Source organism: Vitis riparia, chromosome 9 (genome assembly GCF_004353265.1).
Source record: "Vitis riparia cultivar Riparia Gloire de Montpellier isolate 1030 chromosome 9, EGFV_Vit.rip_1.0, whole genome shotgun sequence".
Taxonomy (NCBI): Eukaryota; Viridiplantae; Streptophyta; class Magnoliopsida; order Vitales; family Vitaceae; genus Vitis; species Vitis riparia.
Window position 1 is genome coordinate 4,760,141 of NC_048439.1, and position 60,948 is coordinate 4,821,088.

Genomic DNA, 60,948 nt, shown 5'->3' on the forward strand with positions numbered 1-60,948 from the left:
ATGGATGTTGAGTGCTTTCAAAGTTTGGGGTATGTATATATAGTTGAATTTGTATTTATATGTGCGTAAATCTGACTTCATGTATAGAAGATCTACAGCTACTCTAAAAATTTAGCATCCACTGCTTTTTGGCAATTAAGCAAATATTTATAAGCAGTATGTACATTTAGCTGCATGGTATTTTTGTTATTCTAAACATTCCTTGGAGAGTAAATTGTTTATTAAAATGGGTCCTCTCTGGTACCTAATGCATACCATATGTGAGTTTATTTTATTTATATATCACTATATGTATGTTTAAAAATGTATAGTTATCTTGGTTTACAGGTAGGTTCTAGAAATTGTATGCTTATGGAAAGTTCCAAAGACTGATGCCTTAAATAATCTTTTTTTTTTCTTTTAATTAATTGCACTTGTGTTTATTCATTTCAAGTTATTCCATATTCGTTTCTGTGCTTACCCCCCTCTCTGTATATTCTTTTTGGTGTTGCAGTTATATGTGACCAACGCCTGCTCATGCTGCAGTAAATTTAACAACATTGTGGCTTGACAGGTGGTAGTAGCTTGTTCAAACGTGCGGTATGTATGAACGGTGAAGAAATACTCCTTTCCGCATTTTAGTATCACTAATAAAAATTGGACAAACTCATGATATCCCCTCATATGCAAAATTTTCAGGTTTTCCTGTGGTTTGGTGTTTTAGTGCAGCTTGTGAGAAATATCGGCAGGCTTCTTCAAAGAACTATTGAAAAAAAAAAATTGGAAAAGAACAAGAACTATTGTGCAGCTGCTGTTTGCTTAGTGGAGTTTGCATATTTCTAGCTTATAGATGGCATCTTGGTTTTTAACATCAGTGCTGAGTTTTCCTTTGGTGATTTGATCATTTATCCTGGGTTTTGAGGGCACCTTTTATGTATGGGGATTTCTCATCTAGTCGAGTGAGCACTTGCTAGAGAGACTGGAGGCAAGTTTTATTTGTCAAAAAAGGACTCTTAAATGTCAGTAATTAGTATTGGTTTATTGAGTGGGTTTATTATGGATACCCGACCAAACTCTCTCTGGTGATTTACTTCTGTAGGTAAAATATAATACAATGCTTGGCTTTATGGTATTTGAAATGGGACTGCCCTTAATAACCCTTTGTATCAGCTTCAATAAATCACCTTACTTAGAAAATATAAACTTTATTTTGGTATTTATGATCCTGAGTAGGTCACATACTCGATTTGTAAAGCATATTTGGTGAACTTGTATCCTATCATTTTGAATAGATGCTTTTTTTTTAATTATACCACTCCACCGACATGTACAGGTGACATTGAATTGACTGGTTGCTTATAAAAAGGATGGAATAAAATTCTATATATCATATGTGTGTCTTGGCCTTCTCAACCTTATCGTTTTCAACTACAAGCCACCCAATTAATCAGAGGCTGGGTGGGTGATTGTGCACTGCAGGGAAGCATCCTATAGAAACCCATTTGTTTATGATTTGTGAATCTTTCATTACAGCTGCTTAATTGTGTCATTAATGGAACCAAAAAAAATCCTATTTCCAATGCTTTCGTCAGTCTCGGAGACCACCGTTTCTTCCAAATTGATTCCATCCGAGTCTTGGCTCACGCATGCTGTCACAATAAAAATTTTAGACCAAAATGAAAATTTGAGTCTGAAAATTGGAATAAGTGAATCAGTGGCAGCTGGATCTAATCAAGTTGTTGTTTAACCTGAATTGATTCCCACCAAGCTGTAGCTGGCGGGGATGATTACGAGTTGCTGCATCTACACCGTCTCTTCATGCTGAAGACATCGAGTACGTACATCCAACGGTGGAAATTTGGTCAATATGGAAAAAGACAACAAAAAGTCAGCAATTTTGGGACAATGTGGTTGGGTCTGGTGATGTGTCCGTTCAACCAACCCACTAATCCAAAGTGGGCAGGGTAACTTTGAACGGCCAGGATCAAGTTGTGAGACCCACCGACATGGGCTAAGAGTCAACCTGACGCTCCAAAAACAAGGGAGCATATGTACTCATACGCCGCCGCTGTATCCTGTCACTCCCTTTTTCTTCACACGAGTCGGATCGCACGTGCCACCATTTTCAGACATTTCTCTGGCTCTCCCCTCTCCCCTCTCCTCTCTCTCTATCGTTCTAAAACCTCTGGATCACGTCAGTCAGTAACTTTTCTCGTTCATTCTTCAACCTCTTAGTCTCTCTCTAAAACATTCTCTCTCTAGATCTCTTTTCCTCTATGTAGAAGCTTCTTTTTCTACTAAGATGTCTCTGGATCAGCTACTGTAGCTGAATCTGAACAGTCATTTTCACTGACACCTGATTTCAAGAAATTCTGGTAATTTTTAGGGTTTTGCATTCTGATTCTGCTCTTCATTGAATAAAAATGTGGAACGTTGCTTCATTTCTTGTAGATGCATGTTGTTTTTCGAAGATTTGAGTTGCTGAAAACTGACAAGTAGTGTTGGTAGCATTAGGCTCTGTTTGGCTGCTGAGAAAGTGCATGACAGGAAAAGAAATAGAAAATTTAAATTGAGGGAACAGAGATTTCATTCCTCTAAGCTTCCTACAACTCTTTCGGGTAGCTGAGTTGAGTTGAAGTTCTTGTTAATGAAACCTGTGCTTGAAACTTTTTATTGCTTTGTTCCATTGCCAACTGATAAGCAGTTTTTTTTATTTCAAGTTTGATTCAGTCTTAGAAAAGAAACCAAATTTTTTTGAGTCTTCACATTCAGTTAATTTTCCTTTTTCTTTTTTGAAAACAAAAACAACGTAACATTATATTCATTTTCGTTTCTTTTTCTCCTCTCTTAGAAACGCGTAGAAGACATTTGTTGTGCCTTTTTATTCGTAGACTATTGTTTGTTTAGCTTTGGATTCTGATGAAGCTATCTCATCTTTATCTGCGATTCGGTTTTGGATCATTCTACTGTGAGATTGATTACTGAGAGATTGTAAAAAAAGAAAAATTCAGCTGTCTAAGTTTTGAATGCAAAACATTTCATTATTTAGGAACTGTGGAAATAGTAGCTCCAATCAATATGTTCAGCTAAGTTAATTTAAACAAAAAGAAGGTAATTTTCTTTGGAAGCAAAAATAGTTGGAATCAATTTTATTTTATTTTATAATCTTCTTCTCCTCTTATTATTATTATTATTATTATTATTATTATTATTACTACTACTATTATTATTATTTTCAGCCATCAAAATGAAAGGTTGTGGTTCTTATTGACTCGGTCTTTTTTCTGTACAAAGGTGTTGAAAAATTGTGCTGTTTTGTTTTGTACAGAATCAAAACTTGAGGAGCTGTAGAAGAAAGTTATTTTGAAGTATTTCCATGATATAGGCTGAATCCACAATCTTTAAGCATTTCAATGCTGGTTTTGGTCTAGATATCATTCCAACAATCTGGATTTAGGTTCTTTTGGCAATGTAATATAGTTGAAGAACTAATGGAGGAAGGTAATGGTAGAGGGGATTTTCATGGAAATGTAGTTAGACAGTCATCGTTAAGGCCAGGTGGAAGCTTGAAGTCGACATTATCAGGTAGATCAACTCCTAGGAACTCTCCTTCATTTCGAAGATCGCATTCAAGTCGGACCCCAAGAAGAGAAGCTAGAAGTAGTGGGGTTGGTTCTCAGTGGTTTCGGAATAACAGGGTAGTGTTCTGGTTGATATTGATTACCCTCTGGGCTTATCTTGGATTTTATGTTCAGTCCAAGTGGGCTCATGGTGATAACAATGAAGACATTATTGGGTTTGGAGGTAAACCAAATAATGGAATTTCTGACTCTGAACTGAATCGGAAAGCACCTTTGATTGCCAATGACAAATTGTTGGCAGTTAAAAATGGTTCTGATAAAAATCCAGTTGGCAGTGGTAAAAAGGTTGAAGTGGTTTTGGCCAAAAAGGGGAATAGTGTTCCATCTCGTCGCAGTGCATCATCGAAGAAGAGGAGTAAGAAATCAGAACGCAGTTTGCGTGGTAAAACACGTAAACAGAAGACTAAAACTGAGGTTGAAGTCACTGAAATGGACGAGCAGGAACAGGAAATTCCTAAGCTAAACACGTCCTATGGGTTGCTGGTTGGTCCTTTTGGCTCGACAGAGGATAGAATTCTGGAGTGGAGTCCGGAAAAGCGTTCTGGAACCTGTGACCGGAGGGGGGAACTGGCACGCCTTGTTTGGTCTAGAAAATTTGTGTTGATATTCCATGAACTTTCAATGACCGGGGCTCCGCTTTCAATGATGGAATTGGCAACAGAACTTTTGAGCTGTGGGGCCACAGTTTCTGCTGTTGTTCTTAGCAAGAAGGGTGGTTTGATGCCAGAGCTTTCTAGGAGAAGGATCAAAGTGCTTGAAGACAGAGCAGATCTGAGTTTCAAAACTGCCATGAAGGCAGATCTTGTGATTGCAGGATCGGCAGTCTGTGCATCGTGGATAGGTGAGAAACTTTTGCTACAGGTTATTAACAATGTTCATCAAAGTTGAAGGTGATCAGTTTTGTTAATATCAAAATTATATAGGCGTTTTTAACTGTGATATCTCCCTGTTGCATTAATGAACTGCTTAATTTGAATTAACAATTGCACTGTGCTTCATGTTTTGTTCAATGGCAACAAAGGCTCTAATATATGATTGCGAGAAGATATTTGGCTTAATTAAATCACAAGGTTGGTAGCTATTAGGCCACTCTCAGATTTTGAATGGTGTTACCTTTTTGAGGAATGGCTTGCAATGTGCTTGTCAGAATGCAATTTTCAGTGACCTAATTAAAACAAAGATTACATGTAACAATATTTCATGGTTTTGGATTTTAGAGTGATGATTTATATTGCACTTATGCATATAAAGTCACATGTTCAAGAAATTTATACAGAATTCAATCTCTGTTATTGTTTTTACCTTTGTTTCGGATGGTGTTTTTACTAGGCAAGCATGCATTCCAATCTTTGCTAGGTACAGTATTATTTCTCTGAACCTACATCGTGATTCTACACAAAAATTGAAACTTGGTTATTGTAAAGAGTATCTACAGCTGTAAATGATTCTAGTTTTGCAGTATGGACCATTAGTCCAAGTCCTGAAATGCACAAACTACCTATGAATCTCCTTACATCCAGGTTATTTTTCTCTTCTTATTTGTTAATTAATCTAACATATAGAGAATATCTTATGCTTGCTTATTTAAAGTCCCACAAGTCTATCAAACCCCTTAAAAATCCATAAAACATATTGCTATATTTCATTCCCCCATTAGATATTCCCTTAGTTATTGTTGAATTGTTTATGTTTAAAGTGTTCTTGTAACAAACAAATTTTCTAATTAAAAGATGGTCAATAGTAATTTCAGTGATTTCTTAATCATTTAAACAATATAGGTGTTGATATCCAATAGTGATGACAATATGGTAGCTTAGCTTGAAATAGGGTATCCTCCTTCTACCCACCTTGTCCTTGGTACAGGGCTGATGTGGCTTGCATCAATTCAGAGTAATGTTCCAACAATTGTGTGCATGAATTGGGGCTCTTATGACTTGTAGCTTTTATAGAATTGGCCTGCCTTGTTGTGATTGATGCTGATCAATATTGGTAATCATGCAAATGCATGCAATGAAGAAAATACAAGTAGTTTCATACAAAAAGTAGGATTTATTTTATGTAGTCATCAGTGTAAAGGGAACATATATACCTGTTACATGAGTTATACACTTTAGGCCCTGTTTCAACATCCTACTTATGCTTGTTATTTATTCATATTCCCTAGCATTATTGTCATTTTTGGCCAGTCTACATCTGAAACTGTGGTAGGCATCTAGTATTATTTTCCAAATAGTCATTGACATGGTCATGTTCATAGTAATTAAAAATAATAACATGGTAATATGCTCATTCTTTTCATTTCTGGTGATTTCCTTATCAATGATGCCTTGAGAAGCATATGATGAAATTACATTGATACTTCCACATATTATGGATGAAGTAGGAGACATCTCTATTTTTCCGCCGGGGAATCTTTAGAATTACCACTGCTTAGCTTTCAATTCGCCTCTGACCATCAAATGAAATGTGAATAACCCGGTCATTGTTTAAATCATCAAAGATAATTATCTTAATTCCTATGGAGTTGAGTATAAGAACCTGTTTAAAGGCCACATCTCTGTCAATGTTTGAAAAAGCATTTGCGTCTTTTTTATATATTGCTGTAATATAAACTAATATTTGATAATTAATATTTTGGTTTCAGAACAATATATTGCACATTTTACGGCTGGGTCAAGTCAAATTGTGTGGTGGATCATGGAAAACAGGCGGGAGTATTTTGATCGGTCAAAGCTTGTCATTAATAGAGTGAAAATGCTGATTTTTCTTTCAGAATCACAATCTAAACAATGGCTTACTTGGTGCAAAGAAGAAAACATTAGGCTGATTTCTCAGCCTGCTGTGGTTCCGCTCTCTGTTAATGATGAACTAGCTTTTGTAGCTGGCATCACTTGTTCTCTAAATACTCCATCTTTCACCACTGAGAAAATGCAGGAGAAAAGGCACTTATTACGAGATTCTATCAGAAAAGAGATGGGATTAACTGATACTGATATGCTTCTGTTGTCACTAAGCAGCATAAACCCTGGAAAGGGCCAATTTTTTCTTCTTGAATCAGTGCGTTCAATGATTGAACAAGAGCCTTCCCAGGATGATCCTGAACTGAAAGATTTGGTGAAAATAGGCCAAGACCAATCTAACTTTTCTGGCAAGCATTACTCAAGGGCTTTGCTTCAAAATGTCAACCATTTTAGTGTATCTTCAAGTGGTTTACGCCTTTCTAATGAGTCTTTTATCGAGTTGAATGGACCTAAAAGTAAGAATTTAATGTTACCCAGTCTTTTTCCGTCCATTAGTCACTCAGATGCAGTGAGCATTGGCAGTGGTTACAAAAGAAGAAAAGTGTTATCTGAAAATGAAGGAACACAAGAACAGGCTCTTAAAGTTCTTATAGGGTCTGTTGGATCTAAAAGCAATAAGGTCCCTTATGTCAAGGGACTTCTCAGATTTTTAACCCGTCATTCAAACTTGTCGAAGTCAGTGCTGTGGACTCCAGCAACCACACGAGTTGCTTCACTTTACTCTGCAGCGGATGTTTATGTTATAAACTCCCAGGTATGGCTTTTCATAGTCAATAGCTAATCAATGTAACGTGTTGCTAACTCTGGAGTTCTGAAATAATTTGTTAACATTACAAAATTCAGTTTTAGAACCTTCAAATATTTTGGTTGAAAATGGTTACGTAAAGTTATTTATATAATGATGAGCTGGATATTTTTTTAACTTGATTCCTCTTCTATATAATGGATACTTGGGCAATGTTTAGTTCCTAGACAAGATTAAGGAAAACAAGTATTAGGGAAAATGATTTTCTTATGTTCGATTTACTTTAAAATATACAAAAGAAAATCAAATATAATTAAAATTAGTTAAAAGCTTATACATTATCAAATTGTTTAACCATTATATAGAAGAGGAAAAATAGGTGAAATGAGTTTAAATGAGCTTGTAAACATATTTATTAGCTTTAAATCTATTTTTTTATTTTCTTTCCATTTTTCCTCTCTATTTTCTTTCCCTTGTAATTTCTCTCAAATTTTCCAACAAAACATAGAGGTGTTAATTTCCATCTTATGATACAAGTGAACTACATATGTATTATTGCTACTATTTCTCACTAGTTACACTTCATCTTTTCTCTTCAGTGGCTTCAAGCCTCATCCTTGAATGCTATTGGCATTGATTTTTCTCCCTCTCAAAGAACTTGAATGTATTGCTGATGGGTGCAAAGTACCCCTTTAGATTGTCAAACTTTTGTGGCATATCTGTTTAAGATGTTGATGCCATGGTTGACAACCGAACAAAATGTTTTCCTCTCCGAATATGAAAATTTTGGAACCAAAAACTCGTGGCAGTTCAAATTGAAACAGAATAACCATGTTAGAAATAGGCTCTTCTCGGTTATACCAGTAGTAACCATCTAACCATATCTAGTTAAAACACTAATCCATGTTTTTGAATCCACTAAATCACTATGAAAATGAAATCATTCTATTTTGTTTTCCGTTGAATTCAAAGGCACAACCATGCAAAGCTATCGTGAGAATAGACTGATTAAAAGGAAATGAAACCATAATCACAGATGCTGGTGAAAACTTAAAATCACACATCTTGTAATTGTACTGTTGTTGGCTTATGTGCAACATCATTCACTAAATTTAATTTCTGTGGAAGTAAATAAATAAAGAAATAAATAAAATTGTACTCTTTTGAACTGTAGTTTAAACACCAAGGAATTTATTTCATCCAACACCTGAAAAAGCCCAGGTGAAAATTTCCAATGGAATCTGTCTTTGCCCTAACTGTGAGAGGACCACTATGTAGTATCAATGAATAAAAAATAATAAATTTGGAATATTTTGACCTATTTTTTCTGATCAAAAGTTCATTTTCACTTTAAATTTATTTATTTCATGATTCATGTTTATAGTTCAGTCTTGATTTTTTTACCAGATATAGGTCAGTCTTGATCATCCTCACTTTATCAGAAAACATTCAGTGATAGTAAATTGCTGTGCAGGGAATGGGAGAGACTTTTGGGAGAGTGACAATTGAAGCAATGGCATTTGGTCTTCCGGTACAACAAGCAACTTGGTTTTGTTCTGTTTTGGTTTTGTTTGTTCATTTCATTCTGAATCTTTTATTAAAAGAAAGCTCAGCCAAAAAAGGGGCATAATCTCCACACACCAGGAGTATACATAGAGCACAAATGCACAAAAAAGGAAAAAAAAAAAAAACGGCAAAAGCAAAGTCAACAAACAAAAACAAAACATGCAAAAGAGAAATATCCTATGCTGCCTATATAATATCCAAACCCTCTATGAAATCCAAAAGGGAAAGGTTTGCCTCCCCAAGGTTCTTAGCGCAATCAAAGAAAGTCTTTAGGAAAAAATCATTTAATGCTTGATCTGAGTGTTCCTCTTCCCTGAATATTCTGCAATTGAGATCCTTCCCAATAGATCAGAACAAAGGGGAACCAACTTCCAAAATATTCTACTCCTTTTTTGCTATCTAGTCCCCTTTCAGCTTAGAAGTAGCATTCTGATTGACTCTGGGAGAACCTACTGTATGTCAAATAAAGCTAGAAGAAGGTCCCACAGCCTTTGCGCTTTGATTCAATGAACTAGAATATGACTAGCTGACTCCTTTACATTGCACAAACAGCACTTATTCATCATTTTCCATCCCCTTTATTCATTAAATGCTCAGAATCTTCTCCCAAGCAGCTTCCCACCTGAAGAAACAGACCCTTAAAGGGGCTTCAGAATTCCAAACCTGATTAACTGGAAGTTTCCCTGAAGTCTCAGAACTTAAGGAAAGAAAATACAACTTGACAGAGAATATTCCGCTCACCTCCTCTCAAACTGATCTGTCCTCCCTGGATCCCAGAGCAGCTGCAGTATAAATATGTTCCAGAAAACTTTCCATCTCGCTCTTTAGAAATCATGACAATTACTCCTAAAACAAAGTTCCAAAATCCTTCCCCATCCTCCATCCCAAGCTCTCTCACAGCAGCATTTATATTGGAGACGAAACTAAGCACGAAGAAAAGTAATCTTTCAACATATGGTCACCACGCCACCTGTCAAACCAGAACTTGGTTTTTGGCCGGTTTTCAACTGAAATATTATTCCTTGACCAAAGCTCATCCCATCCACATCTAATCGCCTTCCAGAGACCCACACTCTAAGCCTCTGCTTTCTCTTTGGAACTGCAACCCTGTTTATTGTTAGAATTAGCTCCATAATGAATAGATATAGCATTGTTTTTCATTTCAGTTATCTTTCTACTCTGTTCAATGTTTCTTTTACATAAAAGGTACACCCATGTGTGCATGGTTGTCATATTTTAAACACTGTTGGAGGATGATTGGAAACATCAATTCTAGTTGTGCTAATGACATGATTACTTATAATAATATAACCATGTAACACAAACTGCCTCCTTCCATTAAACTGTCATTTCCAATCATAACCTTTAACACACTTCACATGTTCCCCAACTTCTACTTGTACAAGGAATACAGAGTATTTTGGGCGCACCATATGCCAGTAATAGTTAATAGCATGAATTTTTGCCTCCTGATCTGCTTTACTTCTCAGAAAAATGACATTTGCTTGAAATTAAGTCCAATGTTGCCAGTAGGAAATAAATATTCCTTGTCTACAAGATAGGAAATATTACAAAACATGTTCAGAAACAGCTCTACAAGATAGTCAATACAGTTTCAATTTGCATATCATCGCATTATACTCTCCACTCCTTTATCCTTTTGGAGTCCAGTGGTTGTTCTTTGATTAGGCACATCAGTTGAGAAGGAAAACTGATTTTTGTTCGCTGCCAGCAGATTCTTTGCAAAACTAAATGTGAAGCTTGAAACCTTCAGTCTTCTAACTAAAAGGGGAATAAGCACCAAGTAAACAATATAGGAAAGACTGAGAGTAGATACACAAAATATAAAAATAACCAGTGTAAGTCTCTTAGATTCTTTTCTTCAATCTTAAAGTATAACAAATTGAGTTTCCTGTACTTCTCTCATAGAATATTGGAGCAAGCATGTACTTACTTCATGATACAGTTGGATGTATGAGTGTGTAATAATGACCTTGGCTTGTTAAAAAATTTACTGCAATCATATTTCCAGTCAACTTATTGTATTTGGTCCAGTTACAGTTTGGGGAAATCCAACCTTTCTAATCTAAGTTAATCAATTAAAGAAATTAGAAATGCTAAAGTAGGGGAGTAGTAGTTCCCACTATACTGTAAGAAGTCCATTTCTCATTCTAAGCCTTATTTTATAATTTTCTCTCTTTTACTTGATGGTATACTTCCATTCTCTACAAAGTCTTAGATTCCTAGTTAATCTTCATATTCTGTTTCCCATACAAGATCATGAGGTTCCAAAGCCTGTCTAAAGTTGAGATTGTCTAAGGAAGTCAACAGATGGCAAGGTGCTTGAGAATCCTCGCTTTGTATGAGTCAGTCTAAAATGGTCCAAGTATTTTGCCATTCTGCATAGATTCTGAAGCACAACAAACAAATGCCAACATTTTTTTTCCTTCTTCCATGGCAGGTGCTTGGAACAGATGCTGGAGGCACAAGAGAGATTGTTGAACAAAATGTGACAGGTCTGCTTCATCCTGTGGGGCATCTAGGAACCCAAATCCTTTCCGAAAATATCAGGTTCTTGCTTAAAAACCCATCAGCAAGGGAGCAAATGGGAAAGAGAGGAAGGAAAAAGGTGGAGAGAATGTACTTGAAGCGCCACATGTATAAGAGATTAGCTCAAGTTCTATACAAGTGCATGAGAATCAAGTAATATCTCCTACTAGACATTTTTCATTCTTTTATTTGTCAGGAATTTGTGAGGTTGCTGCGAGTATTTGTGTTACTCCGCCCAACTCATTCAATCAATTACCGAGTTCATCTCTTTTTCAGGAAATGACATGTTCTTTTTGTTGATGCAAAGCTTTTTGGGTCTATATTTTGTTGCTCAAGAATTAGCTCCTCAGACAGGTTCATTAGGTTGGGTGATTGTCACTACAGCAAAATCAACTGTTATCTAAAGAACTTGGGAGACTTATGTTCTGGGTCGAGAAAATTTTATTACACTAAACAAGATTAGTATCCTGGAAAAAAACTAGCTGGAATATCTGGACAGCAAGGGAATTACAAGTGTCTTCTTGTTAAGCTACTCAAAGGTAAAAATCAGATTAGTGTTTATCATACCCTTGGTTAGCATGAAAAAGAAATTGTAGGATTTTGCTATGGCACTGAAAAGTCATTTTGTGTGCCATACTGGAAAGTGAGACCAAATCAAATGTGATCACATGATCGTGTATAAGTTTCATTTCTTTATACCTTCACAATAGGCTCGATTTTTTGTACTTAGCTGTCATTTATTTATATTTTAAGTCCTATTTTGCTTTGGTACCTTAGTCCAATTTGTTTATGCCTAAGAACCATTATATTGAATTTTTTCTTCAATAGATGAGTCTAATGGTCCATGAGATGATGGTTTCTCTTCAAATTCCAAAAAAAGAAGCTCAATAGGATAAATTATGCTTACCCAATTAAAGACAAGTGACAAGAGGCCCCCTGCATCTGGTCCTTGTAGCTCCTTTCCCCTTCACACAAATCCTTTCTGCCTCTCTATCCCCACACCACACATTCTTCATTACTCTCACCTAAATTTTCACCTCACCACTGAAAATTAATTGTCACTTTCTGATATCTTGGCACAGCACTCTGCCCAAGAACCTCACACATTGATACATGGACTTAGCCTTTCTCTTCTTCATGCCTTTATATTATTAAAAATTGGAAATTAAAAGTTCCCAAAATCAATTAAAAATTGAATATAAGTAAATACATGTAATTGTGTATTATATTTTACTTATTTATATATATTAGTCTTTATTTAAGTATGTGTTACTCGATGTTCATACTCTAATTGAATTTAACAATTTTAAAAATAATTTATAACTCATATTTCATAGGCAGCATAAACAACAATTATGAATTTATTACATATGCAGATCATATATTACAATCCCATAAACACTCTTCCATGTGATCATGCAAATACATAATTCTTGGTGCACAGCCCTGAGCAGGAATCCACGCAGCTAACAAACAAATCCAAACAACCATATTATAAGAAATCCACAACCCATAAAAAAAATAAAAAAATCCACAACCCATAAAAAAAACGAGAGAAAAAGATAGAGATATGATAAGGTAAGATCAAAGAAGCAATATAGAAGGTGTAATATCCTACATTGGAAAGAGAAAAAAGGTTTTTATGTTTATATGCACGAGTTTTTCTTAACTATATAAATGAGTTTTAAAGTCGTGAGGATCCATTAATCTAGAATGGATAATTAACTTATTGGGTTCAGAGCGAATAATTAGCTCATTGGATCCATGGTAGAGAATGAGCTTATTGGTCCAAGGCGAACAATGAGTTTATTGAGTCTCCACGGATAAAAAGATAATGGGTTAAGAACGGACAATATTTATATGATTAAGAATGAAATTTTAAAGAAAAACACTTACCGATATCTTTTTTGGTGTTGATATGGGCGCATTGGTTCATAGCACAACCAAGCTTGCAATAAGCATGGGGATCAAGCAAAGCATTTGACATAGAAGATTGCAAAAGCTGCTGCAGACTGCCCTGCGAGCATCCCCAACACCAGGCCCACAATTAAAACTTAAAAGTGCCCTAACTCTTCTTGCCTCCATACTGACTTCTTATACAATATCTTCCAAGGGTAGGTTTATTTATATTGAGTTGGGATATATGGTCGAATCATGAGATGAATGAGCAGAGAATTAATGGTAATTATGAGAGTGAACCTTGTATGGAAAATGAACGAGGTTGATTCTTGTATTTCGCAATATGCTTCGTATGTTCTATACGAGACATGAATGTTTGCCTTCTCCTATTCTTCCAAAAGTACCCAAAAATACTCATTTAATTAATTGTTCCCCGGTGGTCACCAGTTCGAGTCCCCTCAAGGCTACTGGAGGCTTACCCGGTTGTTACTTCAGGGCCCTGTGGGATTAGTCGAGGTGTGCATAAGCTGGCCCGGACATCCACGGTTATAAAAAAAAAAAAAAAAAAAAACTAATTTAATTAAATACTACTTATGATAAATATAATACAAATATAAAGTTCTTAATGCATTAAAAGTGCGTTTGGGAGTAATTTTAGAAAATATTTTTAATGTTTTTAACATTTGAATGATAAAAATTTTTAAATATTAAAAATATTAAAAATGTTTCCTAAAATCACTACCAAACGAATTTTAAGAGTTCATTTGACAATAATTCTAGGAAATGTTTTTAGGCTAAAAATCATTTTTGAAAAAACATTCGATGTTTGATAAAATTTAGGAAGCACTATTAAAATTTTGAAAAATTACTTATAGTGTTGAAAAATCACTCATAGTATTTAAAAAAAAAATACTCCCAAACACACTCTAATTTTGCTTCAAAAGTCTTGTTCTGTCGAAAGATTTTATTTCCAATAATGAAGATTAAACTAAATGCATGTTATATTTAGAAATATATAAATAAAATCCTGATTATTAAATATTATGTAAAATATTTGTAAGAAGTGAAAATGAAATCTTTTGTCATAATGTGAAAATGTTAACAAAAACAAAGTAAATGTTGCAATTTTTTAGTAGTTGGATTTATCACTTATTTTAATTGGGTTATCAGCCAACAAAAAATAAAATATGTCTATAATTAAAGGAATTAAAAATCATCAAAAGCCTAGAAAATATATCTTTAAATTAAATCAAAAAGCCAAAATTTAGAGAAGGATGATGTTATATGCACCATTACTTTTATTATCTTCCCAATTATCATATGTAAAAGTTTATTGACACTAAATTATCACATGTTATATTCATTATTTTCCTTTACAGATAATTATCTAAATTATTTAAAGATTTATCCCAAAAGTTTAAGGGATGATTATGAAAAATGTTAGAAGAATATTAAATATTTATGTTTGGACTATGTAGGGAAAAAGGTAAGCATTAGAAGCATAGTTCAACATTCAAAGACAGCTCTCATAGAGCTTTAAAGGTCTTCAAGTTTCTTCAAAGTATAGATTTAGGCTTCTTTCAAGGAGTAAGATTCAAGATTCTTTGGAAAAATCATGAAGGATTCATTATTGTAAATTCAAGCTTTTCCTAAGATCATTAAGGCTTCTCCCATAATATCCTTAATTAGAATCTTCTAAGATTTCAAAACGTTTTCCATTTTCAAGATCTTATAGCTTCAAGTTAAGAATCAAGGTCCAAGTTGAGTAAAACTTAATTCAACGAATTAAGCTAAGTCATGAATGTCCAAATATAGTCTTAACCATTACTAGCCCAAACAATCACCCCTATTATGTCGAGGTGTAAATTATCCATCATTTCTTCTATATATATACATGCAATAAAAATGTGAATTATTGATCATTTGTCGCTTTATACAATAAAAAAAAAAACAACCGGTACTATGATTAATGTGGCGAAATAGAGCAAAATCGCATAAGGATACAATGATGGCAATAAGAGACATATGTCAAAGTTACAATTCACCGGGTCCACTAGTTTTGAAGAGAAGTATGATGAGAAGTTGAGCTACACCTTGACTATGAAGTTTAAAAGTGACAAGGTCATGGTTATAGTTTCTTGGCTTTGTATAGGTAGAGGACCATAAACACAATTGAGTGCCAAGGATATATACCACAATTTTTTTTTTATTTGATATATTTTGAGAATATTGTTAATTTGTTTCCATGATTCCTGGTGATATTCATGATCTTGGTCATCTATTGTGTATTCATATTGAGGAATATAACTCTTTTAACTCAATATGGATATGCCAAGATCAAGTTATTCTTAATGCCATTGTTGGCCTACTCTCATACATTATTCCATTATATCCTTCGCAAAGATGTCCAAAGAGGTTTGGAAAATTTTGGTGTTAACCAAAATGTGGACCCACCATTTTGTCTTTTTACCACATGTAATACTAAATGTTCCTTCTGTACTCATTTCTTGCCTTATAATCATCCCTTGGTAGGCTATTGACACTTGTTCGACTTACTATTTCTTAGCTACCTTCAAGGACCCTTGGTCGATCAAGGACTCATCTGAACCCACATTGTAACCCTTGGCAACCCTAAGTTAGATATATTATTTTATTTTATTTTATTTTTCTTTTCAAGATAGCTCAGTTAGACACATTTTTGATCGCTCTAGCCCACTTAGGCATACCTGGCCCATCTAAGCACATCTGACCCATTTAGACATACTTCGACCCATCTAGGTACATCTAACTCATTTAGACACACTCTAGTCCATTTAGGCATACCTTGGCCCACCTAGGCACACCCAACCCATTTAGACGTCAAGTACTTAACCCATCTAGGCATACCTTAATCCACTTAGACACACCTAACCCATTTAAGCATACCCTGACCTATCTAAGCATGCTCGACCCATATAGGCACACCTTGCCCATCTAGGCACATTTGGCTTATTTAGACATACTCTTACCCATTTAGACATACATTGGCCCACTTAGGCACACTCGACCTATCGAGACACACCTGGCCCATTTAGGCACACCCTAACCCATCTAGGCACACCCTGACCCATTTAGACACACTTTAACTCATTTTAGGCATATCTAGCCCATCTTAGACAAATCAAACCAACAATGACCCATCTAATGCGAAAAAGAAAGTACAAGAACAAACAAGATTTATAGTGGTTCACTCACAATGTGAGAACTATATCACCTTGCAACCATTATAGATTTTCACTATGATGAAATTGAGATTACAAACAAGGATGAAAATATTGGGATATATCCATGATATCACATGTATTGGAGAAGATGCATATGATATATAAGTAAGATATATCGATTGACGAAAATATCAGATTTTATCGGGAAATATTAATGATATATCGATTATTTTCGATAAATCGACAACATAACCAAAAAATCGGCCATAGATGGAAAAAATTGTTGAAATTTTGATGATATACTAGTAAAAAAATCAACGATATATCAATGATGTCTAATGCCCAAACTTTTAATTTTTGTCCAATGGGCCAATGTTGGATAAGCCTAACCAACCTATACATGATGACTTTTAAATGTTCTTTAATGGGCCAAAAGATGGATGAAGCCCAACAACTTAGAGTGCGTTTGACTGTGATTTTATGAAGTATTTTTAGTGTTTTTAATACTCGAAAGATAAAAATTTTCAAATGATAGAAAGACTAAAAACACTTTCTAAAATCACTACTAAACGTACTCTTAATAGATATAAATTCTTAACTTTAGTACAATGGACAAAAGACAGACTTAGACCTAACTCGTCTATCTATTATGGTGAAGTGTTGTATAAGGTGGCACTTTAAATATAAGCTATAAAGCTTTGCAATTTCTCAAAGTTTCAATGGGGGATTGTGCCATTAAGCCAAACTTATTTTATGATATATATGTGCTTAAAATTGTTTATATATATATATATATATATATATATATATATATATATATGTAATTATTATATGCATATTTTTATATATTTTATAAATTAATTAAAATAAAATTATTATAAATAAGTTAATTTTAATTGTCTTATAATCTATTTTGTATATTAACTAAATATAAGACAAATATAAAATCATAAATAAAATTATCAATATTTTTAAAATAAAAATATTTTGTGTCAAAATATCCACCAAGATTTCTTCAATATATCCGTGATTATCGATATTTTCATAATTGATTACAAGAGAATCACAGAATGCCTCACACCCTGTAGGTTTTTCTTTCTATATTTTTTTTCTCTCTCTCAATGCACTAATCGGCTACCCTAAACATAACATAATTAGAATAATAAAATTACATATACAAAATCCTCCAAATACCCTAATTTAAAATACGTTTACATACAAAATTTTGTCCAAAAGGTTCCACTCTCTTCAACCCTTGGGGGAGGGGGTGGGGGTTTATTATCCCCTTCCAACCCCCTCATCGACTTTATTGGGAAGGCGTCCATGTGCTATCTCTACATAGGGTCAATCTGCGTCAGGGCAATCATCATCCAGATAATAGTTAGGCTCTACACATCTTAATAGATGTTGCCATGAAAGGCTTCCAAAATTGAGCCATAATTATTCAAGGATAAAATTATGTTAAGGAGAATAAGGGAAGATTATTATTATTTTATATATATATTTTTTAAAAAACTTGCTTGTACAAGTTCTCATAAACATTCTCTCCAAAATAATTAAAAAAAAAAAAGACAAAAGTTCTCTCCTTTCTTTTAATGTCAAATTTATCCTACATAAAATATCTTCCATTTTTTTAGTAATGGAATTTCGTATTTTGAAAACTCCTCATAAGTTCTTTAGCAACAAAGAAGAGGAAGTAAATTCCAACATCCATAATAGAAAAAGAAACAATTTTGGCAATCTCTATTGAAGAGGATATTATAAATTATAAATACTCCTTGTAATGATTTTTGAATATATTGTTGAGATATTATTTGATTGATTATCTAGATTGAAAAATGAATATGAAAAAATTGTAAAAGTTTGATTTTTGTTTGTATAAAAATAAAGAATATTGTTCAAAAAATGAGATTGTGAGTGAAAATATAGGTATATTTGTCGTGAAAACTTCAGGATGTTTTTGATTTGAAGGTTGTTAGGGATGAAAGTTTCATAGGTTTATCATAGTTGAAGGTTTAGAGAAGAACGAAGATGGGGAAAGGTCGAACTTTTGACTTGCCTTTCACAAACCATCTTCCTATATATATATATGAATATATGAATTTTATAATATATTTAATGATTTTTTAAATTATTTTTACAAATAATTTTTTCTTTAATGCGGGGATAAGTTTACTCGGGCCTTGACCTTTCTATTTCTTTAAATTTATCATTTTTACTTTATAAAATTTTAATTTCAATATAAAAGTATTTAAAGCATGAAATTTCATACACAAAAGAATATATACATTTTATTAAGGATAATTTTGGTATTTTAAAAAAATGAGAGTTTTTTTCTTTTTCTTTTTAAAATATAACTTTCAAACTCTCCTAAACATAATTTTTCATTATATAATTTGGGAGACTCAAATTAAATATTACCTAAAGTAATAATTTATTGGAGGTAATTAACGGAGGTGAGCATGCTTCCAAGCTTTGAAAATGCTGAAGGATTCAAGTAGGAATGACAATAGTGCGGGTATGAAACAGAGCACCCTCATCTAAACCTCACCCTTTAATTTATAATATTTTTGATCCACATCCCATTTAAAAAAATTAAAAAGGGCGAGGTGATTGAAAGCAAAATTATTCATTAACTAGGAGTTGATCTAAACTTTTAATTGTGATTGAAAAGAAATTTGATCAAGGAGTCAAAACTATAAGCAGAGTCGATCTTATTCAACATTGCATTATAATTTAGTACCCCTCACAGATCGCTCCAAATATCATTGAAAAGTACTTTCATTTTCCTTCAGTGGAGGCTTCTTTTTCTTTGCTGGTTAATATTCATAGCTTCAGTGGTTGATGAAATTTCGTTACTTGACATTGTTCACTCTTGTCCCTCCTGCTCTAATCACAAACAAATGCCCCAATAAATAAGAATGATTTGTTCAAGGAATTTGAAGATACTTGAACAATAAAAGAAAAGAATAGGAGAGAAAGGAAAAGAAATTCGCAAAGCAAACACTTGGTAGTTTCCATTTCAATTAACCGATCTTTGAAACTGAAAGATAATTCTTGGTAGAATAAAAGAAGACATGCAACATCTTAAGAAGATTCATCTTATGGAACATACCATGCTACAATAGGAAACTGAGACTAAACAGAAATTTTTGGTAGTATAGATATCGCATGCCAAAAAGAATGTCTTGTAGTTTTGACTGCTTCAAAATTCTTGTATGTATAACCCACAAACCTTTCGAGATCATACTTGTTTCTTTAGGCCTGTTTGAACATACGGCTCTCGTAGAAGATCTTACAACTTTAGGAGTTCAAAGTGTCCATGAAATGATAAGAAAAGAAAGGTATAGTCAAGTTCATGAAAAATAAAGAGGTGACTTATTAAATTTCATGAGTCTTGGACATCTAAAACACTTTAATTGTGTTTGGTTAAGTTTCCATTTATGGGGCAATTCCCATCAAGTCTAATGATTGACCACCGATGACTCGAAACATCGAATGTGCCACATGTAATTGATGTTGCATTATTAAGGGTGATTATATTATAAATAGACATAATAATAGGATGAGTTCGAGACAGATTATTACCCAATTATGATGTCTCATTTATATTAATCTATTATCATCCTTATCCTAACAAAATTTTTTAAATGAGGTAGGATGGACATGAGAATTTCTCGTACCGACCTTGTACCATTTATTTATTTATTTAGTTTTTTAACAATTAAAGATAAATATATTTTATAAATAAATAAATATTATAAATTTTATAACTTATTTTATTTAAAATAGATTTTTTAAATTATTTTATTTGTTAAAAAGAAGAAAATGAAAAACCATAAGTTAAATTATTTTTAAATTTAATTATATGGGTTAGAAAGTGGTGGGTTAGGAACTTAGGACAAGGCATATTTGAGCTTGCCCTCACCAACCCTAGTTTTTTTTATTTAAATATTGAACTTGTATCTAACCTATTTATCTTCATTTAAATCTATCTTATTAAAGGTGAGTATTGAAAAAACTCATCTCATTGTCATGTTAATCATAAGTTATTTTAATTTAAATTTAGACACCAACAAATATTTAAATTAAATTAAAAATGCTTATGCAAACAAGGGCTTTTTAGTTGTAGGAAAATCGTGTAGCTCCCTTGACATTCTAGATCCACTTCTTGCCACTCGAGGAACAATTTAAATTTATTCACAAATACAATTATTCAAAAAGGCATCATGTTGAGCACAAGCAAAATAACTAAAAATATTAATAGGAATGGATGGAAGCAGAGTGCCTTTGGTGAGGTGGATCACTAGCAAGCTCCATGATAAGCTCCATTAACTACCAAGGATTGCTTCACAACCTCTTTGTATATTATTAAGTCGAAAGCAAAATTATTAAAGTTGTATAAATAGGTGGCAATTTTGATAAGCCAGAATAACACCATTCGAAAATTATATGAATTTTAGCAGGTTCAAATAAGGTGTAATCATATCTGTATAATAATTATGTCAACTCATTTACTAAATGGACTGTGTTGGAACTTGATCACTCTACTTATCTAACTCACTTAACTTGTTTAAATTCATGTATGAGATGTATTTGCATTGCCTAATTATAGTTCCTATTAGAGAATGAACTACTATCAATTTCATGGGATGAAATTATAATTAGTTGATATTACTTGAAAGTGAAATCTCTTATTAAAAAATATCCAATTAAATTTGAAAAGCTAAATTATTAAGTAGAAAGTTAAAAGAACCATTGAGTATGGTTTAAAATTCGAATATAATGTATTTATTGTTGTAATTCGAGCCCAATATTGATTATTTATTATTAAAAATATAATTTTATATCTAATTTTTATATTTAAGATAATTTAGCACATTTGAACAATGTTTTGAGAATAAGATTGGAGCATCTAATTTGACTAATTGGATAGCAAATCGAACTAATCCAATCTTATTTTTCATATTTATCTACCTTCAATTCTAAGATAAACATGAACAAAAGCCTTCATACTATTATAACAATATAACAAAATAATGAGTATAATGTTAAATCTAAAATAAAAACTTTACACAAATTGGTATAAAACCAAGTATGATAATCATAAACCAACCCCCCCCTAAGAAAAAGACTTAAATATATAAAAGACTACTAAATAAATGGGAAATGATGTAACAAGATATATATTAAAAAAATATATATATTTTAATATTTTAATTATTTTTATAATTTTAACTTGTTATATTATTTTAAATTTGAACAATATATGAACTAGATATCCATGTTGTCATGCCGATATCATGTTTCAATCACTTGAATCATCGACTCAATCAAGAAATTGTAGTGCAATAATTTACCAACTCAATGACTAATAAGATTTTGAGAACATTGTATTTGAAAGCTCATATGCATAAAATGAATATAAAAGATTATGAACTCTTGCAAAAAATGATGTCATGAAAATATGGAAACCCAAACCTTAATTTCTTCAATAATGCCTATCAAAAATTTAAGGTTGTGTAATTGAGAATGCTAATGACCCAAGGTTAGAACCGGTTGCTCCTAATCAGACTTGTTCTTATTTTTTAAACATATTCCCATCTTCATCTCAAATCTATGGGAATTTACTTTCCTATTTTAAGAAAATTAATTTTTATTTTTATTTTACATATATTGAAAAAAAGCAAAAGAAAAATTAAGGTGAAGTAACATGAATCACTATAAAACTAGAATGACTATATATATATATATAAAAGAAGACAATTTAAAATGTGTGTTTGACGGATTTTTTTAAGTGTTTTTAGTAGAAGTATTTTTTCTAAAAGTACTTTTGGAAGAATTAACTATCAAATGTTTTTTTAAGAGACATTACAAGTGATTTTTCATCTATTTAAAAGTGTTTTTAAAATTTTATCAAATACTTGATTTTTTTTCAAAAACACTTTTTAAACTAAAAATACTTTTTTAAAAATATTATCAAAAATGGAATCAAAGTCTTAAAACAAAATCTCAAATCTACCCTTGATTTAATTATATTTTTCCAACCCATCCTATTGGGCCAGACATTAGAAGTGATTTGTCGTGTTTTTAAAATTTTATCAAATGCTTAATTTTTTTATAAAAAAAACATTTTTTAAACTAAAAATACTTTTTAAAAAATATTATCAAATGGAATCAAAGTCTTAAAACAAAATCTCAAATCTAGATTTAATTATATATAATACCCACCCCGATTATAATACAAAAGCAAACCACCACCAAAGATATTTAAACGACATTTTAAAGACAATTGAAACCTATCAATGAGACTTTGTCTCATAATACAAATTTCGTTATGTTCACATCACATGTAGAAAGGGACATGTAAAACATATACAACAGAAAGCGTGGAATCAAGAGGGAAGAGAGTAGAAAGTTACGAAGTGGTGGAGCCTCGGCTAAAATTAACAATGGCATTATAATGTGCGTCTCATCGCTGGATGGACCAAATTTTGCTTCTCCCAAAGATATTTGAATGTTATAATTAGAGCCCACTTGATGCTTAGAAAAATATATTTGCATGTGGTCTCCATCTGTCAATCTATTAATCTATACAATATTAAAAATCCACTTGATGTTAATTTAGGAAAATTATTTTATTTTGTTGGTGATGACCTGTCTCCCATGTTACTCAAGTTTCAACTCTGGACTTTTCAAATTCACACAGTGCAGTGCAGTGATTCATCTTTCTTCTCTGTTCCATCTTTGGCTGAATTCTAATCCTATTTTCTGTAACTTCCGGAAAGCTATGGAGTTCGTGAGCTCAATCGTGGGTCTGGTCCCCTGCTTCTATGATCACACCTCCAAGCACACGGTCTACATTCGTGATCTGAGAAAAAATCTCCAAGCCTTGAGCAAAGAAATGGTGGATCTGAACAACTTGTATGAAGATGTGAAGGAAAGGGTTGAACGTGCAGAGCAACAACAGATGAAGCGCAGAAAGGAAGTGGGTGGGTGGATCCGTGAAGTAGAAGCCATAGAGAAAGAAGTCCACGAAATTCTGCAAAGAGGAGATCAAGAAATCCAGAAGAGTTGTATCGGATGCTGTCCCAGGAATTGTTGGTCTAGCTACAGGATTGGAAAGGCAGTAAGTGAAAAGCTGGTTGCTGTATCTGGTCAAATCGGCAAAGGACATTTCGAAGTTGTAGCCGAGATGTTGCCTCGTCCTCCAGTTGATGAACTGCCCATGGAGGCGACAGTGGGCCCACAATTGGCGTATGAAAAGAGCTGTAGGTTTCTCAAAGATCCACAAGTGGGAATTATGGGATTGTATGGAATGGGGGGTGTTGGCAAAACCACCCTTTTGAAGAAAATCAACAATGAATTCCTTGCAACATCCAATGACTTTGAGGTTGTGATTTGGGCAGTGGCGTCAAAATCGCCCGACATTGAAAAAATTCAGCAAGTTATTTGGAATAAATTGGAAATCCCACGTGATAAATGGGAAACTAGAAGCAGTAGGGAGGAGAAGGCTGCAGAAATATTGAGAGTTCTGAAAAGAAAAAGGTTCATCTTGTTGTTGGATGACATTTGGGAGGGACTTGATCTCCTAGAAATGGGGGTCCCGCGTCCAGATACTGAAAATAAGTCCAAGATAGTTTTGACGACCCGTTCACTGGATGTCTGCCGCCAAATGAAAGCTCAGAAGAGTATAGAAGTGGAATGTTTGGAGTCAGAAGATGCCTGGACTTTGTTCCGGAAGGAGGTAGGAGAAGAAATATTAAATTCTCATCCGGATATACCGATGCTTGCAAAGATTGTTGCTGAAGAGTGCAGAGGTTTACCTCTCGCTCTTGTCACTCTTGGGCGGGCCATGGCAGCTGAGAAAGATCCCTCAAACTGGGACAAGGTAATACAAGATCTACGCAAATCTCCAGCTGAAATCACAGGTATGGAAGATAAATTGTTTCATCGATTGAAACTCAGTTATGATAGGTTGCCTGACAATGCCAGCAAATCTTGTTTTATATATCATTCCATGTTCCAAGAGGACTGGGAGATTTATAATTTTCAACTTATAGAACTTTGGATAGGGGAGGGGTTCATGGGTGAAGTTCATGACATACATGAAGCACGTGATCAAGGGAAGAAAATTATTAAAACTTTAAAGCATGCATGTTTATTGGAGAGCGGTGGTTCAAGAGAAACAAGGGTTAAGATACATGATGTGATCCGCGACATGGCTTTATGGTTATATGGTGAACATGGGGTGAAAAAGAACAAAATTCTAGTATACAATAAGGTTGCTAGGCTTGATGAAGATCAAGAAACTTCCAAATTGAAAGAAACAGAGAAGATATCATTATGGGATATGGATGTTGGGAAGTTCCCAGAAACATTGGTGTGCCCCAATCTTAAGACTTTATCTGTGAAAAAATGTCATAATTTGAAGAAATTTCCAAATCGATTCTTTCAATTCATGCTTCTACTTAGAGTACTGGATTTGTCAGGCAATGATAATTTAAGCGAGTTGCCAACCGGGATTGGTAAATTGGGTGCCTTGAGGTATCTTAATTTGTCATTCACAAGAATAAGGGAGTTGCCCATTGAACTAAAGAATTTGAAAAATCTGATGATTTTGATTATGGATGGTATGAAATCCCTTGAAATTATTCCACAAGATGTGATATCAAGCCTTATATCCTTGAAGTTGTTCTCCATTTACGAATCCAATATTACAAGTGGAGTTGAAGAAACTTTATTGGAGGAGTTGGAGTCCTTGAATGACATCAGTGAGATATCAATCACCATATGCAATGCTCTTTCATTCAACAAACTAAAGAGTAGTCATAAATTACAAAGGTGCATACGTCATCTACATTTACATAAATGGGGGGATGTGATCTCACTTGAACTATCATCTTCATTTTTTAAAAGAACGGAGCATTTGAAGGAGCTTTATATAAGCCATTGCAATAAATTGAAAGAAGTGAAAATTAATGTGGAAAGACAAGGGATACTCAATGATATGACTCTTCCAAACAAAATTGCAACAAGGGAGGAATACTTCCACACCCTTTGCAGTGTGCTTATAGAACATTGTTCGAAATTGTTAGACTTAACATGGCTTGTTTATGCTCCATATCTTGAAGGACTTTACGTTGAAGATTGTGAATCAATAGAAGAAGTGATACGTGATGATAGTGGAGTCTGTGAAATTAAGGAAAAATTGGACATATTCTCAAGGCTCAAATACCTCAAGCTCAATAGGCTGCCAAGATTGAAGAGCATCTACCAGCATCCACTACTCTTTCCCTCTCTTGAAACCATCAAGGTGTGTGAATGCAAAAGCTTAAGGAGCCTCCCGTTTGATTCCAACACTTCAAATAATAGTCTGAAGAAAATTAAAGGAGAGACAAGTTGGTGGAATCGGTTGAAGTGGAAAGATGAAACTATCAAGCACTCTTTTACTCCGTATTTCCAAATCCATGAAGCTGAAGCATATTCAACTGACACTGAGGAGTCTGAAACTGGCAGCATAGATGATATGCAAGAACAACCGGTATCAAATTAACTTCTATCAATCTTTCAGGTATTAATTAACTTTTATACTATATTTGGAAAATCATTTTCTTTCCTTAATCCCATTCTTTTGTGGAACTTTTTACTCTACATATCTATGCCAAAGTGCATCAAAGTCTCAACATCATAATAACTTTCAATGTTTGATCTATCAAGTTTGCCCCCTTTTGACGTAACTGTTATAAAGTTTGCCCAGAAGGGACTTTGAAGGAGGTCTTTTATTTAAACATCTAATGACATTTCCTTTTGGTTACTTGAGAACTTGAAAATATGCAGAGTTCTCAACTATATTATTTATCGTGTCTTAATTTTTTCGATTCATTTCAATCTATAAACAGAAAGAGAGAATACCTAATTTCAACTTAATTCCTTATATTTCAAGTTGAAACAACAGGTGTTTCACAACAACTGTAGGTAAAGATATTCCATTAAGAATTCTCGCTTTGTTTAATGTATTTACCAGGACCAACTATATGTAATTTCTCTTGTTTTGTTGAGTTGCCTCTATCTGGTTGATTCTCAGTTGTTTTTTTTTTCTTTTCTTTTTTCTATTGCATTCAGAGTTGGGGCTTGTTCTAGAAGTTCTGACAACAGCTGGGATTCAATTAGCTCTATCTAGTGGAGCCTTGAGTTTTTTGGTTGGATGTAGAGTAGGGTCTTGTTCTACCCCTTCTTACTCAGTTGGGATATGAGCTTCTTCGGCTGCTTCCGTTTCGTCCTGCTCTTTTTCCTTCTAATTGGTATAGATGTGAGCTGGATTATGTTTGCTTGCTGGTCTGAGTTTCTGATATGTTTTGTGGCGGTGTGCTGATTCTCAGAGTATCGTTATTCATGGTGCTCAGTCTGCTGGGAAAGTTGCTTAATGTCCAGATGCTGGGGCTCTTCTCGGCAGGCTTTGGTTGGGATCCATGTGTTTGCTGGAATTGGATTCTGTGGGTTGCCTTTGGCTTTTGATTTAGGCTGGGTTTGTTTTCTTTGTTGAGACTGGTGGAGTATGGTGGCTCAGAAGTTGCTAGTAATCTGTCTGTTGTATGCTGACGCTGGAATCTTCATGGTGGTTGCTCTGCTGGGTCTATATAATATGTGAATGCTTTTGCCTTTTTGAGTCCTTGGGCGTCAGCTGGTTGCTTGTGTTTCCTCTGCGCTTTAGTTCATATACCAGAGTGCATACTTCCTTGAGTTCCATATCCCACTGCCAAGTGTGTTGTCCATGATGTGTAAAGCAGTTAATTTGTATACCTGGCCTTCAGTTCCTCTCTAGAAAACTTTGAACGCCCTTTATGAATGAAATGTTGTGAGAAAAACTGGAGTTGATTTTCACATTTGAGGTCGTTAATGGTGATTTTTCTTAATGTAATTGTGATTGAAAAGAAATTTGATCAAGGAGAGTCGATCTTATTCAACATTGCATTATAATTTGGTACCCCTCACAGATCGCTCCAAATAGCATTGAAAAGTACTTTCATTTTCCTTCAGTGGAGGCTTCTTTTTCTTTGCTGGTTAATATTCATAGCTTCAGTGGTTGATGAAATTTCGTTACTTTACATTGTTCACTCTTGTCCCTCCTGCTCTAATCACAAACAAATGCCCCAATAAATAAGAATGATTTGTTCAAGAAATTTGAAGATACTTGAACGATAAAAGAAAAGAATAGGAGAGAAAGGAAAAGAAATTCAGAAAGCAAACACTTGGTAGTTTCCATTTCAATTAACCGATCTTTGAAACTAAAATGTAATTCTTGGTAGAATAAAAGAAGACATGCAACATCTTAAGAAGATTCATCTAATGGAACATACAATGCTACAATTGGAAACTGAGACTAAACAGTAGTTTTTGGTAGAATAGATATCGCATGCCAAAAAGAATGTCTTGTAGCTTTGACTGCTTCAAAATTCTTGTACATATAGCCCACAAACCTTTCGAGATCATACTTGTTTCTTTAGGCCTGTGAACATACGGCTCTCACAGAAGATCTTATAACTTGAGAAGTTCATAGTGTCCATGAAATCAGAGGAAAAGAAAAGGATGTATAGTCAAGTTCATGAAAAATAAAGAGATGGTTTATTAAAGTTCACAAGTCTAGGACATCTAAAACACTTTAATTGTGTTTGGTTGAGTCTCCATTTATGGGGCAATTCCTATCAAGTCTAATGATTGACCATCGATGACTTGAAAATCGAAGCATCGGATGTGCCGCATGTAGTTGATGTTGCATTATCGAGGGTTGTTATATTATAAATAGGCATGACAAGATCATGAGTTATTGACAAATTACCTGATCCTAACTTGTCTCATTTATATTAATTTATTCTCATCCCTATCCTGACAAAAAATTTTAAATGAGGAAGGATGGATATGAGAATTTGTCATACCTGCCTTATACCATTTATTTATTTATTTAGTTTTTTAACAATTAAAAATAAACATATTTTATAAATAAATAAATATTATAAATTTTATAACTTATTTTATTTAAAAACATATATATATTTTAATTATTTTATGTGTTCAAAAGAAGAAAATGAAAAACAGTTAATTAAATTATTTTTAAATTTAGTTATACAGGTTTGGAAAGTGGTGGGTTAGTACAAGGCATATCTTGAACCCTGCCCCTAACCAACCCTAGTTTTAAAACAAAAAAATGTTGAATACGTATCTAATCAGTTTATCTTCATTTAAATATGTCTTATTAAAGGTAAGTATTTGAAAAAACTTGTCTCATTATTATCCTTAATCATAATTTTTTTTTTAATTTAAATTTATATACCAACAAACAGTTACATTAAATTAAAAATTCTTATGCAAACAAGGGCGAAAAATTGTGTACCTTCCTTGACATTCTAGATCCAGTTCTTGCTGTTTTTGGAGGATCCACTTGAGGAACAATTTAAATTTATTCACAAATACAATTATTCAAAAAGGCATCATACTGAACACAAGCAAAATAACTACAAATGTTAATAGAAATGGATGGAAGCATACAGTTGTAGAGAATATAAAAAGGGATTTTGAAGCCAAAAAAAAAAAAATCAAAACAAATAAAAGTATATGGTGGTTTATTATTGCTCAGGCCTAATAATTGATTGTACATGTCAATGGGCCTAATATTATTGCTCCGGCCTTTATTCTAGATGTCCAGGCCCTGTCACTGCCTGAGTGTGAGGTCATGGCTCGTTCTCTGTATAGGTAGGTTCATACACCTCTAAAACTTGAGTTGGTGGACTACCTTTCCCAGTTCTGATCTCTCAGATTCTTTCATGGGCTTGAGTTCTAGCATGGGCTTCCCGTTCTCCCCTACCCTGGTCCTATAGTACTATTTTTTTTTAAACTTGGCCCTAGATTTTTTTTAGTATAAAAAGTACTATTTTGTTGAATTTAAAAAAAACTCACAGGGAACATAACCTTTCAATAATCCTTTAACCTCTATCTCTCAAAACTTTCAAAATCCTTCTTGAAAGTCTCTCTTGACTAAAACAAATATTTGAGACTCGCATTGTATATGCTTTAATAAGGGCTTTGAGGGACTTGCTAAAGATATAGGTGACAATTTTGAGATGATACAATAACACGACTTGATAATGATATAAAATTTAATAGATTCAGATTTGGTATAACATATTTATGTTGCAATTATATCAACTCATATGACCCGTTTAATAAAATGTACGATTATCCAACCCCATATAGCTTGTTTACTAATTCATGCCAAACAAACCAATTTATTTAATCGTATCAAAATAATGTTTAACTCATATAAAATTATTAATATTATATATTTCAAATTTATAAAAAAAAAAAATGCTTATTAGTTATAAATATGATATAGTTAAAAAATGAAGTAACTAAGTAAAATTTTATACATTTGATTCTAAAGATTAAAATTATTTTATCATTAGAACATTAGATAGAATTCTAAACAAGCATAAAATTAAAATTTTAATGTATTTTTATATTATAAACAATTTCTAATTTAAATTTTATAATTAAATTAGTTAAAATTTTAAAAACTTAAAATGTATTTTGAACAATACATTTATAAAATTAAAATTTTAAATAGGTTAAACATGTTAAAATCGTATTAACATGTTAAACGAGTTAGAATCATATTAAGCTAACCATGTTAGAATTGTATTAGTATGTTACACAAGTTCAAATCGTGTTGACATATTAAATGAATTAGAATCATGTTAATGGGTTTAACGACTATTAATAGGTTTCATATGTTAGAATTGTAATATCAGGTTATCGATGTCAATTTATACAAAGGTTAACTTAACTGTGAAACCAAGGTTTGGTTAATCTTGATTTTGATGATAACAAAACAAGGTTTAGAACTAATGATCATATTTCAAGTGTGATTAAGCAATACGATTTCCAAAGTGGCAATCACAAAGACAAATCAAGCCAAGGAGAAATCATGAAGAAGAAGACCACCTCAAAGAGAAGAGTTTTTCAAGACCAAAACTTCATAAGATCTCTTTGTAAGGTTGTTGGTGCACTAGAACTTTCATGCATTTCATTCTTTATTTATGCACCAAAATCATCCAAGAGTAATATTGTTTTAAATATCTTAAGAATTGGATGATTTCATATTTTCAACTAAAACCTTGTGTTAAATGATTTTCAAATTTGTATTAAAAGGTTTTATGTTGAAAAAGGTTGGGTGTTGAGCCAAAAAATGGCTTAACCGATTCAACCGGTTGACTGGTTGTGTTTGTCCGATCGAGGACCGGTTGAGGGAGGCCAAAAAATTTCTCTCTCTCCTAGTGGCCTTCTTTTCCCGGTCAAGGTTGAACCTCAACCGGTTGAGGTCCGCTTAAGGTCCGGTCGAGGTCCGCTTGAGGTCCGGTTGAGACCCAACGGTCACCTGCCAAGTATTTAATGCTAACTGCTAGTCAACCGGTCGACCCCTAGCTCGACCAGTCGAACCCCAAACGGCTAGTTTGACTTTTCTCTTATATAAAAATGCTCCAATCTTCATTGTTTAAAGAGCTTAACCTTTCCAAATTTTTCTTGATTATATTTGAGTCTTGGAAGAGTATTTTTGAGTGTACCATTATTTCAAAACTTGCATATCTTTAGTGCACTATTTAATCCTAGTTTTTCTTATATCATTTGAGCTTAAAGTTCTTGTGTTAGGATTTTTGAGAGATCATTCATTTGTAATCTTTGAGAGGAAGTTTCTCAAGTGTGGGGTATCACTTGAGGGGTTGTTCAAGAGTGGGATATCTCTTGAGAAGTGTAAAGGGTGCTTGGAGCCAAAAGTCTAAGAGAGTGAATTGGAACCATAATCCAATTGTATTGCTTGAAGGCTTGGTTTGGAAGCCTTGGATTAGTGGAACCTCAAGCTCGGGATTGAAGCGAGAGGAGAGTGGATGTAGGTCAGGTTGTGTCAAACCACTATAAACTCTTGTATTTGCATTCTCTCTTTCCTACTCTTTAATTTATATGAAATTATCTATATATTGATATAATTGTCTCTTGCATTCACTTGTTAAATTTGCGAAAAGAGACCATCACCTTATTCACCCCCCCTCCCTCCCTTCCTCTAGGGTGATTACCATAGGTTGGATTAGCCTCAAATTCCTAACATTAACCTATCTATTAAATTAGTTTTGTTTGAATTAGGTCATTTTAACACAATTCTTAAATAAATTGTATTCCTATCGAGTAAATTTTCACTATTTGTATCTCAACATTATACAAATCCAACACATACAATATCATCTATTGTCACCCCTAACTAAAGAGCATATGAGTGTTGCATCGAGGAAGCAGAAGAGTATAAAGACTATTTATATAAAACTTTAGGAAGTGGAAGCATTCGATCAAGTAAAGTTGTGTTAACTTTTTTTCATAGTTAGTGGATTATTCAATGGTCAAGAGACCAACTGTGGTTTTTTACGCCTAAGGATTTCTAGGTGGGTTCCACATTAAATTCTATATCTAATTGTATAATTAGAAATATCGTGCATGAGATTGATAACATATTAATCATAATTGAATCGGAATAAAATAATTTAACTTTGGGGTTAATTGATTGAACTAGCTATGTATATATATTTTATATTTTCTAACTTTAAATTAATTATTATGTTGGGAAATGGAATAAGGGAATAGTTGGCTCCATTTTTAATCTTGGTAACATAATTTGTTGTTGACATGTTATTTTATCTTATTTGATATATTTTGTAGGATAAAAATATATAATCAAGTGCTCTTGTATGATTGATTTAGATGTTAGAAAATGTTTTACAAAACATTAATTCTATTTGACTGATGACAAAAACTTTTAATTGCCCAACAATTTTTTATAAACTTTAAGTTGCTAGCATTCATGTGTTATCATAAAGTTATTAATTATTATTTTATCCAAGTTGAACCAAAATTCTTGGGTAAATGAAGAAGTATTTATTGACTTACTTGTTTATATTAGAAGTTTTTAGTTTGATTTGTTGTTAAATTCAAATTCTTAGTAGCTAGCTTTGAATACTAGCTAATTGCATTGGTTTTTGTTGTAAGTTTGATTTTTACATTGTTTTTAGGCATGATGTTTATTAATTGAAAATGCTAATGATTCGAGATTAGAATCAGTCACTCCTTACTAAACTTATTTTTTTAGGCTATGTTTGGTAGACCAAATATAATATATAATAGAATAAGATAAAAGATATTATATCATGTCTCATCTTTAGTTGATGATGAGATATGATAAGTTATTTCATTGCTTATTATATTTTATGTTTAACCAAATATGAGATATGATAAGTGATGAGATATATTACCCACTTTTTTTTTTTTTTTTTTTTTAATCTCTTATACATAAAATATGTCAAGTTCATACTAAGATATAAGAAATGTATATTTCATATATCATAAATTTATTTTTTATCAATTTTTTTATATATTTATTTTGTAAAATAATTTTTTTATTATAAAATTAAATTTATAGTTAAAAAAACTAAAAAAATATTTATAAATAATATTAATATATGATATATATATATATATATATATATATATATATATATATATATATATATATATATATATATATATATATATATATATATATATATATATATATATATATTACTTTTATATATTAAATAACATAATATAAACATTTTTTATTTGTAAAATTTAAATATTTTAATTATGACTATTTTTAAACATAAAAGAAATTTCATTTTTTTAAATGGAAAATATTGGAATGTGATATAATTTTTATTTTAAACATTGAAAATAATATATATATATATATACATATATATTATTATTTTTATTCATTTCATAAATTAAATATAAATATAATATAATATATTTCATTAGATATGTCACATTAGAATATCATATTCATAAGATATATATATTTAAGGATATCATATCCTATTAAAAATCATATTTTAGGATATCATTCTTTTTACCTCAAGAGACTTAAACCCAAGTCTATTTCTATACCTCTTGAACAATTACAAGGTTGAACCATTGGGCTAAGGGCAATAATTGCTTTTAATCGGTAAAATTTGTATGTGTACTAAAGTTGCAGTACTGCCTTATGTAAAGTGTTGGCTCCTCCATTGTGTTGCACCTCAAGCCACCACCAAGTCTCCACATGAAGCCCTTGTAAGCCTTGATTATCACATTACCTTGGTCAATAGGCACTTATGGGTACAAGGTGCAACCCCATGAGACATTGGTGCCACATTCTCCAAGTCAAGGTGTTAATACTCTTCTATACTTACAAACTTAATTTGGTCACCATTTATTAACTTATAAGTCTCTATAACCATAAATAAAATTTCAAACATATTATTAGAACAAGGCTCTATATTTTGGGTTTTGATATCCAATGAGATATGATATCTTAAGATATACATATCTTATTAAATTCTATTCCACCAATGAAATGTAACCTTAACTTAAATGTATTCTTATTTTTATTTCTCATTTTTATCCCAAATCTAGGAATTTACTTTTCTATTTTAAGGTAATTCATTTTAAATTTTATTTTATGTGTATTAAAAAAATAAGGAGTGACATCAATCATTATAAAGTCTGAATCAATCCCAAACATACATAAGAAGACGATTTAAGTTTTAAAATAAAATCCCAAACCTACTTCTGACTAGACTACATGTTTTGAATCCATCCTATTGGGCCTGGGCATCCTTGAAATACCCACCCCCAATTATAATACAAAAGCAAACCGTCGGTAGGGACATTTAAACAACATTTTTAAGACAAATGAAACCTATCAATGCGACTTTGTCTCATGTTCACATGTAGAAAGGGACAAATAATACATAAAAACTAAACATCATATACAATATTAAAAATCCACTTGATGGGTTATAATTAGAGCCCACTTGATGTTTAGAAAAATATATTTGTAGGTGGTCTCCATCTGTCAATCGATTAATCTATACAATATTAAAAATCCACTTGATGTTAATTTAGGAAAATTATTTTATTTTGTTGGTGATGGCCTGTCTCCCATCTGACTCGAGTTTCTAACTCTTGAGACTCTTCAAATTAACAAACTACAGCGCAGTGATTCATCTTTCTTCTTTGTTCCATCTTTAGCTGAATTCTAATCCATTTTTCTGTTACTTCCGAAAAGCTATGGAGATCCTGAGCTCAATCTTGGGTCTTGTCCCATAAAAAATCAAAGCAACTAGCTAGTATTCAAAGTTATGTTTGATTTTTATATTGTTTTCAAACATGATGTGTAAAATGTATTAATGGTAATGATGTTGAAAAATAGCTAATACTATTTTGACGAATGTTGAAAAGAGTGCCTGTGGTGCACTGCATCAGGAGCAAGCTCCATTAACTACAAAGTATTGAGTAGAATTATTAAAGTTGTATAAACAAGTGACAGTCTTGATTCGTTGTAATGACACCATTCAAAAATTAATAAGTTTTAATTAAATCTAAAACAAAAACTTTACACAAATTAGTATAAAACGGTCATCATAAATCAACCCTATAAAAAAGACTTAAATATATAGAAGTCTAAGTAAATAAATGAGAAATAATGTTAAAAGATAAAAAATAAAAAAAAATAAAAAAAAAATCATTGTTTAGTATCTTAATTATTTATATAATTTTAACTTCTTATATTATTTTAAATTTTAATAATATATGAATTATATATGCATATTGTCATATTAATATCATGTTTTAATTACTTGAACCATCAGTTCAATCAAAAAAACTCTAATGCAATAATTTTCAATTCAATGACTAATTAATAACATTTTCATAATATTGTATTTGAAATCTCAACACAACAAATGAATATAAAAGATCATGAAACTCTTGCAAAGAAAAGTGACTTCATGAAAATATGGAAACCCCAAACCTTAATTTCTTCAAGACTGCCTATCAAAATTCTTATCTTTAGGCACATTAGGAGAGAACCAATAATCTCATGCAGCATAGTCAATAGTCAATTCTTATGTTTATGCATCTTTTGGAAAGTCATTCTTATGTTTAAGAGTAAAATACATATATCCTTGATGTATCTTTTGGAAAGTCATGTATATATTTAAATGTTGTAATGTATATCTTGAATAATATACTTTTTACCATTCATTTATTCAATACTATTGTAAAGAAAAATGACTTTATGAAAATATGGAGACCTCTAACCTTAATTTCTTCTATAATGGTTATTAAAAATTTTGCAATTGAAGGTTGTGTAATCGAGGATGCTCATAATGCAAGGTTAGAACTAGCCACTCCTAACTAGACTTATTCTTCTACATATTCCCACCTTCATCTCAAGTCTAGAGTTTACTTTTCTATTTTAAGAAAATTAATTTTTATTTTTATTTTCATGTATTGAAAAAAGTAAAAGAAAAAATAAGATTGAGCGATGTGAACCATTGTTAAACCTCAACCAATCTCGACATATATGTGAGAAGATAATTTAAAAGTGTATTTGACAGTATTTTATTTTGAAGTATTTTTAATTTTAATGAAAGTATTTTTTTTAAGTGATTTTAAGATAATTATTTATTAAGAGTATATTTGATAATAATTTTATGAAGTGTTTTTAGTTTTTCTGAAAAATAAAAATTTTAAGTATTAAAAATATTAAAAATATTTTCTAAAATCATTATCAAACTCACTTTAAATGTTTTTTCAAAAAATATCACAAATGATTTTTTATTTGTTTAAAAGTATTTTTTAAATTTTATTAAATACTTGATTTTTTAAAAAAAAATATTTTTTTAAGCTAGAAGTGAATTTTAAAAACACTATTAAATGGCCCCGTAAGTCTTAAAATAAAATCCGCATAAGACTACTACATGGACCTTCAATGAGTCTTTGTCTCATAATACAAATTTCGTTATGTTCACATGTAGAAAGGGATAAATAATACATAAAAACTAAAAATCATATACAATAGAAAGCGTGGAAGCAGGAGGGAAGAGAGTAGAAAGTTACGAAGTGATGGGGCCTTGGGTAAAAGAAAATTAATAGCGGCATTATCATGTGCGTGTCTCATTGTTGGATGGACCAAATTTTGCTTCTCCCAAAGATCTTTGAATATTATAATGAGAGCCCACTTGATGCTTCCAAAAATATATTTGCAGGTGGACTCCATCTGTCAATCCATTAACCTATACAATATTAAAAATCGACTTGATGTTATTTAGGAAAATTATTTTATTTTGTTGGTGATGGCCTATCTCCCATCTTACTCAAGTAAAAACTCTTGAGACTTTTCAAATTAACAGGGTGCAGTGCAGTGATTCATCTTTCTTCTTTCTTCTATCTTTGGCTCAACTTCAGTCCTTTTTTTCCTTTGATTTCCCGAAAGCTATGGAGTTCCTGAGCTTAATCGTGGGTCTGGTCCCCTGCTTCTATGATCACACCTCCAAGCATACGGTCTACATTCGCGATCTGAAAAAAAATCTCCAAGCCTTGAGCAAGGAAATGGTGGATCTCAACAACTTGTGTGAAGATGTGAAGGCAAGGGTTGAAGATGCAGAGCAAGGACAGATGATACGCACAAAGGAAGTGGGTGGGTGGATCCGTGAAGTGGAAAACATGGTGAAAGATGTTCACGAAATTCTGCAAAGAGGGGATCAAGAAATCCAGAAGATATGTCTCAGATGCTGTCCCAGGAATTGTTGGTCTAGCTACAAGATTGGAAAGGCAGTAAGCGAAAAGCTGGCTGCTGTATCTGGTCAAATCGGCAAAGGACATTTCGATGTTGTAGCCGAGATGCTGTCTTGTCCTCTAGTAGATGAACAGCCCATGGAGGAGACTGTGGGCTCAGAATTGGCGTATGGCAGAATCTGTGGGTTTCTCAACGATCCACAAGTGGGAATTATGGGATTATATGGAATGGGGGGTGTGGGCAAAACCACCCTCTTGAAGAAAATCAACAATGACTTCCTCACTACGTCCAGCGATTTTGATGTTGTGATTTGGGTTGTGGTGTCAAAACCGTCCAACATTGAAAAAATTCAGGAAGTTATTTGGAATAAATTACAAATCCCACGTGATATATGGGAATTTAGAAGCAGTAAGGAGGAGAAGGCTGTAGAAATATTGAGAGTTCTGAAAACAAAGAAGTTCGTGTTGTTGTTGGATGACATCTGGGAGCGACTCGATCTGCTAGAAATGGGGGTCCCGCGTCCCGATGCTCGAAATAAGTCCAAGATAGTTTTCACGACCCGGTCACAAGACGTGTGCCACCAAATGAAAGCTCATAAGAGCATAGAAGTGGCGTGTTTGTCGTCAGAAGCGGCTTGGACTTTGTTCCAGAAGGAGGTAGGAGAAGAAACATTGTCTCATCCACATATACTGAGGCTTGCAAAGACTGTTGCTGAAGAGTGCAAAGGTTTACCTCTCGCTTTGATTACTCTTGGGCGAGCCTTGGCGAGTGAGAGAGATCCCTCCAATTGGGACAAGGTAATACAAGATTTGAGCAAATTTCCAGCTGAAATTTCAGGTATGGAAGATGAATTGTTTCATAGATTAAAAGTCAGTTATGATAGGCTGTCTGACGATGTCATCAAATCTTGCTTTATGTATTGTTCCTTATTCTCTGAAGATTGGGAGATTCCTAATGAAAACGTTATGAACTTATGGATAGGCGAGGGATTTTTGGGTGAAGTTCATGACATACATGAAGCATGTAATCAAGGGCGTAAAATTATTAAAAAACTAAAGCATGCATGTTTATTGGAGAGTTGCGGTTCAAGAGAAAAACGGGTTACGATGCATGATGTGATCCACGACATGGCTTTATGGTTATATGGTGAATGTGGGAAGGAAAAGAACAAAATTTTAGTATACAATGATGTTTCTAGGTTGAAGGAAGCTCAGGAAATTCCAAAATTGAAAGAGGTGGAGAAGATGTCATTACGTGATAAGAATGTCGAGAAGTTCCCTGAAACATTGGTGTGTCCCAATCTCAAGACTTTAATTATTGAGGGATGTCATAAGTTGACGAAATTTTCAAGTGGATTCTTTCAATTTATGCCTTTGATAAGAGTCTTAGATTTTTCATTTAATAACAATTTAAGCGAGTTACCTATTGGGATTGGTAAATTAGGTGCCTTGAGATATCTTAATTTGTCATTCACAAAAATAAGAGAGTTGCCTATTGAACTAAGGAATTTAAAAAATTTGATGATTTTGTATCTGGATTATATGAAATCCCTTGAAAGTATTCCACAAGATGTGATATCAAGCCTTATATCCTTAAAGTTGTTCAGCAATTTTGCAGTCAATATTTTAAGTGGAGTTGAAACTATGTTGGAGGAGATGGGGTCCTTGAATGGCCTTAGTGAGATAAGGATCACCATTTCCAATGCTCTTTCATTCAACAAATTGAAGAGCAGTCACAAATTGCTGAGATGTGTAAGTTGTCTACAGTTACTAAAATGGGGGGATGTGATTACACTTGAAATATCATTTCCATTATTGAAAAGAATGGAGCATTTACATGGGCTTTTAATATCCCATTGCAATGAATTAAAAGCCATCAAAATTAATGTGGAAGAAGAAGGGACAAACAAAGATGTTGCTCTCCCAAACTACATTGTCCCATGCCAAGAATATTTCTGCACCCTTCGTGAGGTGGGTTTAGATCATTGTTCAAAATTGTTGGACTTAACATGGCTTGTTTATGCTCCAAATCTTGAAGAACTTTACGTTAAAGATTGTGAATCAATAGAACAAGTGATACGCTATGGAGTAGAGGAAAAATTGGAAATATTCCTTAGGCTCAAATACATCAAATTCAGCAAGCTACCGAGATTAAAGAGCATCTATGGGCATCCATTGCTATTTCCCTCACTTGAAATCATCAAGGTGCGTAAATGCAAAAGCTTAAGGAGCCTTCCATTCGATTCCACCACTTCAAACAAAAACCTAAAGAAAATTGAAGGAGAGAAGAGTTGGTGGAATCAATTGGAGTGGAATGATGAAACTCTCAGGCACTCTTTTACTCCGTATTTCCAAATCCACAAAGAGTCCAAAACTGGTGGCATAGATGATATGCAGGAGCAATTGATATCAAATTAATTTATATCCGTCTTTCAGGTATTAATTAACTTTTATGCTATATTTGAAAAATAATTTTTTTCCTCACTCCCATTCTTTTGTGGAAATTTTTACTTTACCGACGTCAAAGTGCATCAAAGTCTCAACATCATAATAACTTTCAATGTTTGATGTATATGGACTACTTCCATAATTTTCAACCTAATCCTAATAATTTTGGTGTGGTTATAATTTTTTTCTTTGTTTTTTCATCCTTCTAATCTTAAGCCTTCATTTTGATGATAAACATAATTAAGAAAGCAGAAAATGTAAGAAATCCAAATCTAAATCTATATATATATATTTTTTTCCTTTTTTTTCTTTTTCTTCTATGTTTCTTCAAATCTTTCAATGTTTGATCTTCTTCATATAGATTGGGCTGCTTCTGTTTTTGCAGATTGGAGATGTGCTGCTCTTTTTCCTTGTATCTGGTATTCGGGTGAGAGCTCGATTATGTTTGCTTGCTTACTGGTCCGAGTTTCAGATATGTTTTGTCACGGTGGCATGAGTGCTGATTCTCAGAGCATTGATATTCATGGTGCTCAGACTGCTGGGAAAGTTGGTGTATTTATGATGGTTGCAGCATCCCTTTTGTTTCTGGATGTCAGGGATTGGATTCTGTGGGCTGTCTTTGGCTTTTGATGTTGTGTGGGTTTTGTTTTGTTGATTTGTTGAGGCTGGTGCAGTGTGGTGGGTCTGAAGCTGCTAGTACGCTGCTGCTGGATCAATGTCATGTGATATGGGAATGCTTTTGGGTCTTGGGGCTTCAGCAGGTTGCTTATGTTTCCTCTACCTACAAATGTTTTATCACCAGATCCTATGTGGAGATGGGATGGATTGTTTTAATAGTGATGGCGAGTGTGTGTGAAATAATCCTATCAATATAGCCACATCCTTTGGTTCGTATAGCAGAGCACTGCATACTTCCTTGAGTTTGATATACCACTGCCAATTGTGTTGTCCATAATGTAAAGAAGTTTGTATGCTTTGCCTTGAACACTCCCGAAATTGTTACAGCATGAACAGTTTAAAATTATATGAAACTTCAGATCACATTCATTATATTTGGTTTTCTTTCTGCCTTTCATGAGAAACTAACAAATAATCTTTCTGCTCTTTTGTCTTGTACTTGGCATTGGGGTTATGTGGATTATGTTTGCTTGCTGGTCTGAGGTTTGGTCATATGTAGTTTCTGGTATGTTTTCTCACGGCAGCATAAATGCTGATTCTCAGAGCATTTCTATTCATGGTGCTCAGACCACTGGGAAAGTTGCTGTATTTATGATGGTTGTAGCATCCTTTTACTCCGGACCAGCCTGATGAAAGAAAAGAAAACCATAGCCTACAATCCGATTCCAGCAAACAGAAGGATCCAGAAACCAAAGCCTGCTGAGATTAAAAGGGCATCCGGAGTAAAAGGATGCATAGGCAGGGGTGCATCTTGGGCGGGTTTGTCTCATCCAACCTGAACCCAACCCAATGATTGAACAGACTTGGGCAAACACTTTCAATACCCGGGTTGAGCTTAATTGGGTTAGGTTTTCTTAACCCAAACTCAATTTAGGTTAGGTTCAGATCAAGGTTTGAACAACCTGAGTTCAACTTGAATCCGATTTAATGTTTTTATAATATTTATAATGTTTATTATTTCTTTTTTAGATTTTTAAAAAAAATAAAACTATAATTATATCTCTCTCTTTTTTTTCATTTTATTAAAAAGATACATGAGTTTATTTTACTTTCTTATTATTGAATGCAACTCAATCCACCCGACCAACCAAAGTCTAATCTAATCAATCGAGTTTATTCAAATCAACCCAAATTTAACTCGATCCGTCCGAATTCAACCGAGTTTACAAAAATAAGGTTAGATTAGACTTTTGGATATCTCAGGTTAAAAGTTGAGTTGGGTTGATTATTTCTTAATTTGGATTAGACTTGGATTAGTCATAAACCCGACCAATCCGTTCAAGTTGCAACCCTATGTAAAAGAGATTGTTATTTTTATTTTATTTTGAGAAAAAATGGTATTTATTTCAACATTTTAGAACAATTTATGCACATAACTAATTTGCTAATGGCAATTTTTCTTCTTTTTTTTTCTTTTTTTTTTCTTTTTTTTTTTTTGTTTTGTACAATTTTCTTAGAAAGAGAAGTCCATAAAGTGGGTGGAAGTACGACCATAGTTTTTGAGGACTCAAAATATGGTTTTTCTCTTATAGGACATGCTATATTTCTCTCTTATTTGGAAGGCGAGATAAGGCATTACAATGGTTGAGCTTTAACATGCAAGTCAATAACAGAAATTACTTGGATGGTCTAAAATATCAAGATTTGGGGCAATGTGCAAATTTTTGAATTTTACGTTAGCTTTCATTGTTCTTGATTTCTTTAGAACTAATATTATTTCTCAGTTCAATATACAAAGCTTCTACATAAGTGATGCTATTAATTTACGGTAGGCAACCACCGAATGTGTATGCTTTTTTAAAAGTAAGAGAGAAATTGAAAAAAGTAAATGAAAGAGGGGAAAAGAAAAAGTAAACAAAAGAAAAATATAGTGGTGGTGGAGCCCAGCATAAAGTGAATGGCACCGTGTGGAACCCACATCAAAGTGACAAACAAGCACCGTGAGGAAAGAAGAAAGGAAGGGGAAACGCCACCCGCCTGTCCTGTGCATGCAGCTTTACTGGAAACCATTCCTGACTTCCAAGGAAAGCCTTCTCATGCTTTTGTGGCTTGTCTCCTAAGCCCTTAGTAACTTTGAACCCTTGGGTGGTGGTTGTCCCCAGTTTTTTGAATTAACAAAGGATTGTTACAATCAATTGTCTTCTCTCATTATTAGTAATTGCTTTGCATTACAATTTGGTTGAATTTCCTGAAAGCCATGGATTGTCTCAGCTCAATCTTGGGTCTTGCCCCTTGCTTGTATGATTGCACTTCGAAACGTGCAGTCCACATTTCTGATCTGAAAGAAAATGTGGAAGCCTTGAGAGGGGCAATGGTGGAGCTGAACAATTTGTCTGAAGATGTGAAGACGAGGGTTGAAATCGCAGAGCAACAACAGATGATACGCAGAAGGGAAGTGGACGGTTGGCTCAATGGAGTAGAAAAAATGGTGAATGAAGTTGATGAAATTCTGCAAATTGGTGAAGAAGAAATCCAGAAGAGATGTCTCAGAAGCTGTCCCAGATGGAATTGTTGGTCCAGCTACAAGATCGGGAAGAAAATAAGTGAAAAGCTCAATGCTGTCTCTGTTCAAATCAGCAAAGGACGTTTTGATGAGGTGGCTGACATGTTGCCTCGTCCTCGAGTAGATAAAATGCCTATGGAGGAGACTATGGGCTCAGATTTGATGTATGAGGAGGTTTGTTGTTGTCTCAGGGATGAAAGGGTGGGAATGATTGGATTATATGGAATGGGTGGTGTGGGCAAAACCACCCTCTTGAAGAAAATCAACAATCACTTCCTTGCAACATCCACGGATTTTGAGGTTGTGATTTGGGCTGTGGTGTCAAAATCGCCCAACATTGAAAACATTCAGGAAGTTATTTGGAATAAATTACAAATCCCACGTGATATATGGGAAACTAGAAGCAGTAACGATGAGAAGGCTGCAGAAATATTCAGGGTTTTGAGTACAAAGAAGTTTGTGTTGCTGTTGGATGATGTATGGGAGCGACTTGGTCTCCTGGAAATAGGGGTCCCCTGTCCAGATGCTCAAAATAAGTCCAAAATATTGTTCACGACCCGATCAAAGGATGTGTGCCACCAAATGAAAGCTCAGAAGAGTATGGAGGTAGCGTGTTTGGCATCAGAAGCTGCCTGGACTTTGTTTCAGAAGGAGGTAGGAGAAGAAACACTAAATTCTCACCAACATATCCTGATGCTTGCCAAGGTTGTTGCCCAAGAGTGCAAAGGCTTGCCTCTCGCTCTTATTACTCTTGGTCGGGCCATGGCACAGGTGAAAGATCCCTCAAATTGGGACAAGGTAATACAAGACCTAAGGAAATTTCCAGCTGAAATTTCAGGTATGGAGGATGAAGTGTTTCGCCCATTGAAACTCAGTTATGATAGGTTGTATGACAAAGTAATCAAATCTTGCTTTATTTATTGTTCAATCTTCCCAGAGGACTATGCAATTCATAATGAACAACTCATAGAACTTTGGATAGGGGAGGGGTTTTTGTCTAGAGTCCATGACATAAATGAAGCACGTGATCAAGGGCGTAAAATAATTAAGAATCTAAAGCATGCTTGTTTGTTGGAGAGTTGCGATGATGAAATGGTTAAGATGCATGATCTGATCCGAGACATGGCTTTATGGTTATATAGTGAATGTGGGATGGAAAAGAATAAAGTTTTAGTATGCAATAAAGTTTCAGGGCTGAAAGAAGTTCAAGAAATTTCAAAATGGAAAGAAGCAGAAAGGATGTCATTATGGGATAGGAATGTTGAGAAGTTGCCTGAAACATTGTTGTGTCCCAATCTCAAGACTTTATTTGTGAGGGAATGTTACAAGTTGAAGACAATTCCAAGTGGATTCTTCCAATTCATACCTCTATTAAGAGTTTTGGATTTGTCCCGTAATCATAGAATAACTGAGTTACCTGCTGGGATTGGTGAATTGAAAGCCTTGGAATATCTTAATTTGTCATCCACAGGTATAAGAGAGCTGCCCATTGAACTTAAGAATTTGAAAAACCTGGCAAGTTTGTTTCTGGATGAAATATATGCGCTTGAAATCATTCCGTCGGGAGTGATATTAAGCCTAACGTCCTTAAAGTTGTTTAGCATGTGGTATGATTCTGGGAAAAGCAACGGTCTGCGTGGGCATGAAGAAACCTTGCTGGAGGAGTTGGAGGCCTTGAACAGCATCAGTGAGGTAACTATCTCTATAACTAGTGCTCTTTCAATCAGCAAATTAAAGAGTTGTGACAAATTACAGAGGAGGATATGGAATCTCTTTTTAGTTGATTGTGGGGATCTGATCTCACTTGAACTATCATCTTCATTTTTGGAAAGATCAATCCAGTTGGAAAGGCTTGATATATCCAGTTGTGATGAACTGAAAGATGTGAAAATTAATGTGGAAAGGGAAGGATGGCAAGGAGTTGTACTTAATGATGTTCCTAGCCCAATCTTCACTGTCGCAGGGGGCCAATGCTTCCACAACCTCCATACAGCATTTATAGGATATTGTCCAAAATTCTTGGACTTAACATACCTTATTTATGCTCCCTATCTTGAATCACTTAGTATTACTTGTTGTGAATCAATGGAAGAAGTGATACGAGATGATGGTGGAGTTTCAGAAGTTGAAGCAAAATCGGTGATATTCACAAGGCTCAAAGACCTTAGTTTGTCCTCTCTGCCAACCTTGAAAAGCCTCTACCAGCATCCACTGCTCTTTCCATCCCTAGAAACTCTGGAAGTGTACTCGTGCCCAAGGTTAAGGAGGCTCCCATTTGACTCCAACACTGCAACTAACAGACTAAACAAAATTGAAGGAGAGGAAAGTTGGTGGAATATGCTGCAGTGGGAAGATTCAACCGTCAAGGACCTTTTTACTCCCTACTTTCAGACACGGTAACAACAAGTATTTGTCTGCCTGTATTGATGATTGGGAATAGTGGTCATCAAATTCACTTCAATCCATCTTTCAGGTATTCTCTCTTCTTTTTCTGATCAAATCAATTTGTATGCATTTCATATGCCATTAGCTTCACTCTTCCCTTAATCCTCTTTCAAGTTAAGTAATGAGTTTGACAACAACCACAGGTAATTGTGTATTGTTTCATGTGTTTGATTACTAGGACAAACTTCTTTGACATGGGTAATTTCTCTTCTGTTGTTCAGTTGGCTCTGTCCAGTTCACATCACTAACTGTGATTTTGGATTGCATGCAGAACATGGTGCTGCTGATTTTGATGATTGCAGGATGCCCTACTCTTTTTCCTTTGGGATTGTATTCGTTTTCAGGTGCCCAGGTTCCCTTCCCTAGGGGGCTACGTCTCGGTCTGCTTCTAGTTCTGTCTGTTTGCTGGAGTGTGGCTGTAGGTTTGAAGTAAGGGTTGTTCAGTAGTGGATAATTTTAAGTACTAGGATGATTTTAGAGAGTTTAAAAAAGGTTACACAGATTTAGAAGCAAGAACAAAGTAGTAAGATGAGTGGAAGCTCACATACACCCTCTGTGGACTCAATTTCAACCAATTTAGAGTTTTCAATTAGTTCATGGCACATAGAGGCGTCCATATTAACTTAAATAAATTTTATAAATTTTTGAAGTAGTTTGCTCTATTAGAAAAATCACACAATCTAGAGAAAAATAAAAATTCGAAATTTTTCTAAACTTCAATTAAGGGATTTTGGGCTTGATTTCAAACCCAAACACCCTTTAAAAAAAGCCCAAAACCTTTTCTATGGGCTAAGGCTTGGATAGGATCTGTTTAAACAGCCTTTGGTGGCTCCAAAAAGGTTATTTCCCATATTTAAAAAGAGGAATGAAGCACACAAAGGGAGAGAAAAACAATGGCGAGGAATAGTTTTTATCATTCAAATGGATTTGGAGAAGTATATAAAAATAATTTATTGAGTTTAAACCTATTTTTTAATTCTCTTCGATTTTTCTCATTTTTTACTTTTCCCCTGTACTTTTTTCCTCTCAAATTTTTTGAAAATCAAATATAACCTACAAAAACTGATGGAGACACGCATGCATTTTATTAATGTTGGGAAATTCTAGAAGGATATAATTCTTGCATGTCTATATCATGCACTTGAGTCTCGTTAAATTATTCATATATCATAATAATTTTAGATGTGTAAATTATACAAAGCATATGAGAAATGCAAAATCATTCATCAGTATTTTAGAATAATTAAAATTTTGATCTTTGGGGCAAATCAAATCCAAAATTATTTAACATCCATAATTAATTTCACCTTTGAATTGAAATGATAAGGACTTAAATAATAAATGACTATAAAACAAATGGAAAAATACAATTCAATGCCACCATGTACTAACCAGAGTCATTTATTTGAGGGTTTTAAGATATCTTAACTCTATTTCGCAGCACATGTAAAATAAGATAATTAAAAGATTAAAAAGATTTTTAAAAATATAAATAAACTTAAATAAACTTACAAAATTAATAAACTTTAAAATATATTAATATAAGAATATTTAATTTATTATTAATAATAAATTAACATATTAAATAATACACCATCTATGGTACTATTACCATATAAAATGGTGTTGATTTCAACATTTTAGACCAATTTATGCATAGAACTAATTCGTTAATGGCAATTTGTTGCTGATTTTGTTGGGTTTGAAATGTTCTGCTCTCGTTCTTTCCTGTTGGTACTGTTGGTGTTAGGGGTTTGCTTAATTGGTGCTTGACACAGTGTGGGGGAGGGGGGGGGGGGGGCGCATCTCTCTCCCAAAAGGAAGACAGAATAATTGAGCGACACAGCTTATCTTCTGATGGGATATTGCATCAGGTTAACTTCACCCCAGTCTCAGTCTCTTTCAATTACTAAACCCTAGTCTCTTCTCTCTTTACTGCTAATCCTCATCTCTTTTCCTCTTTCTGTGCTCTCCGGAAACTTTTGTAGATGGTGGCATAGCTGCCTATACTGAAGTTTTAACTCCGGAGTTTTTGATTGACAAGGGCAGTGATTCATCTGCTCCCTGTACTGCAAGCTATCCCCTCTTTCTTCTCTCTTTGGCTCAACTTTAGTCCTTTTTTCCTTTGATTTCCCGAAAGCTATGGAGTTCCTGAGCTCAATCGTGGGTCTGATCCCCTGCTTCTATGATCACACCTCCAAGCATACGGTCTACATTCGTGATCTAAAACAAAAACTCCAAGCCTTGAGGAAGGAAATGGCGGAGCTCAACAACTTGTATGAAGATGTGAAGGCAAGGGTTCAAGGTGCAGAGCAACGACAGATGATGCGCAGAAAGGAAGTGGGTGGCTGGATCTGTGAAGTAGAAGTCATGGTGACAGAAGTTCAAGAAATTCTGCAAAAGGGTGATCAAGAAATCCAGAAGAGATGTCTCGGATGCTGTCCCAGGAATTGTTGGTGTAGATACAAGATTGGGAAGGCAGTAAGCGAAAAGCTGGTTGCTGTACCTGGTCAAATCGGCAAAGGACATTTCGATGTTGTAGCCGAGATGCTGCCTCGTCCTCTAGTAGATGAACTGCCCATGGAGGAGACTGTGGGCTCAGAATTGGCGTATGGCAGAATCTGTGGGTTTCTCAAAGATCCACAAGTGGGAATTATGGGATTATATGGAATGGGGGGTGTGGGCAAAACCACCCTCTTGAAGAAAATCAACAATGACTTCCTCCCTACATCCAACGATTTTGATCTTGTGATTTGGGTTGAAGCGTCAAAAACTAAAAAAATTCAGAAAGTTATTTGGAATAAATTGCAACTCTCACGTGGTGGATGGGAAAATAGAAGCACTAAGGAGAAGAAGGCTGCCGAAATATTGAGAGTTTTGAAAACAAAGAAGTTCGTGTTGCTGTTGGATGACATCTGGGAGCGACTTGATCTCCTAGAAATGGGGGTCCCCCATCCCGATGTTCAAAATAAGTCCAAGATAGTTTTCACAACCCGATCACAGGATGTGTGCCGCCAAATGCAAGCTCAGGAGAGTATAAAAGTGGAGTGTTTGTCATCAGAAGCGGCTTGGACTTTGTTTCAGAAGAAGGTAGGAGAAAAAACATTAAAGTCTCATCCACATATACCGAGGCTTGCAAAGATTGTTGCTGAAGAGTGCAAAGGTTTACCTCTCGCTTTGGTTACTGTTGGGCGAGCCATGGTGGATGAGAAAGATCCCTCAAATTGGGACAAGGTAGTACAAGATTTGAGCAAATTTCCAGCTGAAATTTCAGGTATGGAAGATGAATTGTTTCATAGATTAAAAGTCAGTTATGACAGATTGTCTGACAATGCCATCAAATCTTGTTTTACGAGTTGTTCTTTATTCTCTGAGGATTGGGAGATTTCTAATGAAAACCTTATAGAATATTGGATAGGAGAGGGATTTTTGGGTGAAGTTCATGACATACATGAAGCGTGCAATGAAGGGCATAAAATTGTTAAAAAGCTAAAGCATGCATGTTTATTAGAGAGTTGTGGTTTAAGAGAACGAAGAGTTAAGATGCATGATGTGATCCACGACATGGCTTTGTGGTTATATTGTGAATGTGGGAAGGAAAAGATCAAAATTTTAGTATACAATGATGTTTTTAGGCTGAAGGAAGCTGTAGAAATTTTAGAACTGAAAGACGCGGAGAAGATGGCATTGTGGGATCAGAATGTTGAGAAGTTCCCTGAAACATTGATGTGTCCTAATCTCAAGACTTTAATGGTGGAGGGATGTCATAAGTTGACGAAATTTTCGAGTGGATTCTTTCAATTTATGCCTTTCATAAGAGTTTTGAATTTGGCAGGAAATGATAATTTAAGTGAGTTACCTACTGGGATTGGTGAATTGAATGGCTTGAGATATCTTAATTTGTCATCCACAAGAATAAGAGAGTTGCCCATTGAGCTAAAAAATTTGAAAAATTTGATGATTCTACATGTAAGTTTTATGCAATCCCTTGTAACTATCCCACAAGACCTGATATCAAATCTCATATCTTTAAAGTTGTTCAACCTGTGGAATACCAACATTTTAAGTGGAGTTGAAACCTTGCTTGAGGAGTTGGAGTCCTTGAATGACATCAATGAGATAGGAATCACCATATCTAGTGCTCTTTCATTGAACAAATTAAAGAGAAGCCACAAATTACAGAGGTGTATAAGGCATCTACAGTTACATAAATGGGGGGATGTAATCACACTTGAACTATCATCTTTGTTTTTAAAAAGAATGGAGCATTTGATTCACCTTGAAGTAGACCATTGTGATGATGTGAAAGTAAGTATGGAAAGAGAAATGACACAAAATGATGTTACTGGTCTCTCGAACTACAATGTTGCAAGGGAGCAATACTTTTACAGCCTCCGTTACATAGGAATACAAAATTGTTCAAAATTGTTAGACTTAACATGGGTTGTGTATGCTTCCTGTCTAGAAGTACTTTATGTTCAAGATTGTGAATCAATAGAACTAGTACTACACCATGATCATGGAGCTTATGAAATTGTGGAAAAATTGGACGTATTCTCAAGGCTTAAATGCCTCAAGCTCAATAGACTGCCAAGATTGAAGAGCATCTACCAGCATCCTCTGCTCTTTCCCTCACTTGAAATCATCAAGGTGTATGATTGCAAAAGCTTAAGGAGCCTCCCATTTGATTCCAACACTTCGAACAACAATCTTAAGAAAATTAAAGGAGGGACAAATTGGTGGAATCGGTTGAAGTGGAAAGATGAAACCATCAAGGACTGTTTTACTCCGTACTTCCAAGTCCACGAAGCTGAAGCATATTTTGCAGAGTCTGAAACTGGCAACATAGGCGATGATATGCAGGCACAGCTGGTATCAAATTAATTTCTATCCATCTTTCAGGTATTAATTAACTTTTATGTTATATTTGAAAAATACTTTTCTTTCCTTATTCATTCTTTTGTGGAAATTTTTACTTTACCTATGTCAAAAGTGCATCAAAGTTTCAAACATCATAATAACTTTCAATGTTTGATCTGTAGATTACTTCCATAATTTTCAGCCTAGTCCTAATAACTTTCAATCTATTTTTTTCCCTTTTATTTTCTTTCTCTTCTATGTTGCTTTGAATCTTTTGAGATCCAAACAAAGCCAAATCTACACCCCTTTCTATATCATGGTCCTCCCCTTCCAAGATCTTGGATGGGTAATTCAATTCTAGTTGTTCCTTGTGAAATAATTGTTATAAAAGGTTCACCCATATGGCACTTTGAAGGAGGTCTATTGTTTAAAAATGGGATGACATTCCCTTTTGGTTACTTGAGAACTTGAAAATAATTCAGAGTTTTAAACTATATTATTTATTTGTCTTAATTTTTTTTATCAATTTCAATCTATAAACAGAAACAGATCAACTTCTTTTCATCTTAGTTCCATATATTTCAAGCTGAACAACAGGGTTTCACAACTACTATAGCTATAGATATTCCATTAAAGAATTATTGCCTTGTTAAGTTACAAGGGTAATATCTCTTCTATTGTTAAGTTACCTCTATCTGGTTGGCTCTGATCACTTTTTGCTTTTCTATTTTCTTTTTTTCATTTCTCTGTTTGTTGCATTCAGGGTTGGGGCTGGTTCTAGCAGTTCTGGCAACAGCCGGGTTTTCATCTTCTTTATATAGACTGTGTTGCTGATTGGAGATGTCCTGCTCTTTTTCCTTCTACTTGGAATCTGGGTTTGGTCTGAGGTCTCTGGTATGTTTCATCAGGGAGGCGCAAATGCTGATTCTCAGAGCATTGATATTTCATGGCGCTGAGACTGCTGAAAAGGTTGGTGTACTTATGATGGTTGCAGCATCCTCTTTGTTTCTGGATCTCAGGAACTGGATTCTGTGGGCTGCCTTTGGCTTTTGATGTTGGGTGGGTTTTGTTTTGTTAATTTGTTGAGGCCGGTGCAGTGTGGTGGGTCTGAAGCTGCTAGTATGCTGCTGCTGGGTCAATGGGGATGTGGTATGGGAATGCTTTTGGATCTTTGGGCTTCAGCGGGTTGATTATGTTTCCTCTGCTTACAAATGTTTTATCACCAGATCCTATGTGGAGATGGGATGGATTGTTGTAATAGTGATGGTGTGTGTATGTGATATAATCCCACTGTCAAGTGTATCGTCCGTAATGTTAAAAAAAGTTTCACCGGTTGTGGATTGAAATGTTTTGTGAGAAAAACTGGTTGATTTTAACATTTGAGGTTGTTAATGGTGATTTTTCTTATTATAATTGTGATTGAAAATGACTTTTTCTCAAGCATATTTCTTCCCCAATAAAAAGGAAAACTTGGGTTTATTTGTGCAATTGTTTTGGCACCAACTGATGAGTGAAAGAGAGAGCTTTTATTCAACTCAACACTGCATTCTAATTTGGTGTTTTAAATTTTCTAAGAAATTCTCTATCATTTCATCATATCCCTCAAACAACAACAACATAGACAAGAATTTCTCATTTTTCATTCCGGACCATTTAGATCTCCAAACAGCAACCTGACTGAACATGACCACAAAACTCCTCCGCCGCCACCAATTTCCTCCACCTGTGACTCTTCAAATCCAACATGTACGCCACATGGGCTTCACCAAAGCTTCTGCACCCAATCACTAACAGCTTCCCCTCCCATGTTGTCATGTAAGCTGTGTGGCGAATCTCAGCTGGCAATTTGTCTACTGTCTGCCATCTGGAGTCCTGCAGTGCCACCACCTCACCCGCATGACACATGTACATCCCCATGTCACCACCGTCCACGCAGGTCCTCGGGCACGTGCTGTCTTCCAGGAAATCCTCCTCTGCCTTGTTCCACTCCCAGTTGGCAAAATCGAAGGCTTCCGCGCTCCTCTCGAACCTGCCTTGCATCTCTGTGCAGTACCCGCCGATGACATGAAACTTACCGCGGTGGAATACTCCTTTGCATTCATCGCGCTCCCTTGCCATGTCAGGAAGTGGGGCCCACTCATCCTTTGCCACGTCATACACCTGCGCTGACTTCAATGCGTTCTTCTCACCATCATGCCCACCCGCAACATACACCACCCGCTCCAAACCTGACGCCGCACATCCAAAGAACGACCTCCGCGCACCTGGCATATCCGCTCCCCGCCGCCACGTCGCCGACAGGAAATTGTAAATAAACACAGAGCTCGAAATCTCCCATGTATCCGGATCCCACCCGCCCACCACCACAAGCTCCGACTCGACTCCCACCAGTTGACAGAACATCGGCAACCCATCGGAAAAACCAGGAACCGGCGGTAACTCGCTCCAATTACCCGTTTCAAGGTCCAAAAGCGTGACCCGATAAGCAAGCGTGGGACACTTCATCCCACCAGAACTCCGATTCGGGACCACCCGGGCCTGCGCCATGGCGAAAACAGGTCGAGTATACCCTGCCGTTTTCCTCTGTCGGAAAAAATCAGGGTCCTCAACCTCACTCTTCCAAACCCTACAAACCGCGGCGATGGTGGAGAATTTTTCATAAGAAACGCGAATTAAACATTGGCGGGCAACGTCGTCCGGGAGACCCGGAATAAAGTCCATGAACAAAAAAAACAGCAAGACTGTGGTGCTATTAATGGAGAGAAACCCAACCAGAGAGCAAAGATGGGGGATTGAAATAAATTGAGAGAGCAGCTAGCTACACAGGAAGAAGAAGGAAGAAGAAGATGATGAAGAGAGAAACAGTTGAATATAAGATGAGGAGGAGGATTGCCTTTTATAGAGCTTGCCAACAAGACTGTAATACAGGTTTAAAAAAAGGTTAGGCGTTCTAGAAAGTTAAAACGACGGCGACCATTGGTAATGCCAATACAGAAGACCATACAAACAGCCGTTGTTTCTATATCTTGTTAATAATTTTCAATGTGAATGGTTCCCCAGAAAATCTGATGTGACCCAAAATGGAAATCATTCGAGTCCTTGTGGATGGGTCTGTTTTATCCTTTGCCATCTCACACTCCAAAATTAATAAATAAAAAATCCACGTAAGCAACCTTGAGTGAGGAGACACAATTAAGGAAGTGGGTCACTAAGGTTGAAAGATAACTAGATAAGAGCAAACTTTAATAGATAGTTTTGTCGGCACATGGCGCCGACCCATTTCTCGCTTTTCTTTTTTTTCTTTTCACGTGCCAGCCAACTGCCAACTTGAGCAACTTTGTGTAAATTGAAAGCAACTTTTTTCAATTATTTTTATTTTTTACTAAATTTATTAAAAAAAAAATTGACAATACTTTTAATATAAAAAATGTTTTCAAAAAAAAAATAATATGTTTAACAAAATTTAAAAATATTTTTAAAATATTAAAAATATATATAATATTTTCTAAAAAAACACTTTATATGGATAATTTTAAAAAAAAACCTCAAATAAAAATATTATCAGAACTGTTCTAAATTAATAAAACTTATACTATAAGATTTGGTGACCTTACAACATAAGGTACCAGTAAGAGGGTAGTTTATTTTTCAAGAAAAAATCAATTGAATATGATATAATATTTGTAGAAATTAATCAATCTTAATTACCTATTCAAAAAGTCAACTATATATCACTTATAAAAATTATATAATATCATTTTACTTATATGATTATTTTTTAAAATAGATTTTAAAAAACAAGTAAAAACAACAAAATTATGCTTTCAAAAAACACGACATTTTATTTATGTTTTTAGGAATTAAAAAAAATAAACTTTTTTATTTTCTAGTTGTCAAATATATTTTCTATTTTTTTATTCTTGAAAATAGGAAACTATTTTTTAAGGTCTAAATTTTTAAAATTTTGCCAAATTTGGTTTTTCTAGGAAGCAATCCTATTAAAAATATAAATTTGGTTTTCCAAACTTATCTTACCATCGTTTTTTTTTTATTAAATTGAAAAAATAAAACAAAATTTGATAACTGGCTATTAAACTTTTATTTTAAAAAAATTTTACTTCTTTTGTTTAAACTATCTAATATATTTTTTCTATTTTTAAAAATTAAAATTAAATTTATTTTTAAAATTTTTCTTTTTGTTATATTCTACCTTTGAATGCTTTAAAAATAATAATAATAATAATAAAGAAAGAAAAATGAGATGAAAATCACAAAACCTTGTCAACTCAAATAAGAGCATTGGAGTTCCTAATGTCGATTTTCATTTATTTATGTATTTATTTATTTCATATTTTAGAATTTATTAAAAAGTTGACCCAAATTAATTTTAATCAAAATATATAAAAGAATTAAAGAATGTGGCTTTCATATTTAATTGAGATGTTAACCCTTCTAAACCAAAGTCTTTCATATTAATGTTTAGGCTACTAAATCGATTGACAAATGATCAAACATCAATCTAGTCTTACATTTCACTCTCAAAAGGTTTGGGAGAAAATGCGGAAAAAAAAAAAAGTGATAATCAAAAATTTAAAAGTAAAAAAAAATTAAAACTAATAAATTATTTTTATATATACTTCAAACTTATTTTTACTTATTTCACTATTCCATATAAAGAATAATTAATTTAAAAATACATAAGTTTTTTACTAATTTTAATAATATTTAATTTTCTTTTGTATTTTTCATAACATAATCAAATATAAGAAGATCGCTTTTCTTATTTATATTTTTTTTCTTTCCTTATTACATTCCCAAACATAGTACTAATATTTGGATTAAAAATTTTGAGCAAAAATACAAGGAAAATATAGAGAAGATGGGAGGAAAGAAAAAAATAAAATCAATATGGGTATATTTAAGAATATTTTTTAAAATTGTTCTTAAAAAACAATTCCTAAGAACAATTTTCAATAACAATCCTTAGGGAAAGTTTTCAAAAACAATTTTATGATATTTTTAAAAACAAAAATTTGTTTGGGAAATTAGTAATATTTTCAACTTATTTTTGTATATTTTTAAATATTTTTAAAAATAATAATTTTAATATATAAGTGCTTTATTTTTTGGTTATTCTTCCTATTTATCTCATTATTTTTTAAAGCAACTGCCAAAAAAATAAGTGAAATAAATGTATAATAATTAAAATATATTCTTTAAAAATATCAAGCTTTCTATTTTCAAAACTAGAAAATTGTTTTATGATTTTCTATTTTCTAATGGATTATAAATTATTGTTATATATTACTTCAAACTCATTTTATTTATTTTAATTATTTCATATAAAGATTAAATAATTTGAAAACCTATAAATTTCTAGTTAATCTTAATTATGTTTTACTTTCTTAACTATTTTTTATAGTAAAACCAAATATGAGAAAAAAAAAATATCAATCTTTTCTATTTCTTTAGTACTTTTTTGAAATTTGATATGTAGGTGCTTTATTTTTAATTATTTTTCATATTTGATGCATTAATTTTTAAAATAATCCTTAAAAAATGAGTGAAAATAACTTAAAACAATAAAAATATATCCTTTAAAAATACCATACATTTTGTTTTTAAACTGGTTTCATTTATTTTAACTCTTTTATATAAAGATTAAATAATTTAAAAACATAAATTTTTTTTAACTAATCTTAATTATATTTTACTTTTCTTATTGTTTTTTCACAATGAAGTCAAATATGATAAAATTATTTTTTTCGATATTTTTTATTTCTTGAATACTTTTGTGAAACCAAACATATAATAGTTAATCTAAAAATTATTGCACTACGCAGCTAATTTTTTTTTTTTTTTTTTTTTGAGATAAATTTTAGTAGGCCCCTATGCTTGCTATCCTAATTAATAGAAAGACCATTGAATTCAAGATAAGTGTGGAAAATTGGAGATGCTTGATGTTGAAAATTGTGAGGGTGGTCCTTGGAATTATGGAGTACCCAACTCTTGAGCCACCCGTTGGGGCACAAATTGACTTTGACCTAACCTTTGAGTCTAATTTGGGAAAAGACTTTTCTTAGAATCCACCTTCAAGTTGGGCAAAATTAAGTTCATTCGTCCTAATTAATACCAAATAGTATGAATATAAAGTTTGCATCGTAGAAAAATTCAGAGGAAATTCAATTTCAATACAAAAATACATAAAGGTTAAAACTAAATATTAATGTTAATTAAGACATCACACTAATTAGTCAAGTTTTATTTATTTTTATTTTTTTAAATAAAATCTAAATACAAAGTTTATGTGTAATTCTTGAAAAATTCAAGGGGAAAAAAGATGAAAAATAGTTTTTTTTTTATGATGGAAAATTCTGAAGAAAATTAAATATCATTAAAATTAGTTAAAATTTTATCTATGTTAAATTATTTAATCTTTTGTATAGAAGATTTAAACTAAGTGAAATGAGTTTAAATAATAATAATAATAATAATAATAATAACATATAAAATAAAATTAATTTATTAATTTTAAATTTTTTTATTTTTATTCACTTTTTATCCTTCTATTTTTTCTTTTTTCTTTTTTCTATTTTCTATTTTCTTTCTATCATATTTTTCCTCAAAATTTTCTAAAAACAATCCTGCCCCAACTAAAAATGTTTTAACTTTCATTAAAATTTGAAGTGTTAGTAATACTTTCAAATTTGTTTTTATTCAAGTTAGAAGCCAACACAAGTATATTTGGCGTGCGTTTGGAATATTTTCCTATTTTTTTACTTTAACTAGAAGTTAAAACTTAATCAAACTCATAATTTTTAAAGGATAATATACGTAAAATAAAGTTTTCATACCAATGTTTTTCTAACTTCTATATTAAGTTTTTTTTAAAAGAAATAATAATAATCATAAATTTTTTGAACAAAAATAGTAAATTTAAATAAATAAATAAATAAACCCACCATTGAAACTCTTATTGAAGTTAAAAAATGAACCTTTATCTTCATAGAAGTCAATGAACCTTTACCTTCATAGAAGTCTGGCCAGATAAGACCCTAAACTCACGGGAAAAGGGCAAAAAAAACATCCTAAAATTATGCTAATGCCCACTAGACAATCCATTAGGCCATTGACCCAACTTGATTCTACTTTATTCATGACTTTTCCTTTGAATTTTAATGCCATGAATTTGGACAGATCAAATTAATTTATGTACCAATTGATGCAAATAAATATAAGCTTGATAGTGAGAAAAAAGAGTGGCGTTTGGGATGGGTTTTGCAAGCATTATTATAATTTATAGTTTTTTAAAATAAAAATTAAATTAAAATTATCAAAATATATTTTATATTTAAAAAAGCTAAAAACATAACGAAGAAAAAATCTTTATGCTTTATATTTTAAAAATGAGTAAAAGCAAAAGCATATCCAAATCAGCCCACACATCAAATAAAGCTAAAATTGAAATTGAAATTAAGTTGATAAAATTAATTAATTAAAACAAAATAGTCTAAAGTCATCTAAGGATAAAGATAAAGTGTAATGATTGATGAAATGTTTTTCCATACTAATCTATCTTTCACACGCCCATTTGAGGGATTTTTCTCAATAGTACGGTAAATTAAAAAAGTTATGCTTAAATTACTGTAGTAGAAGAAGTTATTACAAATATACGGTAGTTTTTGCCACATAGGAGAGAGGATTTGCCACTTAGGAGAGAGGAGAGAGGGTGAACGGATAATTTTTTTTTAAAACCAAAATCATCTTTTCAAATTTCAAAAGTCAAAAGGGAAATCGTCTTTTCAAAAGACGAGTTCCATGAAAAAAAAATTAGTATTTAAAAAAATTCCCCATTTACAAGTTCCATGAAAAAAATATATATATTTTTAAAAAATTCCTAAATTATTATTTAAAGAAAAAAAAACAATTCCTCAAAGGAACTCGTCTCTTCAAGAGACGAGTTCCATGAAAATATATATATATATTAAAAAAATTCCCAAATTATTATTTAAAAAAAAAAAACAATTTCTCAAGGGAATCTCTTCAAGAGACGAGAAAATAAAAATATTTTTTTTAAAAAAAATTATCAAATTAAAAATAAAAAATAAAAAATTCTCAAATTATTATTTTAAAAAAAAACAAATCCTAAAATTTTTTTTAAAAAAAAAATATTTTTTTTAACAAAAAAAACCCAAAAAAAAAAAAACAAAACAATTCCTCAAGGGAACTCGTCTCTTGAAGAGACGAGTTCCCATGGAAAAAAAATATTTAAAATTTTTTTTTTTTAAATATTCCCAAATTAAGAAAAAAAAAAAAAAAAAACAATTCCAAGGGAACTCGTCTCTTGAAGGGACGAGTTCCCATGGGGAAAATTTTTTTTTAAAATGTTTTTTTTTTAATAATACCCAAATTAAAAAAAAAAAAAAAAAAAAAAAAAAAAAAAAAACAATTCCAAGGGAACTCGTCTCTTGAAGGGACGAGTTCCCATGGGGAAAATTTTTTTTTTTTTCAATGTTTTTTTTTTTTAATAATACCAAAATTAAAAAAAAAAAAAAAAAAAAAAAAAAAAAAAAAAACAATTCCAAGGGAACTCGTCTCTTCCCATGGGGAAAATTTTTTTTTTTTCAATGTTTTTTTTTTTTTAATAATACCAAAATTAAAAAAAAAAAAAAAAAAAAAACAATTCCAAGGGAACTCGTCTCTTGAAGGGACGAGTTCCCATGGGGAAAATTTTTTTTTTTAAATGTTTTTTTTTTAATAATACCCAAATTAAAAAAAAAAAAAAAAAACAATTCCACAAGGAACGAGTTCCCATGGGGAAATTTTTTTTTTTTAAATATTTTATTTTTAAAAAAATACCCAAATTAAAAAGAAAAAAAAAAAAAAACAATTCCTCAAGAGACGAGTTCCCATGGGAGAAAAAATATATTTTAAAATTTTTTTTTTTAAATTCCCAAATTAAAAAAAAATAAAAAAAAAATCCTCAAGGGTCCATTATATATTTTTTTTAAAAAAAGATTCTCAAATTATTATTAAAAAATATATTTATTTTTTTTAAAAAAATAACAAATTATAAAAAAAATATATTAAAAAAATTTCTCAATGTAACTCGTCTCTTTAAGACACGAGTTCCCATAAAAAAATTCCTCAAGGGAACTCGTCTCTTAAGAGACGATTTCCCTTTTGGAATTTTTTATATTTGAGATTTTTTTAAAAAAATATATTAATTTTTTTCATGTGAGAAGACGAGTTCCTTGACGAAATTTTTTTTTTTTTAATTTAGGAATTTTTTTTTATAATTTGGGAATTTTAAAAAATATATATATTTTTTTTTTTTCATAGGACCTCGTCTCTTGAAGAGACGAGTTCCCTTGAGGAATTTTTTTTTTATTTTTTTATGGGAACTCGTCTCTTCAAGAGACGAGTTACACTGAGGAATTTTTTTTTTTAATATTTTTTTTTATAATTTGGATTTTTTTAAAAAAATAAATATATTTTTTTTATGGGAACTCGTCTCTTTAAGAGACGAGTTCCTTTGAGGAATTGTTTTTTTTTTAAATAATAATTTAGGAATTTTTTAAAAATATATATATATTGGGCACTTTTTTAAAAATATATATATATTTTTTTCCATGGGAACTCGTCTTTTGAAGACGAGTTCCCTTGAGGAATTGTTTTTTTTTTTTTTTTTTTTTTTTTTTTAATTGGGAACTTTTTAAAAAATATATATGAACTCGTCTCTTCAACAGACGGTTCCCTTGAGGATTGTTTTTTTTTTAAATAATAATTTGGGAATTTTTTTTAAAAATATATATTTTTTATTTTTCATGGAACTCGTCTCTTCAAGAGACGAGTTCCCTTGAGGAATTGTTTGTTTGTTTTTATTTATTTATTTATTTTTTTAATTTGGGTTTTTAAAAAAAAAAAATATTTTAAAATTTTTTTTTTCCCATGGGAACTCGTCTCTTGAAGAGACGAGTTCCCTTGTGGAATTGTTTTTTTTTTTTTTTTTTTTTTTTTTTTTTTTTTTTTTTTTTTTTTTATAATTTGGGAATTTTTTATAATTTTTTTTCCCATGGGAACTCGTCTCTTCAAGAGACGAGTTCCCTTGAGGAATTGTTTTTTTTTTTTTTTAATTTGTGTATTTTTTAAAATAAAAATATTAAAATTTTTTTTTAAAATAATATTTTGGGAATTTTTTAAAATATATATATTTATGGAACTCGTCTCTAGAAGAGACGAGTTCAATTTTTTTTTTTTAATTTGAGAAATTTTTTTTTAAAATATTTTTATTTTCTCGTTTCTTGAAGAGATTCCCTTGAGGAATTGTTTTTTTTTTTTTTAAATAATAATTTGGAAATTTTTTAAATATATATATATATATATATATATATATATATTTCATGGAACTCGTCTCTTGAAGGGACGAGTTCCGTTGATGAATTTTTGAGAATTTTTTTTCCATGGGAACTCGTTTGAGATGAGTTCATTGAGGAATTGTTTTTTTTTTTTTTTTAAATAATAATTTGGGAATTTTTTTAATATATATATATATATATATATATATATATATATATATATTTTCATGGAACTCGTCTCTTGAAGAGACGAGTTCCCTTGAGGAATTGTTTTTTTTTTAAAAAAAAAATAATAATTTGGGAATTTTTAAAAAAAAATATATTTTTTTTTCATGGAACTCGTCTCTTGAAGAGACGAGTTCCCTTGTAAATGAGGAATTTTTTTAAATACTAAATTTTTTTTTCATAGAACTCGTCTTTTGAAGAGACGATTTTCCTTTTGACTTTTGAAATTTGAAAAGATGATTTTGGTTTTAAAAAAAAATTATCCGTTCACCCTCTCTCCTTTCTCCTAAGTGGCAAATCATCTCTCCTATGTGGCAAAAACTACCGTATATTTGTAATAACTTCTT

At 32.7% G+C, this 60,948-nt stretch overlaps 7 protein-coding genes across 12 annotated transcripts in view; 6 read left to right on the forward strand and 1 right to left on the reverse strand.

Annotated features, from left to right (window-relative positions):
- LOC117922093 (protein MLN51 homolog) overlaps positions 1-1,133 on the forward strand; it is a 13,894-nt gene extending 12,761 nt beyond the window's left edge. The window contains exons 11-12 of one of the 2 annotated variants that reach the window (XM_034840114.1): positions 494-592; positions 679-1,133. The gene's annotated coding sequence lies outside the window, so the exon portion shown is untranslated. The remainder of the gene's footprint in view (positions 1-493; positions 593-678) is intronic. The other variant, XM_034840113.1, reaches the window with a different exon arrangement.
- Positions 1,134-2,106: 973 nt separating this feature from the next.
- LOC117922122 lies at positions 2,107-12,058 on the forward strand. Its single transcript, XM_034840150.1, has 6 exons — positions 2,107-2,354; positions 3,308-4,461; positions 6,265-7,175; positions 8,641-8,697; positions 11,194-11,435; positions 11,559-12,058. Exons 2-6 carry the CDS (start codon positions 3,471-3,473, stop codon positions 11,563-11,565), a joined length of 2,208 nt encoding a protein of 735 aa, XP_034696041.1. The 5' UTR covers positions 2,107-2,354; positions 3,308-3,470; the 3' UTR covers positions 11,566-12,058.
- An 11,019-nt stretch (positions 12,059-23,077) lies between these two features.
- Positions 23,078-27,353, forward strand: LOC117922723 (disease resistance protein SUMM2-like). Its single transcript, XM_034840924.1, has 2 exons — positions 23,078-25,958; positions 26,510-27,353. Exon 1 carries the CDS (start codon positions 23,175-23,177, stop codon positions 25,938-25,940), a length of 2,766 nt encoding a protein of 921 aa, XP_034696815.1. The 5' UTR covers positions 23,078-23,174; the 3' UTR covers positions 25,941-25,958; positions 26,510-27,353.
- Positions 27,354-36,544: 9,191 nt separating this feature from the next.
- On the forward strand, positions 36,545-40,582 carry LOC117921423 (probable disease resistance protein At1g52660). 3 transcript variants are annotated; one of them, XM_034839261.1, is made up of 2 exons: positions 36,545-39,520; positions 39,918-40,007. In XM_034839261.1, the coding sequence occupies exon 1, from the start codon at positions 36,785-36,787 to the stop codon at positions 39,500-39,502; it is 2,718 nt and encodes a 905-aa protein (XP_034695152.1). In that variant the 5' UTR covers positions 36,545-36,784; the 3' UTR covers positions 39,503-39,520; positions 39,918-40,007. The 3 variants fall into 3 exon arrangements, with proteins under 3 accessions (XP_034695152.1, XP_034695154.1, XP_034695153.1); XM_034839263.1 differs by having other exon boundaries at positions 36,549-37,882; positions 39,918-40,121; XM_034839262.1 differs by having other exon boundaries at positions 36,553-37,922; positions 39,918-40,582.
- A 1,681-nt stretch (positions 40,583-42,263) lies between these two features.
- On the forward strand, positions 42,264-45,760 carry LOC117921633 (disease resistance protein SUMM2-like). Of its 2 annotated transcripts, none has more exons than XM_034839583.1 (2): positions 42,264-45,186; positions 45,380-45,760. In XM_034839583.1, exon 1 carries the CDS (start codon positions 42,408-42,410, stop codon positions 45,111-45,113), a length of 2,706 nt encoding a protein of 901 aa, XP_034695474.1. In that variant the 5' UTR covers positions 42,264-42,407; the 3' UTR covers positions 45,114-45,186; positions 45,380-45,760. The 2 variants fall into 2 exon arrangements, with proteins under 2 accessions (XP_034695474.1, XP_034695473.1); XM_034839582.1 differs by having other exon boundaries at positions 45,430-45,760.
- A 1,207-nt stretch (positions 45,761-46,967) lies between these two features.
- Positions 46,968-51,306, forward strand: LOC117922192 (probable disease resistance protein At1g61300). 2 transcript variants are annotated; one of them, XM_034840236.1, is made up of 3 exons: positions 46,970-47,032; positions 47,147-50,060; positions 50,782-51,306. In XM_034840236.1, the coding sequence occupies exon 2, from the start codon at positions 47,301-47,303 to the stop codon at positions 50,040-50,042; it is 2,742 nt and encodes a 913-aa protein (XP_034696127.1). In that variant the 5' UTR covers positions 46,970-47,032; positions 47,147-47,300; the 3' UTR covers positions 50,043-50,060; positions 50,782-51,306. The 2 variants fall into 2 exon arrangements, with proteins under 2 accessions (XP_034696126.1, XP_034696127.1); XM_034840235.1 differs by having other exon boundaries at positions 46,968-50,060.
- Positions 51,307-51,525: 219 nt separating this feature from the next.
- Positions 51,526-53,046, reverse strand: LOC117922193 (F-box/kelch-repeat protein At1g80440-like). Its single transcript, XM_034840237.1, has one exon. The coding sequence runs from the start codon at positions 52,737-52,739 to the stop codon at positions 51,672-51,674; it is 1,068 nt and encodes a 355-aa protein (XP_034696128.1). The 5' UTR covers positions 52,740-53,046; the 3' UTR covers positions 51,526-51,671.
- Positions 53,047-60,948: the final 7,902 nt, after the last annotated feature.

Excerpts from the sequence above, each read along its gene's own strand:
- LOC117922122 (XM_034840150.1), top strand. The coding sequence starts at position 3,471 with ATGGAGGAAGGTAATGGTAGAGGGGATTTTCATGGAAATGTAGTTAGA. Across the intron at positions 4,462-6,264 it reads AGTCTGTGCATCGTGGATAG|AACAATATATTGCACATTTT; the intron begins GTGAGAAACTTT and ends TTTTGGTTTCAG. Across the intron at positions 8,698-11,193 it reads CAATGGCATTTGGTCTTCCG|GTGCTTGGAACAGATGCTGG; the intron begins GTACAACAAGCA and ends CTTCCATGGCAG.
- LOC117922723 (XM_034840924.1), top strand. The coding sequence starts at position 23,175 with ATGGAGTTCGTGAGCTCAATCGTGGGTCTGGTCCCCTGCTTCTATGAT.
- LOC117921423 (XM_034839261.1), top strand. The coding sequence starts at position 36,785 with ATGGAGTTCCTGAGCTTAATCGTGGGTCTGGTCCCCTGCTTCTATGAT.
- LOC117921633 (XM_034839583.1), top strand. The coding sequence starts at position 42,408 with ATGGATTGTCTCAGCTCAATCTTGGGTCTTGCCCCTTGCTTGTATGAT.
- LOC117922192 (XM_034840235.1), top strand. The coding sequence starts at position 47,301 with ATGGAGTTCCTGAGCTCAATCGTGGGTCTGATCCCCTGCTTCTATGAT.
- LOC117922193 (XM_034840237.1), bottom strand. The coding sequence starts at position 52,739 with ATGGACTTTATTCCGGGTCTCCCGGACGACGTTGCCCGCCAATGTTTA.